The sequence below is a fragment of the Drosophila busckii genome, chromosome 2R (assembly GCF_011750605.1).
Source record: "Drosophila busckii strain San Diego stock center, stock number 13000-0081.31 chromosome 2R, ASM1175060v1, whole genome shotgun sequence".
NCBI lineage: Eukaryota > Metazoa > Arthropoda > Insecta > Diptera > Drosophilidae > Drosophila > Drosophila busckii.
Genome location: NC_046605.1, coordinates 22,124,401 through 22,196,489, shown reverse-complemented (window position 1 = coordinate 22,196,489; position 72,089 = coordinate 22,124,401). Strand labels below are relative to the sequence as shown.

General features: G+C 38.2%; 3 protein-coding genes across 4 annotated transcripts in view; 2 read left to right on the top strand and 1 right to left on the bottom strand.

Annotated features, from left to right (window-relative positions):
* LOC108602041 (facilitated trehalose transporter Tret1) overlaps nucleotides 1-1,658 on the bottom strand; it is a 2,371-nt gene extending 713 nt beyond the window's left edge. The window contains exons 1-6 of the mRNA XM_017990048.2: nucleotides 1,485-1,658; nucleotides 1,164-1,393; nucleotides 969-1,099; nucleotides 553-908; nucleotides 67-479; nucleotides 1-12 (exon numbers count right to left, since the gene is read on the bottom strand). The exon at nucleotides 1-12 is cut by the window's left edge and continues 713 nt beyond it. Coding sequence (XP_017845537.1) covers nucleotides 1-12; nucleotides 67-479; nucleotides 553-908; nucleotides 969-1,099; nucleotides 1,164-1,393; nucleotides 1,485-1,560 — 1,218 coding nt within the window. The 5' untranslated portion in view covers nucleotides 1,561-1,658. The remainder of the gene's footprint in view (nucleotides 13-66; nucleotides 480-552; nucleotides 909-968; nucleotides 1,100-1,163; nucleotides 1,394-1,484) is intronic.
* A 24,614-nt stretch (nucleotides 1,659-26,272) lies between these two features.
* Nucleotides 26,273-54,630, top strand: LOC108603737. 2 transcript variants are annotated; one of them, XM_017992793.2, is made up of 5 exons: nucleotides 26,273-26,535; nucleotides 46,514-46,561; nucleotides 50,665-50,711; nucleotides 50,768-51,034; nucleotides 51,094-54,630. In XM_017992793.2, exons 2-5 carry the CDS (start codon nucleotides 46,516-46,518, stop codon nucleotides 54,118-54,120), a joined length of 3,387 nt encoding a protein of 1,128 aa, XP_017848282.1. In that variant the 5' UTR covers nucleotides 26,273-26,535; nucleotides 46,514-46,515; the 3' UTR covers nucleotides 54,121-54,630. The 2 variants fall into 2 exon arrangements, with proteins under 2 accessions (XP_017848282.1, XP_017848281.1); XM_017992792.2 differs by having other exon boundaries at nucleotides 50,765-51,034.
* Nucleotides 54,631-71,276: 16,646 nt separating this feature from the next.
* LOC108602152 overlaps nucleotides 71,277-72,089 on the top strand; it is a 2,194-nt gene continuing 1,381 nt past the window's right edge. The window contains exons 1-2 of the mRNA XM_017990185.1: nucleotides 71,277-71,430; nucleotides 72,068-72,089. The exon at nucleotides 72,068-72,089 is cut by the window's right edge and continues 25 nt beyond it. Of these exons, the coding sequence (XP_017845674.1) occupies nucleotides 71,388-71,430; nucleotides 72,068-72,089 (65 nt within the window). The 5' untranslated portion in view covers nucleotides 71,277-71,387. The remainder of the gene's footprint in view (nucleotides 71,431-72,067) is intronic.

The following is a 72,089-nucleotide window of genomic DNA, read 5'->3' as shown; positions in this document are numbered from 1 at the left end:
AACAGATCGTATCTGATTGGAAAAATTATGAAGTAATTTAAATACATTTAAATAGATATCGCTTACCTTGGCTGGCAAAAGTTCGATAACGATAACAAATACCAAAGATATAACACCTAATGAGGCTATAAATGCAACCAAGCACATAAGGAGCAAGGGTAGCCAGTTGAGCTGGGCTAGAAGGTCGCTAGGTGCAAACTGCTTCAGGAGTCCAATGCTGAGCTCTCCAAAGCCCATGCCTACAAACGATGTGAGCAGCAGTGGACGACGACCTAAACGGTCCACTAAACTGACCGCACACACAATGCCCAACACTTGCGAGGCACCCATAACAATAGTGCACGTGTTTGCTGCAATTTGCGTTTCTAGCTCGTTGAATATGTGAGACGTGTAGTTGAACAAAGCAAAACTGCCTGACAACTGATTGCAAATTATAAGAGTGAAATTGATCACAAAAATCTTCAAAGTGGATCGGTTGACTATAAAGATAAAGTTTATCAGCTAGTTTAAATAAATATGCATACGGAGTATGTATGAGTAAGTTTAACTCACGGAAATCTCGCCAAGTGATTGTTTCCCTGATCCCACCGCTTAAGACTTGTTGCTTAAACGTCTCAAATTCTTGTTTAGCCGCGTCATGTTGAGCTAATTCGTTGTCGTTATCAGAAGGAGACAGTGACAGATTCTTGTAGAAGTAATACGACCGCTCGGCTAAAGTATCGCGTCCTTGTTTAAGCAGATATTGCGGAGTCTCCCATAAGCTAATGATTGTTAAAAAATATATGACCGGCAGTGCAATCGCTACGCAGGGCATCACGTAGTAGCTTAAAAAAGAGGTAAGCAAGTATCCTAAAATCATGCCAATGCTAACATACATAAGCGGTAGAGAGGCCAGCGCACCACGAATGCTGCGAAATCCCGTCTGATAATTATCATTAAATTTAAAATTGTTTAAGTTTGCAACTCACTTGCTATCAGCTATTTCAGATATAAATATGGGCAACACAACATAGCATCCGCCCCCAGAGATCCCAGCTAAAAATCGACCTACATATAGATATGTCACATTCTCTGCGGTGTAGATAAGAATCCAATAGATCTGATAGATATTAGCGAAAGTAATGGGTTTCGAGTAATTAGCTACTATGTTAGTGGTTAGTTACCATGTTAGGTATGGCTATTAAGTACATGCAAAGCTTGCGCCCCAAACGATCCAAGAGCGTTCCGAATATAATGTTGCCTGTTAGTGAGCCGAGTCCGATTAATGAGCCCACCCAGGAAGCCTCAACTATGCTGATGGCTTCTCCTAAAGGGCTCTCCTCGGAGCCTAATAAAGGCAAGGAGGGCGCCAGCCAACCTACACCTACGCCATGCGTCAGCGTCATTATGTTTACTGTTTGTCACAAAAAAAAAATATGAATATTAATTTAAAAACTCAAGTCCTCTTACTCAAGATCTTTAAGTAGTATACAAATCGTACGTACCCGTCATGGTGGCAATCAGCTGCCAACGGCATCTAGCACTGATTAAACTCGTTTTCCCACTCACACTATAAACCATTATGCTCTATATCCTATATGAACATATGAACATATGTATGTATTAGATATCCTGAAGATGTCAAAGCCCTATTAATTTTAATTCACTATGCACATTTTGGAAACTGTGCAATGACTGAATAATCGCAATAAGCTACATGAATATTTTGTAGAAAGATTCGCATTCTAAATAGCAAATTAAGCAGATTAGATAAATATAATACAATAGGTGAGCATGTCTTAAGCTTTTAATTAATAAAGTACTATAATATATATGTAGGTGTTTTGGTTTTATTTTTATACTATCTTCTCTCTGTGACAATAAAGACACCTAAGCAGATAGGCAGTCCTAACATAATTTATTATCCTCTGTTTCAGATACACAATTTATACAATTTTTACAACGGGGCTGGCCCCTGCTGATTTTTTATACACTTTGACATTTTTATAAAAAATGGAAAAGCGTATTATAAAGATTTGTATTTATTATGGCAGACCCTATAAAATACATATATTCTTGATCAGTAAGAGAAACTGAGTTGATATAGCCATGTCCGTCTGTTCATCCGTCTATCTTTCTATATCTATGAACAACTCTATTTCAGCAACTATAAGAGATAGAGAAACCAAATGTTGTATGTAGGTGCTAGTATACCCAAATCCAATATCTTTTTTTAATTTCCTCTCCATTCCCCCGCAAATGGAAAAAAAAAAACGCCCCTAACGTATTAATGTTGGGCGCAACAAATTTTATATGCACTTTAACTAGGGAATCACAGCAAACATAACCACGCACTCACAAACACAAACAAAAACAGCCATCACGTCACAGCTCGTTTTCGCTGTAGCGTCAGCAGCGATGCTGCAGACTGCGGCGCTTGTATGACGCGTCAGTATGCGCACCCCGCTGTTTATATTATCAGATATGTAAACGAATTGCTTAGCAATTAAAAGACCTTACATACCAAATTTGGTTACTCTAGCTCTTACAGGCTCTGCGTTTTCGTTGTTCATGTAGACAGACGGACAGACTCAGTTTGTTTTGCTTGATCAAGAATATAAAAATTTTATAGGGCCTGCCACGCCTCCTTCTTTCTGTTACATACATACCATTTTCTTTTTATTTATAAAAACGTCATAGTGTATAATAACAAAAACACTTTGCTATGTTATCGACCGATGCCGACAATTTCAGCATGATCGGATAAATATTTTAAAAATTATTCAATAAAGACAAACGTCGCTGCCGGCCTGGGTTTGCCGAGATGCACTAGTTAAAGTGTATATAAAAGTAGGTTGCGCCTATCCTTAATTCGTCCATTTGTTATACTGTATAGAGTCGGTCCGCTATCTAAGTCGTTTCTAATACTTTGTATGGACATATATAAAAAGGTAAAAATCTGTTTTATCTTTTTTTATTATTATTTTAAAATGCATGAAAATGATACAAACCATGGACGTACTGGAGGCTATAATTTAATAATCTAAAAATAATTAAATAAATGGTGACATTTTTGTAAAAATTATATATATTTTTAATATATAAATATTGTAGGTTTAAATCGTTTTTATTTTTTGTTGGGATTTGCCGTGGAGAGGGAGGTAGAAATAAAATCAAACAAAAGTGATTTAGCTCGGTAATAGGAGCACCTATATACAAAATTTGGTTGTTGTATACGACCAGACAGACGAACATATCAACTCAGTTTGTCTTGATGATCAAGAATATATGTATATACTTTTAGGGGTCTGCCACGCTTCCTTCTTCCTGTAACATACATTTGCACAACTTCATAATACCTTTTTTCCATTTTTTACAAAAATGTAAAAGTGTATAAAAAGTATATAAAAAATATTCCACTTTGTGGAAATTACTATATACGTTGAAAAAACTTTGATGGCAAAATACTTATGCCGACCAGTGTATATATATATTTAATTTTTAATTTTACTATGTATATTATATATACATATGTAAATATATACAATATATGATATACATAGTAAAATTAAATAATTATAGGCTAAAATAAGTAAGCTTATCTCTTTATATATTAATAATATACATATTATGATGCTGATATTTACTGCACAGATGTCTTAAGACATCTTGGGGTTTCATTAAATTACCTGAATTCATTCGAAATCGTGTCACAATAAATGATTTATCCAATAATCAAGATTTGACCCATAGACAACATCTCTGCGATCCCAAATCTTGTGCATGGATATCAATTATTGTTCGATTTTAATGGATTCCTGTGCAACATACTTGCAATTGTTTCATAAGTCTTTGTGAGCTTAAAGTTATTTACAACAATGCATCGTGATGCATTTACTAGACATCGTGGCTAAAGTTGCAGAGGGTCATGCCCTGCAATTTCTGTGCGGCTTGTAAACGGCTCAGTAAAGATGCTACATAATATGTAAAAAGCGAATACAGTATTTCTGTTATTATTGCAATATGGCTGCTTTGGTAGACATCTGCAAATACTAATTTAAATACGAAATATTATTTCGTTTCAATTCAATGTTCGCTACCAAATAGTCGAAAAACCGTGGTTTTCAGAAGCATCGCGAATTGTATGATTACCCGTATCATTATTGTACAATAATTTAAAATGTGAATATGTCCCCACATTGTGCTGTCAATAAAATCTTCTTCATTGGCTTTGCAATCTCTACCAATTCCCAGTTTTTCGGCCGACTTTCTTCTCTTAAATACAATTTTTTTCTAATATCATTTTACATTACAAATCCTTTTGTTTATAAAAATCATAACTGTTAAGGCATTAAAAATCTTAAGGTGTATGTATGTGGATTTACGTGTGCATGCACACATTAAAGTAAAAATAAGTTTCACGTTCTTTTTATTATGTATTTTATATCTTAATAGTGGATTTCGGTCGCTTGAGCAAGCTCCGTCAACACCCATATTTTTTTGCATTAAAAAGTTGACCCGCTGTTTATATCTTCTCCAAAATATAAATTTCTCCGTCTTATACATATAAGGTTAGAATATTGCATTAGAATATAAAAATGTCATTGTTATTTCTGGCTGATGCTAGTCTAATTTATAAGAAAATTCATCTTATTAAAGTTTTCTCATCAATTATGACGTGCTTCCTATAGTTTTGGAATAATTTCATTTTTCGATACCTTTTGAATTTTTGAATCACTTTTTGCATATTTGATAATTTGTTCCGATAACTTTCGGAAAATTCGATAAATTCACAAACTTGATTATCTTCCCAATATTTTAATATATGTATAACTTTTGAAATTTACAATAGCTTTTCGATAATTATTCATCTGCCTAAATATAGATTGTTTAAGTAAAAATTTAAAATTTTTATCGCTTGCATTTCTACCACCACCAATTTACTTGAGTTTTCTTCAAGGTTGGTTTAAGCTTTTCAAAACAAAATGCAGACTGATGTTATTTATACTGATTTTAGTAAAGCATTCAATGTACAAGTAACATGTCTTTTAATAATAAATTAATTAAAATATTGATTTCCAAAGAATTTTTTTAGGGCAGTTTTGCAAGTCAGCGGTTTCCAAGCCAGTGTTGGTGACGTCTGGAGTTCCTCAGAGTTTTTTTTTTTTTTTTTTTTTTTTTTATGGAGGAGGTTAAAATCCAATGCCTGAAGACACCGTCAAAAGTACCGTCGTACTAATGGTGTGTGGGGCTTGCTCCCACTAACCTATAACAATCCTCCTCCCCTGGCTGAATTCCACCCCGGAACCGAGTAAACATTACTACGGGGTGGAGCCGTTTTTGTGCTGTTAGCACGCCTGGTACCCGCGTCCGGGTCCCCTGTCCTTGGCGTATGGAGATGGTACGCATCGATAGTTCCACATAAGTGGAACGTCGGAAGCGATTTGGCCTGAGATCAGGCGCAATCGAGTCTTCTGTCTGGTTCTGTTATGAGCTATGAACTCAGGCGTCTGTTAAAGTCGTCAGTTCGTCTAACCAGTCTATCTCCACTGCGTCGCTGCTACCGCCGTCTCTGCTTCCGCCGTCTCTGCTACCGCCGTCACTGCCTCCGCCGTCTCTGCTACCGCCGTCACTGCCGCCGCCGTCACTGCCGCCGCCGTCACTGCTACCGCCATTCCTGGTGATGCCATCACTGCCGTGTTGCTGCTGCTGTTGTGTCCTCCGTTCCCGTTCCAGTTCTTGGAGCCTTGTCATCACGTTGTATGCGAACGCAGTCACTGCCTTCCACTTATCACTGGAAAAGCACATGTCCTGCGTGATGGTTGTAGCAGATGGAGAGTGCCCAAGTGCTGCCTCCAGTGTCCGCCGTTCTTCGCTGAAACGGTCGCAGTAGAAAGCAACGTGTTCTGCGCTTTCGATTACGTTGGGGCAGTTGGGACAGAATGGACTGTCTGCCAGATGAAAACGATGCAGGTATTCTCGAAAGCAGCCGTGACCGCTGATGAGTTGCGTCGTGTAATAGTCAATGTCGCCGTGTCCAACTTGTATCCACTCCTTTATTTGTGGTATAAGTTTGTATGTCCAGCGACCATCCATCGATTGATCCCACCGTTGTTGCCATTTTTGTATGGAGCGCGCTCTTTCGGCCTCTTTTTGTTCTCGAGTAGGCCTCGATCCTTGCTCACTGTACAGATGGGATAGCTCTTCTGCCAGCAGATCGACTGGTGGCTTTCCCGCGATGACGCAGATTGCATCGTTTGATACAGTTCTGTATGCGCAGCCAATTCGTAGTGCACTCTGTCTGTACGTCTGTGAGATCCCTCGAAGATGGGACTTTTTGGCTCCTGCCCAGATCGGTGCTGCGTACAGAGTGATGGAGTCTGCAACCATCGACAGTAATGCCCTTCGTTGCCCTTGGGGTCCTCCTACGTTGGGAAGTATTCGTGTCAAGGCGCTCGTGACCGCAGATGCCTTAGCGCTTACTCCCACCAGGTGCTGCTTAAAGCTCAATCTCGTGTCGATCATAACTCCGAGATATTTGATGGCTTCTTGGGACAGTATCTCATGACCACCAATGACGATTTTCATTTTTTCCTTTCTTCTTCGGGCACTTATCAGAACTGCTTCCGTCTTCTGTGCTGCTAGCTCTAACCCAGCGTTCCTGAGCCATCTTTGTATTCGCGATGCGGCATCTGTGCATTTCGCCTCTAGCAGGTCCAGCCTTTTGTCCACTACTACAAGCGCAATGTCGTCTGCATATCCCACGATGTTCGCCTTGTCCGGAAGCTTCAGCCTCAGTACCCCGTCGTACATAGCATTCCATAGCGTTGGTCCGAGGACAGATCCTTGTGGTACACCACCTGTTACCCGATAAGTTTTTGAGCCGGTGTCCGTGTCATATTTTAGTATGCGGTCGCCAAAGTAGCTCTGTATAATGCGCAGTAAGTAACTCGGAACTCTCAGGCTTCTAAGCGATTGCAGAATCCTAGACCAGTTAGCCGAATTGAACGCATTCTTTACGTCGAGAGTAATGACTGCACAGTAGCTCATATGTAGGTGTCCCCCACTTATGGCATTCTGTGCGATGTCTGTTACTGTCCTGATTGCATCCACCGTTGACCGTGCTCGTCGAAAACCGAACTGAGTATTTGAGAGCCCAGTTGGACATTCCAAATACTCCTGTAAGCGGTCGCAGATCACTCGCTCAAGAACTTTGCCAACTGTGTCCAACATACACAGTGGTCTGTAGGACGATGGTTGGTCGGGTTGTTTGCCCGGTTTCAGCAGTAATACCAGTCGTTGAAGTTTCCACCGAGATGGAAAAGTTCCTTCCGTTAGGCATGTGCTGTAGACATGCGCAAAGATGTGTGGCAATTCTCTTACCGCTGCTTTGAATGCCATGTTCGGGACTCCGTCTGGTCCAGGGGCTTTATTGTCGTTGATGCGGCACAGCGTGTGTAGCACCTCTTCCGTTGTAACTGGCGGCACGTCGCTTGGCTCGATCGTTGGTAAAGCTTCGGCACTTGTTTCCTCCTGTGGTGGGAAAAGTGTAAGTACCGCTTTCTCCAACAGGATTGGACACTTCGGCTGTGGTGCTGTAGGCCCTTTTACCTTTCGCATAAAAGTTTGGTATGCCATGCCCCAAGGTTCGACGTCAGCTTTGTCCCTCATTTTCCTAAAGCAGAGATTTTTGCTCCGCACGATCGCTTTTTTGAGCTCCCATTTTCGCACACGGTATACGCCATGAAGTTCTTCAAACGTCGGTCGAAGTGTTGCACGTTTTGCTCTCCGTCGCGCCTTGATGCAAGCTTTGCGTAAATCGGCTATCTCGCTTGTCCACCAGTATGCCGGTTTCCGTTTTCCGGTGTATCTTCCTCGCGTCATTGATGCATTGCAGGCTGCTTCAATTTTGTTAGCAAGCTCTTCTGCGATGTCTTCCGCGGTGGTACCTAAAAGGTGAGTACCCTGCCAGGCTTGCAGGAATGCTTCCAAATTGAAGGAGGATTTTTTCCACTTCTGTTGTACCGCTCTGCGCTCTACTTGCGGTGCCCCATTGCTTAGCTCCAATATTATGGCCTTATGGTCGCTATGTGTATGGATTGTCTCTTCAACTTTCCATGTGGCGCGGTTTGCAGTCACTCGATCTGCGAAGGCCAGATCAATTATCGATCTACCTCTAGAGCATTCGAAGGTGTAGGCTCCCGGCGTGTTAAGTAGCACAAGGTCCATTGCTGCAACTGCATCCTCTACCAAACGACCTCTGGAGTTTGTGAACTCGCTGCCCCAAGTTCTCGACCAGGCGTTGAAGTCCCCAGTAAGCAGAATTGGCCTTTTTCCCCTTAGCTCCAGCTCTACTGCTGTCATCATGCGCGCGAAGTCTTCTAATGACCACCTTGGGGGTGCGTAGCAACTAACATAGTAGAGACCTTCTACCTTAGCCCATGAGAATCCACACACAGCGGGTGTCATCGTTTGCTGGAGGGTTTTGTTTCCAGTTATCCAAACTGCCGCTTGCTTTTCAGTGTCTGAAATCCAGCAGTGTGATTCAATGTTTTTGTATTGCTCCGTCAACAAGGCTATATCGATATTGTGGTCTGCTATGGTTTGCCAAAGTAGGTCCTGGGCTGTTCTGCAGTGATTTGTATTGACTTGTAGTATTTTCATACCTTTAGCTTACGAACTGCCTCCTGGTACCTAGGGCATTTTGCGCTGCCAGCTGCATGTGCCCCTTGACATAGTGCGCAGTTTTCGTCATTCGCGCATTTCGCTGCCTGATGTCCTTCTTTTCCGCAGCGTCTGCAGAGCTTCGTGCGATCAGGCTCTTTGCATGTGTTGGCCACATGATCATATGCCCAGCATTTATAGCACCTTTTTGGTGTTTTTACCTCCGTTATTCGGCAGCGTACCCATCCAACCATTATATGTCGAAGGTCTAGGACCTTCTTCGCGGCTTCCGCCTGCAACGATATGTATACAGAGTGTGTGCCGCCATACGTATTGCGTTTACTCTTTATGGATGATGTGTCCGGTCTTTTCACTTGTGCCTGTTCCGCAATCGCATCAAGTAGCTCTTCGTCAGTGTTCAGGTCCGAGATGAGCCCTCTACATTGGACCGTAACTGTGTGGGTCCTAACGTCGACAGTTGCGATTTTATCAAGTGCCCTCTCAATGGCCGAGTGGTAAGAGCTCGCTTCGTTACCCTTACCTCTTTTCAGCTCCAGCAGCAGGCCCCCTTTTTGGGTTGGACGCATAGTCCTTACCTTTTCGCAGAGTTGCTTTAGTTCCTCGCTGCCTTTCACCGCCCGAAGAATGTCCGCGTATGTCGAATGTTGCTCCTTTTTTTCAATTATAATCGCATCAGACCGTGGTCTTGATGGATTTGCTGGCTTTCTTGGGCTTAGGCCGGATTCTTTTTCTGCACTTTTGTCCACTCTCCTTCACTCCTGGAAGCTTTTGCTTTGGGCGGGCGTGGAGAATCATCGTCTCCCTTCTTTTTCTTTGCCTGCGGGGATTTTGCCAGAGTCGAAACAGCATCCTTGGGGCTTGCTTTGGCTCTTGATCTCTTTGCCGTCTGCGGAGTGTTAACGCTTGTTGGTCTGGTTGTGCTTACAGGTTTGGGGGTTGCCATTAATTTTGTCCTTCGCTCCTCCGCTTCAAGTTGTATGAGCACTTCTGTGTGAGCACTTTTTATTGTGCTGCACAACTTCCTTATGTCGCCATGGACATTACGGCGTGGCTCGACATATTGGACAAGCGAATCAATTTGTTTTCCCAGCTTTTCCACTAATTCAGAGAGAGAACAGGCCTTTAATACCGTTTTCACTGAATTCTGCATCGGTGATGGTTGTGGAGCATTTTGCAGTACCGGTGGTTGGTGCTGAATTACGTCGCTGGCCGCGACCTTGCTATTTAGGTGGGTCGTCGGAGTAGCGTTTGTTCCAGCAGAGCAGCTGCTTGGTTGAGCCGCTGGTCTATTGGCGCGTATTTGGCTTGCTGCAATAGTAGCTGAGACGTCTTCCTTTGGGGTGTTCGTTATTGCTGCTGGTAGCGGGGGAGATCTTAAGATCACAGAGCTCCTCCTAAATACCTCTGCAGCTTCAACTGTTGGCTGATGTTCACTGCTGGGAGCGGTGTTGTTGCCGGTGCTTTCGGTGTTGTGATTGTTTAAGTTTAAGTTCGATTTAGTTTTTTCCATTCTATGAGGGCCCCAACTCACAGCCGCTATCTCCACGCGTGCACGAAGTTTCCGTAAGTCCCATGGTTGTCTTTGAATCAGGGAGGTCATGCGAGGGTTGACACTGGCCTTTATGGGGTCCAGTGTTCAGAGCCAGACTTCAAGCCGGAATAAATAGGGAGTCATCTCAACCTAACCTTCGTGGTCAATAAAGACTACGCGCTTCGAGCGCTCTGTAAGACCTGCCAGGTTTTATTGGAGCGGAGGAGGCTACGGATCCTTCTGAGAGCCATTTCAGCTAGATGTCACTCCGCGTACTCAGGTAACAGAGACCCGTAGCCCCAGCCCGATGCTTCGCTTCGTCCGATTCCAGTATATCATAATCAGGATTTTACTGGTGTCCATCCTGATGGTCCGCCGACCGGTTTGCGCGTGTTGTTACGGCCGCTCCTAACATGGAGAACAGACGCCGACCAGGAAGCCGCCCGCTGTGGGATGCCCCTGGATTTTTGTACCTCATCATGCTTATGCGTGATGGGTGGGACACATATTTTCGAAGAGGCGGTGTCTATTCGCCACTGTCACAGGGACATCATCGGATTTGCTAGCTTTTGAACCGCATCCTCCTCTCCTGCCGCTCATTGTCGGGGGTTGCTTATTCGTTTAAACTTATTTCGCAACTAACCTGCTACTACAGGCCGTCCGGCTATCCGCAACCTGCCGTCCCCCCCGGTAGCTTAGAGCCTAGCTTTCCATCCGAACCCGGATGGACCGAGAGAGTAGTCACCTTGGAACGTTGCTTTTTAATCTATCTATCAATGATCCGCCCTCAGTCATTGTGAATTCAAACCTTCTAATGTATGCTGATGATGTGAAGCTATGCCTATCGTTTAGAAACATGTCAGGTAGTTCTTTATTGTAGACAGATCTTGACCGCTTTGTCAATTGGTGAAAATACAACTTATTAAAACTTAACTGTTCTAAATGTAAAGTAATTTCCTTCCATCGACACTCGCTTCACATAGTCAACTACCACATTGATCAGTTTCCTCTCAATAGATTAGCAGATGTAAATGACTTGATAGCTTAAGCTAAAGTTTGACAAGCATGTTTCTCTAACTGTCAGTAAGGCAATTCAAGTATTCGGCTTTATCAAAAGATGGGCTAAAGAATTTGATGACCTTTACACAACTAAACTACTTTATATATCTCTTGTTCGACCGATTCTGGAATATGGATCTTGTATTTGGTCTCAACAATACTCAAACCACCAGAATAGTATTGAATCTGTCCAAAAAAATTTTATTATTTCCTTTGCGAGGCTTTAACCATCTTATACTAATCGTCTAATTTTAATTAATCTCCCATCGTTGCTTGCCGCCGTATTATGTTGGGCGTCATGTTTATGATTAAATTAGTTAAAGGGGAAATTGACTCCTCATACTTGTTGAGTCAACTTAATTTCTCAGTTACCTAGCAGGAACTCGAAATTTTGTTCCTTGATCACTTAACGTTTGTACAACTAGTTATTCACTGCATGAACCCCCTTTCGAGTACTCTGTGCTGATTACAACATAACTTTACTCTGTTATTAACACAGAGGCCTCTGATTGTATTACTAAAAGATCTATTCTTAGCATTTTTTAACTATTAAGAATTAACACTAACTAAAATATTTTATATTTTTTTATTTTATTTTTTTTAACTATTAATAATTAACACCAACCCAGACCTGATAAGGGTTTTTGGGTTATTCCCCAATCCTTGCAACGAATGTTGGGTCTGTTTAACACTCCCAATCTATAAGCTTATCAAATCTAAAAACAGAAACATATTTTTAAATAATTTTTAAACTTAATTTTAAATATGTTTTGTAATCCTTTTCTTTTATCGTCGACTGACCATAGTTGATATTAAATAAATAAATAAATTTATGAAAGTCATTTTATTGAGAAAAAAACTTAGTTTTTCCGGATTTCCCGACAGGATACTTTGTATATATTTCTCGTTACAATATTGCGCACAAATCATTTTTTTCAATCTCCAAGTGATTAGGGAGCAAATAAAAACAATAATAAAACAATTTGGGTTGGGTCACTTACTCAATAATCCATATCCATAAGGCTATATTGACTTAGTTTGTCTTACTGCTTAAGAATATATTTACTTCTGGGGTCATTTGCACAACTTCATCATACCCTTTTCCATTTTTTATTTAAATGTTTAAAAAGTCTACATACATGTATGTCCTTATGTCGTAAAATTTGTAACTATCATTAGTTATTAGGCTGGCAAAAACCCTCCAACTGAACCCTCCACGAGGGTGCCAGCTGGGCAACGGGCTTCGTAGTGCCCTGGAGCAAAGGGCAAGTTAGCAACCTGCACAATGCACCTGGACACAGCGGTGTCTCGCTGAGGTTTAATAACAGCGTACCCTGAAGGCCTTCGGGTACATTGGGGGCGCTGGAACTAGACCATGGTTGGAGGTGCCTGGCGGTAGGCCTAAAACGCTATGTGTGATTCCCTGACAAACAAACAATCAACATGGACGTACAGAAGGAAGAAACTTGAACTGGGATGTCAGTTCAAATGTCGGTGGAAGCAGTGGCTGATACCACCGGCAGGCACGGGGAGGAGCAATCCTCTCTGCGTGTCGCCAGCGGCCACACCTCTACCATGGTTGGAGCAGGCCATGGTAGTTGTACAGCTACTGTGAAACTACAACGTAGCGCTGCCGTCGATACAGACGCAGGCTGCTCAACGGGTTCAGTTTCCTCATGCAAGGACAGGCCCATAAAGACGAAAGACGGCCTTAAAGCTAAAGCTAAATACCGAGCAGCTCTCAAGATTAGGGACCGGCTCAAGAACAGTGGTATCATCTCCCCAGCAGAGAAGAGCCAACTGGCCTGGGCGAGTCCATAATTGCCGAGAGCCATAAGTATAGCGCAGCCATACCATGGCGACGACCCGCAGAAAGCGGTAACTTACAGACGGTGGACGAGTTAGCCGGTAAACGGCAACGCTCCACTGAGTCGGAGAAGACGGGTGCGCCTTTGGGCAAACGCCAGAAGCTACCGACGAAGAAGAGGAAGCCTAGGAAGCTAACCGCCAGTGACGTAGCTACACGACACCTGATCGTGGCCCTCATTGACAGGAGTGAGCCAGAGGCACATACTTCGATGGCGCTAGCTGGTATCATGGAGTGAAGATACTCAGCTGCAAGGATGACCGCACCCTGAAGTGGGTCACCGAAGCGGTATCGAAGATGGCAACCCTATGGGAAGGTGCCAAGCTGGAGGTCGTGGACAGGAATGAGATTCCATCCGTGGCGAAGGCGAAAGTACTGTCCCCGAGGGTGATGCCGACTGAGCAGACTCTCAAACTCTTGAAATGGCAGAACCCAGAGGTTCCAACCGCTGACTGGAAGGTCCTGCATGTACCCAAGCCGACGAGTGAGGGACAGCAAATGATCATCCAAATCAACAAGGATGCAGAAGATATTCTGTATCCAAGGTTTGGGAAGATGGCGTGGGGTGTTGGTAGTGTGTAAAGAAGCGCCACTCCTCCAACGTACTAGACTTAACAATAAGCTCAGGTAGGAAAGTAAAGGTCACAGAATAGGGAGTACTCCAAAGACCCTCATTCTCAGACCATAAATACATACAATTCGCAATTAAATACAATGGCAACAAGCCCAAAGCATTATACAGAAACCCTCGGATTACCGATTGGGAGAAATACAGAATAAAAATTAAAAGAAGTCTAGCAGAGTGCCCAAAAATTGCCTCAGTAAGCTGCCTGGAGAGGACGGTGGAGACTCTAGGGAGCAAAATACTGGAAGTATATAAGTCCACATGCAGACCATCTAGGCAACAGCGAAATGGAAGACCACCATGGTGGACACTACAACTAAAGAACGATCGCAAAGAAGTCTTGGAACTCTTCAATCTCGCCAAAAACGCAGACGAAGAGAGAGTATGGAACGAATACAAAACAAGAGTACGACAATTCAAAAAAGAAGTAAGGAATGCTAAAAGAAACTGCTGGAGAACCTTCTGTGCAAGCATAGAGAAGGTCTCAGAGACAGCATGGCTCAGAAAGCTCTTATCGAAGCAACCGGCAATCCAATACCAACTCAAAACAAGTGACGGCAGATGGAAGGAAAGCAGTGAGGGGGCGTTAAATTCCTTACTTGCAGCTCACTTTCCGGGCTGTACAGAAGCACTAGAGGAGAGTGAAACACTCGGCGCAATGGTGAGAGAAACGGTTCCTGGAGAACTAACTGATCCCACCAAAATCCGATATGCAATCGATTCATTCTCGAGTTATAAGTCCCCAGGTATGGATGGAATAATCCCAGCCATGCTATGCTAGACGATCAAGAAAGATGTAACGCCATGGCTAAATGCCATATTTGAAGAATGTCTGCGGTTTGGTCATGTACCTGTCAACTGGAGGACACGCGTGTACCAAAGGGAAATCAGTGGAACCGGCGCTGCACTCAGCGGTCAGTACCATTGAGAAAGCACTGTATCATAAGAATTATGCAATGGGCACGTTTATAGACATATCTGGTGCATTCAACAATGTAGCCACAGAAGCAGTAATGAGAGGCCTAGAGGCCAACTCGGAAAACCCAGCGGTGAACTCGTGGATCAAAAACCTGTTGAGCTGCAGAAGAGTTCAAGCGGAATGGGGTCCAGCAACCATGACCAAGAAGGCGCACAGGGGGACACCGCAAGGCGGTCTCCTGTACCCTACTATAGAACATGGTAGTAGACGAAATAATAAACAACTTTGACAGGAAAGCACCCAAGATAACTGCCTATGCTGATGACATTGGTATATTTATCACGAGAAATTGTCCATTGATCATCAGCTCGGTCAGGGAAGGAGCACTGAAAAAGGTGCTAAGGTGGGCTAAAAGAGCTGGCCTTGATATCAATGCAGACAAATCTGAACTGATTTTTTTCACTAAGAAGTATAAAGATCCCAGATGGATTCCGCCAAAAATAAAAGACTTACAACTAATACCGTGCAAATAGGTAAAATACCTAGGAGTAATATTGGACTCAAAACTTACATGGAAGTCCAATGTGGAGGACAGGGTGAAAAAGGCTACTGTGGCGCTCTATACATCACAAAGGATGTGTCTATCACCCCGACTTACACACTGGATCTACATATCTGTAGTGAGGCCGATTCTGCTCCATGGCATACTAGTCTGGTGGGAAGCCACCCAAAAGTCAACATACCTAAAAACAATGGAGAAAGTGCAGCCGCAAGTATTAGTCTGCGGGGCGCTGAGAACAACTCCAACGAAAGCGCTAGAAACAATTCTGGGTGTCCTCCCTCTGGATATCCAAGCCCGCCTAAAATCATCGGGTAACATAAGAATACAGCGCTTCGGGCACAGCTCAATCGGCAATGGTTCTGAAAGACTAACTGACTATATAACTCCCCGGAACAACTTCAAAAGTATCCCTACTATACTGGGACCTAATGACTGGTGCTATGGTCTCAACCAATACGCAACCAACGTTTATACAGACGGCTCCAAGATGCTTTCAGGTGTCGGAGCAGGAGTATACTTTGCGAGACCGGAATTGAGGCTCTCGCACAAACTACCTGATTACTGCGGCATATTTCAGGCAGAAATATTCGCTATAAGGAAAGCCACAGAAGCGATCCAACAGCAGCTAAGGTCAACACGAGGTATAATAAACTGTAGACAGTCAAGCTGCTATTAAATCACTCCAAGCAGCACACATCTCATCCCGAAATGTCATGTCTTGCAAGGAAGCGATAGACAAACTAAATGTATCAAAGAAAGTGTGTATCTACTGGATACCAAGCCATCAAGGCATAGAAGGCAACGAGACGGTCGATGCTCTTGCCAAAAGCGGACATTGAGGAGCAAGTCCGAACTCCGTTAAGATCTCTATATAGCGATATGGAGAGTAAAGCAACAACCGAAGCAGAACTAAGGTGGAATAGTGCAACACGACAAGAATAATGTGCTACTCAGGAAATGATAAACTAACCAGATTGCTAATACAACTTCAACGAGAAAAGAGGAGGCATCTGATGAGGATACTAACGGGACATTGTCTATCAGCATCTCACGCGAAGAAACTTGGCCTGATAGAAGAGGACAGCTGCAGAAAATGTAATGAACCAGGGATCAGGGAAACCCTAGAGCACCTGTTATGCAAGTGTCCGGCCCTTGCAAGAACGCGCATAAAATACTTAAACAATTACGAGAATCCCAACCTAAAAGCACCAGCAAGGATAAGTCCCTGCTCGCTGCTTAAGTTTGCAAAAAGCGTCAACATACTAAACGAACTGAGCAACATCTAAACGCTCCGTGACAGACTCCGGCGACACCAAGGACCAAAAATGGTCTATGTGAGGTAAGGTGGCCTACCGGCTTAACCTAACCTAACCTAGTTATTAGGGTATACTATTGTTAATTAGGTTGATGGCAAGATAGTTTTAATGTGTGTCAAACTTATAAGAGTACTTCAGCTGAAGCAGGCTACTTCTCCAGTGACAGGGGAATCCAAGGTCCCTGAGTTTTTTTTTTTTTAAACTTTGCGGTTTATGAATCTTCTTCTTAAATTGAGACTAACAATAAATATACAAATCTTATAACTAAAATGTATTAAATGTTCTCTAAACTGTTTTAGGATGCACGTTCCTAGATTCGACGCAGACGGGAGCGGCAGCACAGAAGGCTGTGCAAGGGCCCTAACAAGGGTTAGCTCTCGCGCGAGGGGATTAGGATGCGAAAAAAGTTTACTGTAGTATTTTACCTTGTGTTCAGCTATTACATCTCTGATTGGTTGAATATTTAAGTCTTTCTGTATGTTGCCCCGGTGATAGTTCTAAGGAATTTTGACTGACTCTCTGGACAATATCAATGTTGCTATTGCTAGCGTTCCCCCATAGTTGGGAGCCATAGGTCCAGATGGGTTTTAGTACGGAATTGTAAAGGTCCCTGAGTATCACCATGTCTTTGCATTATATCAATGCTGGATGTAGATTTCCTACCCGACAGGTGGATATCAACTTGAGGATATGTTTGTTGCACATCCTATTTCCGTAAATTAAGCTGAGATCTGGGAACAAGGAGCTACTTTATTTGCAACAACAACAAATCACAAATAATTAAAATTTATATTGCAACAGTACCATGAATGGTGCTTTTAGAAGTTTCGTAATTATTGTATTTTCAATTGTAATAGATTGACAAAGGTATATAAGAAATTGTTTTCAAAAGTTAACGAACTATAAATTACATTTTATGATATGAATGCATGAGTAGGGAACAATAAGTAATAGAAACCATTTGGCTTTGTTCTCATGGTTACAAGTGATATTTGAACATGCTGACAGTCGGCATAGCTAAACAAAGGGTATCTTCCAAGCACCTAAAAATAAAATGAAGAAAAGCACAGCATAGAGGTCATGTGCCTCCAGCAACATCGCAAGTCACACGTTTTGTATGCAAATCTCTTGTTGCAGATCTTTTGTTGTCTCATCGGCTCAAACACGACAGTAGCCCCAAGTCTGTCCCCTTTTATCTCCCCTTTTCTTCTACAATGGAACTGAAACTGGAAGTGGAATTAGCACTGGGCTTTGTAGACTATGTGGTTGCTACTCCCCTGCTTGAATATATAGATAGCAATTATCGTTTGCATTACGTATTCCAGTTACTTCTCGAATTTGTTATGCGCTGCGCCTATTTTTGCTGCTCTTTTGCAAGTCAGCCATCGAGAATGGGTGTTAAAATTAACAGTACCTAATTGGGGCTTCAATTTAAGAGTAGTAAAGCAGTTGTCATTTCATGGCTGTGACAGATGTTTTGGGGCTAAATATATAGTAAGTACGCTTATAACTTATTACCTGCTGCTTTTGGTGCGATTATTTAACACTTTACTTTTGATCCAATGTAGCCCTAAAATAATTCTTAAAAACAGGAACACACTCTTGACGTTGATGATGCAAACAACTTTTTAATGTTATTGCTCAATGGTGCTCACCTGTACTAAATCGAGATCGATGACGAGACATTTTCATTATAAAATGCAAGGTGCTTCATGTTGACATGCTACAACATTAGCAACTGTCGCTGTGACTTGTGGCTCGACGTCAAATTTGGACCTAGGGACGGTCACGTTACATATGCTCCTTTTTGACTTTCATTTCAGCTGGTACTGTTATAATTTTTTTTCTTGAAAATTATGCCCTGGCCTATGCAGATAATTTCATTGATTGGCGTATTGATAGTTATGTGTTTTATTGATTGATATTGAAAACGCTTAACAAATCGGCATAGCAAATTTTCCACAGAGTTAACAAACATTGGGTATCATCTATACGCAGTCACCAAAATCGTATGTCGTTCAAATTCATCGTTTCCATGGAATAAGCGGCAATTATCAGAAGCGGTTGTGGCGCGTACGTATGCTTAACGTTATCATAATGTAAATAATTCAAGATCATAGTTTAGTTAATTGTTAATTGCAAAATTGTACAAAATCAAAGTATTACATTTTTTTTCTTATATAAAAAATGAAAAAGGGTATTATGAAGTTGTCCAAATGTAAGTAACAGTGAGAAGGAGGCGTAAATAGCTGGTAAATATGAAAAGTAGTGTTCTTGCTTAAGAACAGTTGTTAAAAAATTTGTTCCAGAAAATTCTTCAAATTGGAATTGAATTGAGGACAATCATCCCAACTGTTATTTATGATGTGGTGTAGTACTGCAAGATATGAAATAAAAAAAGTGAACGCATTAAAGGTGGGTGCAAACAACTTTTATATACACTTTGACAAGAGCATCGCTGCACACTTACGCACTCACAAACACATGCACACATAACAGCAACGCGCCACATATCATTCTTGTTGTGGCGTCAGCAGCGACACTATAGACTGGCATTTTGCTCAAAAATGTGAAAGAGTACGTGTAGCTATTTAGGCCATAGTGAAGACGGCATGCCCATGTCCTTTCAGGAATAATACTTTAGAAGCTTGTACAAATTATCCAATGTGGAAACAAATACCGTGTGATATTGAGATGCCGCATACTAGATTTTACTTGGCGAATAAGATTATAATTATGTATATAAAGAAGCTAACAATTGTAATATGGATTTACTGGAGTTTCACCGTAGCATTGTCCGCGATTATCTTAGGAATTACACAACAACAAAGCGATCAGTGGTTTCTTCTATTCTTCCACTTCTCCTTTAAAACACTTTCCGAAAAGATTTAAAAGCGCTTAGGATTTTCCATAAAACATATCCCTGTCTGGGTAAAGGTAGAAACCCATATTGATGAATTTTTTGTTATTATAATATATTTTTCAGGTTCCTTATGTTACATTCACTCATATTAAATAAATTATTTTTTTTTATTAATATTTAATAAGGTATACGAGGTATTCCGTGTACCGCTTTATGACCTTGGTCTCTGTTGATTCAGCCCAGATGGGCGCGCCGGCTAGATTACCAACTAGCGTTATCAAATAAATTATTTATATCATTTTTGGTTCTAAACACCTGCAAATAAATTTATCGTTCCCTCTGTCGACTTTAACAGTTATTAAATTTCTTCGGCAACATTCCTTATAGCGAAGATCTCCGCTTGAAATATTCCGCAGGAGTCAGTTTATGTAAGTGCCTTAGTTCGGGCTGAGAACAATAAACTTTCATTCCGGCTCCCGGTCCATCTTAGAGCCGTTTGTGTAAACGTTAGTCGCCCATTGGCCCAGTTTTTTGAACCAGTCGTCTGGTTTCAATATAGGAATGTTTTAAAAAGTTTTCTCGGGAAGTATTCTGTTACATTTTGAATCTCACCACCGATTGAGCTTTGCCAAAAGGCTGTAATTTGACATTGCCTGTTTAACATTAGCGTTACCCTGCCAGACTAGTATACCACTGCTGATTTGTAGATCTAATGCATAAATCGAGAAAAAGGAAGTTGTGCAAATTTATGTACCAGAGAGAGGATACGTGGCAGACCCCATAAAGAATATACATTCTTGATGAGCAAGATAAAATGAGTCGATATAGCCGAGTCCGTCTGTCGGTCTGTCTGTCCGTCCGTCCGTCCGTCTGTATGAGTGTCTATTTCTCAACAACTACAATAGCTAGGGCAACAATTTGATATGTAGATGCACCTATACCAGAGAACGGCACGAGTGGCACTTTTTAAGCAACATCCCTCAGAGTAATTGTAAGATGTCCATCAGCTAGCCGCGCAAAAAGCGCAGGCTGGCATCAACCGCAATTTCAGTTGCATGTACGGATGTCAACATGTTAGTAACTTGTTATTTTTTAGGGTGGGTATATCCATGCCGTTCTCTGACCTATTACTGGGACAAATCGTTTTATTTTATTTTATTTCCGCCCCCGCAAATCGAAAAAAACGATTTACGTAATATTCCGGAAAAACCCAAAGTAAATAACAAAAACGCTTTGCCATGTTCTCGATCGATGCCGAATCGATCGGATTAATAACTTAGGTGTTATTCACATTTAAATTAGACAATATAGACAACATACAAACGACGATGTAGACACAGTCGGCAGATAAAGCCATAGAATGGCGTTTTTTTTACCGTCTTTAATATACATTGCTGGAACAATCCCATATAGACCAGGGAATTCATGCTCGATTTGTGTGGGTTAGTTAGTTCTTTAGAAATTTTGTCTCGACCGCAGAAAATGCGTCGTTCATATCCATTAGTTCTGTGCAGCCATAAAAGTATGCTTAGCGCCTATGTGTTTTCAGTCGGCTTTGAACTGAAGGATATTTAAATAGAAGTCTTCTGAGCCTTGCTGTTTCCAAGAAATTCTCTATATCTCTAAACAATTTGTGGACTTCTTTACGAGTCTTTTTCAATTGCGTGGTCTTCCAGGCCGAGTTCCCACGTTTTTGTCTTAATGGTCCGTAGGTTGCCCTATATATTTTCAGAATAAGGTTGCCTAGAGTCTGCTAGACTCCTCTTGAATTTTATCTTGTACTTTTCCCAATCTTTTGGCTCAGTGCCGAAAGAGTTCTTTTGGAGCACACTGTATCCTTTGACATCCTTTCCTCATGCTAATTGTAAGATCTAGGACTTGGAATAAGTTGGTTGATCCCCCAGATGCCATGGTGTCTTTTCGTTCTGTTTTTCCCGCTCTTTTCTCTAGCACAATTCGTTCAACAACACAACTTCACCCGTCTTTGCTGGTTAGTAGAAGTGTTGCCAGATACGCAACATAAACAAAGTTTCAAACTATTAATGGGGGAAATTATTAGAAGGCCTTAAACTGACCTTTTTTTCAAAAAATTTTTTGACATTGAAAAAATTAACTTAGCTCAACCAATTTTTTTTTTGTTCTTTGAAATATGTTTAAGCTTAACAAAAAAAAATTTATTTTTATTTAATATCAGGTTGTATTGAATGCCCATGCACACTTGCAGAGGGACGCGTCGCCCATGTTACCTATTTGCATATACGATACAGGTCGCAATTCTTATCGGAAACCAAAAAATTATATTGCATTACATTAGAAATTAGTAATTCTTCTATATGAACCTAAAAAATTTCATAAAGTATGAAATTTCGTTTGTATTTTGACCCACAGTAAAGATGCTATAAATTATTTTTTCTGCAATTTTTTAAGGTTCATATAGAAAATTAATTAATTTCCCACAAAATAAAATTGATTTTAAGTGGTTGTATGGATATTTTTTAATCGTGTACGCAAATTCAGTAAAAATATAAAAAGTGAAAGCGGAGAAACTGCGCTTCATAGTTTTTGTTTTCATGATAAATTTAAAGTGTTCACGTTTTGCCAATTATCTTCTGAAATATCGGGAACTCGGCAATGGAACTTTTTGTGGGCATTCTTAAATATTTGTGGAACAATTTAAAGCAAAAAAAACACGATTTTTTCAACTTTCTAATTAGGTCTCCCCCTTTGTCAATTTGCTATACACAGGCAAAAACAACTGGTCGCACTCACAAACACACAAAACAGCTTACCCGTCACAGCTCGTTTTCGCTGTATCGACAGCAGCGACGCCACCGACTGCATCGGCAGCGACGCTTATATGGCGCGTCAGCACAGGCACACCACTGTCTATATTAAAAATTAAAATGTGAATGATTCCTAAGTTATTTACCCGAAAGTTCGGAAATTATTGTTCAATTATATGACATCGGACTAAAACATGACCTTGCGTTTTTTGTGATTTATTTCATATTTTATATTTTGCTTAAAATCATTTTTATTGATTAGCGGGGGAGAGGGCACCTACATAGCAAATTTGGTTGCTCTAGATCCTATAGTTGCTAAGAAATACGCACTCACTCATAAAGACGGACATGGCTATATCGACTCACTATGTCTTGCTGATTAAAATTATATGAACTTTATGTAGTCTGCCACGCCTCCTTCTCCCTGTTACATACATTTGCACAACTTTATAATATTATTTTTCATTTCTTATAAGGGGCTGTCCATATATTACGTAATCGCCTAGGTGGGGGGAGGGGGTCAAGGAAATTATTATGTTTCATTACACGAGGAGGGAGGATGTCTTGGACAATGATTACGTAATCATTTTATACAAATATTTTTGTTAAAAGTATTTGTTTAAAAATTTAGTTTCGCGCCGATTACTCCGCCAATAAGTACCGAATGAAACTCCGTGGAATCTCCGTTTGAAAATATAGATTAAAAGAACAAATTTGCTTATTTTTTTTTCTTGTGATTACGTTGTCATTGTGAGATGGGGGATGTTGTTCATTGAATGATTACTTTTGATTACCAGGGGGGGTAGGGGGTCAAAAATCGCCGAAAACGTGATTACGTAATATATGGACAGCCCGTAAAAATGTCAAAGTGTATCAAAATCGAGAAAAATATTTTAAATATATAATAACAAAAAATTAGCCAATAAAAAAATTGATGCGTCTATATCATATAGCTGCTATATGGACAATCGGTTAAAAATCAACATTTGGTACGAAAAACATTTTTTTTTTCAAGATTCCTACAGATTATACAAACTAATTGTGGATTTTTGTGGGGTCACCACTAAAACTTCAGCTAAACAGAATAAAAAATATAGACAAAAATCATGTATTAGTTAAAATTAATAATAATAATAATAATAATTAATATATCGAATTATACCTCATTTTATTGAAAATACCTTCAACTTTAAAATCCATCACAAAAATTTTAATTTGGAAACGTAATTAATGATCTGATCACGTGTTCACAACTTCAATTCTATTTTTAGAAAGTCCCGTTAGATTTTCACAAAATCTGGTTTTCCATGAAGAAGCTTGGATTATAGAGGCGATTTGCTTACTTTTTGTACATTTTTGTTGTCATGATATTTTTGGCCTATGGGCGCAACCACTGTGCTGTGATATGGGCTGAACGTGGTAAACTGATATCTGGGCGAAAGTCACTGATTAAACTTTAGAGACTGGCTATGCGCACCTGCCCATACACAGCACTGGACGTATTGCTTGGGCTAACAACGCTGCACATCCACCTAAAGCAGTGTTCATAAAAAAACATACATAAGAATCCTAGGGAGTAGGCCAGTAGGGGAGGATGCATGCTATTAGGCACACGGATAGGTCAGTCAAAAAAAAAAGGGGGATTAAGCATGGGTGTTTGGACCCATCATCATGAGTGACTAGGGAAATTTACATGCGTTTTCCAGACGAAAATACACGTAATAAGAAGGTGTGCATCTTACAAGCTGGAAATGAGCTACACGAATAGAGACAATGCTATTTTCTCCGACTGCCAAACAGCAATCAAATATTTAGATGCTCATAGGGTAGTCTCGGTTTGTTAATGCTTAGGTACTCTCAACTAATTGAGTATAACCAAGGTTACTCTATACTAGGTCCCGGGTCACACCCGAATAACATGTATCAAAGTTGCTGACGATCTCAGCTTTCTGGTGACCAGAGATTTTTTGTGAGCTTTCTAGCTCGGATTTCTAGCTGTAACGCGTTGGCTGTTTTGTGTGTATGTGTTTGTGAGTACGTGTGCCTTGCTGCGATGGCCTAGTCAAAATGTACATAAAAGTTGGTTGCGTTTTGTTCGCACTGTGCATTCACTTGGACACCTACTGTCTAAATTATTATACACTTTGACATTTTTGCAAGAAATGGAACTGGGATAAGGAAGAATGTAACAGGGAGAAGGAGGCGTGGCAGACGCCATAAGTCATCGTCGACGTTGCTGACGCTACAGCAAAAACGAGCTGTGACGAGTTAGCTGTAATGTATATGCTTGTGATTGAGTGCGTGTATTTGATGCGATGCCCTAGTCAAAGTGTATATAAAAGTTGATTGCGCCCATTTAATGCGTCCACTTGTTTTATATTGGACTAGTCATTGGATATTCTTGGATGAGAACTGCCCCAATGAAGGTAAATTCTTACAGCCGCACAAATTAGCCCGTGACTCATTCACTACAATAAAACAATGGACTAGCATCAACTGAAATTTATGGGCAAGAAAAAACGAAAAAACCGCAAAAATACACATGAATATGTACATAACGTTCATTCTTAATACAAACATACAGCCATTATTGCAAGCAATTTTAATAAAGTGGTAATTTCAGTTCTTTATTAAAAATATTACAAAATGTTCATGGTATTTTAGAGAAAATTGCAGACTAACCATTTTTATTGAGAGGAAAGTGCAGTTTTCCTGCGGAATTTTCCAATATGCTTTAATATAGTTTTTGTGGTAATTGCAGAAATCTAGCTCTTAAGGGTTCATTATGTATATGTATGTGTTGCTCGCATTTTAAAAAATCAAACTTCATAAGCACCACACAACCAAAATAAGGCAAATCTACTGAGTAGATTTTTCACGGAAAATGGCACTTACTTAGAATGTCGTTATCTGCACGATAAAGGCAAAAGAAAAAAGAACTTACTAAAGGGGAAGATTGGTGGGAGATGTAACAGTGGTATTTGCAAAGAATTTCTACACAGCAGATATCCAAACATGCCAGTGACTAACATCTATTCGCCACTCCTGATGCCCACTGCAAGCAACAAGACAGTTAGTTCTTCATTTAGCAGACGTAAAAAATTGCCTATTTGATTGGCGAATAAAATTAAGCACGTTTAGTTAGAGAATGTTTTGAGACAGTTATAAAATTGAAGTTCGAATAAAAATATTATTCTTGACCTACAAGTTCAATATTTATTAGCGTACTTGCTCACAGCTCTTAAAAAGGAATTTAAATTTTTGTAATAAGTAAATTATAAATAAAAAAAAAAAATTTTTTTTAAATTCAATTATTAAAGTTGCAATTAAATTTTGAAACTTGTTGAATCTGTCACATGTAAATATATACATATTTCGTAGAGAAAGTGTTTTATAAGTATAACTGTGTAGCTATAAATATAAATCTGGGAGCAGTGTCCTCTTATCGCAAAAAATAGTTTTTCTGCTTCTGAGGTCACCTGAAAAAAAAAAACAGAAATAGTAGTCAGTAGAGAATCTTCAGATAAAAAAAAAAACAACTTTGCATGTAATATTTTTTTATTAATTTACGCAAAAACTTGTTTACTCATCGCTACCGAAGAGTCTGCTGTCTCCTCCATTGTAGATGTCGACGTGAAGCGTTTCTCTTCGTTAGAGCCGAATGTAAGCTGAGACTTGGAGCCGAGCTGAAGCGCTAATCTGGTAAAACTTGGATGCCGCTTTTGTGCATTGAAGCATTCAGATGTGAATAACGTACGGGTGAAGACGTTTCCTATTTGGGTTCATGCACAGTTTGCATTGACGTTGACTTTTTCATTTTAAATATTTGCAGTGCGTTCGTGAACTTAGAAAATAAAATGTGATTAGTGTTTTTGTGGCTTAATTACTCTGGAATAAATAAGCAATTGTATTAAAAATATATTTATTTTATTATTTCTTAAATAGTTACAGTGCTTTTTATAAATTTAGGGTTACATTTACAAAAATCACAATAAATTGTAAGTGATTAGAATGCTGAGTTTTCCTTTGTAGGTTTAAGGATCCGCATTTTCTTCATATGTAAAGGACATTGTATGATTATTCTGTTTAACAAAATTACTAAACTTATCTTAAATAGCTACAGTAAAAGAATACTGCGATAAAACTGAAAAAAGGCAGATAACTTATAGAATACGAAACATACGGAATTAAATTAAAAAACGGAAAACTTTAACAACAAGTAATAACCTTAAAGTTAAATGCGAACCAAGTAAATTGACAATCACAAAAGAACTTGTTCCCAACAGTTGACTGTCTTACCAAGTGAAAATATTGCTGCTGCTGTTTTAGTTGGTGCTTACAGAAAGGTAGGTGAATGTTTCAGCCAGCTTCTAACATGCATAGAGGCTTAAGAGACTAAGCTATTCAATTCAAATTCATAACCGTGATGAGTTTTTCTCAACGTCTTACCATTTACTTACGCTTCACAGGCATTCCAAATGTATAAGGGCCGTCCACAATCAAAGAACCAATTTATTAATTAATTATTATTGCATGCATTAGCATGCCGACTTGGCACTTTTAATATTTTATTTTTTAGCGCTACCATTACAATTGTCTAGTGTCAAATAAATTGAGGTCTGGTATTATTTATAATGTAACTTAGTGCTCATTATTCAGTTAGATAATAAAGTTTAAGGGAAAACGCAAAAGTTTTTGAAAAGAAAAATGCTGGCAAAATTTGTGGCATAACACACACACCCACATCCTAAGTGCTTAACGGTTTGCTTTATGTGGAAAAAGAGGGATAAAGTTAGTTGGGTGAAAGAAATTAAACAAAAACCAAAGAAACTACAACACAATGTTGAGGGAAAACAATATAATTTGTAGTTGTTATTACCAATGCATTGGTGGTATTTGTGTTGCAGTTGGCCAGATAAAAGTTCAAAATGTGAATGTTACTGTTTGCTCTGACAATAAGCAACAGACAACAAGCAACAATTCGGACTAAGTTTACTCTGCTCAACTTTGTTGATGAACGATGCCTGCAGAGAAATGGCAAATTAACTTAAAAGTCATTCCAACAACAAAACCCAAAACAACATCAACCAGCGCATCCACATTCCCATTTCCCCATAGCTCTATTACAAATACATCAACAACAAACACTACTACCTTTAATTTAGTTGTTGTGCTTGTTTTTATTTAAGTTCTGTTGCGTTATCCGGGAGAGTGGAAAAATTACACATAACCTTTTTTGTTCGGCATATTCGTGATATAATAAAAATTTTGTTCAAATTTGTATTTTAAAATTATTTTTGATTATTAAAATATATTTAATTAATTCAAATTAAAAATAATTATTTTTAAATTGTTATATAAAAATTACACCATAGCTTTTATTTTCAATCTAAGGCCTACAATTAAAGAAATATTAAATAAAAAACGAAGTTGGATAATATTTTTTGGGGTAAATTGTAGTTTTAAGTTCAAAAAGTGTGTACCAATTGTAGTTTACCTGTAAAGCAATCAAAGGTAAATAAGTGCTTCAAGGCAGTCTTGGGGCTTTACGTATCAGTCACTTTTTACATGTACACACTGAATATTCATTTATCGGCAATAGTGAACTAGGTCTCTTTACAGGATTTTGGGTAATTTCCAGCTTCTGTACATTATCTTTGACATTATTAGCACTATTATAGATTTGGCGTCCTCCAATGACGTGTTGAGTGCTTTTATCAAATCAGAAACACATAAAATTGCATGCAGTTGTGAAATAAACGCAGCTAGTAAAAGTTTGCGTGGAGTCCCAAAAGTGCCTCAAGGGCACTTATCACAATTTTACCGCAAAATTACACCAACATTTTTGCATGCGAAAGCATGAGGCATAAGAACAAAATAAAATCCCGTTATAAAGCTTTGGAGAGCTTTTAAACATTCCACTTATCAATTCAAATGTTTATTGTCTACTGACAACTACAATTCAAATGTTCTCGTGTTTTAGATAATAAAAATTATATAATAAGTGCTTTGAGGCAATCTTGGGTATTAGAGAGTTAATTTTTATCATATAAATTGAAATTACAAATTGAATTGTATATTTCCAACCGATAACACAGATCAAATATCGGTCTATATTTGTATATAATCTACACATTAATACATTTTATTTAATATATGTATAGTATGTATATATAAATGCATGCTCACATGTAATATATATAAAATAAACACATAAAACACAAAAACTGAATTTTATTAAAGTACAGTACGCAATCTAAATATACATCCATGTATACTTATGTACATGTGAACATGCATTTAATTATTGAGAAGAAACAGACATATGTATGTATGTCTTATTATCAGAAAACAGTCAAATAAAATACATACATACATACATACATACATACATACATACATACATACATACATACATACATACATACATACATACATACATACATACATACATACATACATACATACATACATACATACATACATACATACATACATACATACATACATACATACATACATACATACATACATACATACATACATACATACATACATACATACATTCATACATACAGACAGCCACACATACATACGGCCAAAGAGACAATCAACAAGTTTTTCTAATTTGGTCAAATGTCAGCTAGACTTCAAGAGTAATAAATAAATCATTTGGGACTTTTTCTTTAGTTTCTATCAAACCCCATTGAAGTGAATGACTTAGGCAGCGAACTTGAACTTTTATTTGAGCTAATTTTGTGCAATGTTGCCTGAACTTTCAACGCAAAGAGGCTATTCATTTTTTAACATGCCAAATTAACAAAGTAAACACCAACTATTGTAGTTACAACGCATATTTAAGTATGATTTTTACCTTTTTATATTCAACACTCAATATAAATGCCAACTTTTCAAATTGCTCTATAACGTCTATTTAATAATACCTACATCAATCTGCACGTGCGCTGCAAACATTGCGTAGCCACATTGTCCATTGTCTATACCACAATTTTTTAAATGCCCCAAAGCCATAAAGCTTAAATATAGCTTTATTACTAATTTAAGACAATAGAATACAAACATTCAGATAGAAAATATAGACTGAAAACAAGTTAGGCAACAAAATTCTGATTTGTTGAGAGAAAGCATTTTTTAATTAGCTGTTTTGTTCTGTTCTAACTCATATTCTTAGCATAAGCACAATGGCGTAGCATACTATATTTAAAGCATGTTTTTTTGTACAATGGTGTCCAAAAGTATTTATGTATACTTACCATTTGAATTTACTCTATTAAGATATTGGTATCAATGGAAAGGTCTTCCCCTTTGTAATGATATATAGATTGTCTTAACCTATAACGTATCCATTGAAAAATTGTATCTATTGGAAAACAGGTTTTTGATTTTTTTTTAGATTTTTAGGAAAAAATAATTGGATGCAAAAAGTTGCTCCTATCAATATTAATAGTAATTGCAAAAAATTTTAAGTTCTTTCGAACATTTTTATACACTTAGACATTTTTGTAAAAAATGGAAAAAGGTATTATGAAGTTTTGCAAATGTATGTAATAGGGAGAAGGAGGTGTGTCAGACCCCACAAAGTATAAATATTCTAGCACAAATTAGCTTTTTACGAGAACACAAGATCTTTGAATGTCCAGGTGCTAAACTACGGTTGGTCGAGCGGAGGCAATCTGGTGTGTTAGGTTGGCGGTTGGCGGCTGAGATAGAGAGCGTGCGATGTTGAGCCGGACTCATGATTTTTGGAACGTTAGGCGCGGGCGACTAGTCAATGGGAAACACAAGAGAATTTCGTGGTTTTTATGGCATTTATTCGTAGGATTAATAAAATATCAGTAGATTTAAGTTGGTGTTGTAACTTATCACACGTCCGGTCTGCACGATGCCCGGGGAAAAAGAGAGCGAGCTAGGGACGGAAAGCGCCCTGGGCTAGGGACTTCTGAGCGGCCGATCGATAAGATAAGCTTTTGGTAGCGGTCTGCAGATCCCACCGAAAGTTCAGCTTATCGGCACAACTGATCCCAGCTCATCTAATTTCGTTAATATATTCTTGATCAGCAAGACAAACTAAGTCGATATCGCCATGTCCGTCTGTCCGTCCGTCCGTCCGTCTTTCTGTATGAGTGCATGTTTTTCAGCAACTATAAGAGCTAAGAAACCAAACTTGGTATGTAGGTGCCATAAAAGCGTCGTTGTCGACGTATTCGTCGTCGTCGCTCCTCATGCTACAGCAACAACGAGCTGTGACGCGTTAGCTTTTCTGTGTGCATGTGTTTGTGAGTGCATGCGTGTGCTTGCAGTCAAAGTCAAAGTGTATATAAAAGTTAGTTTAGCCCAACTTTAATTTATCCACACTTTGACATTTTTGTAAAAAATGGATAAAGGGTATCATGAAATTGTGTATGTTATGTATGTAACAGGGAGAAGGAGGCGTGGAAGACCCCATAAAGTATCTTATATTCTGATCAGCAAGACAACTGAGTGATATAGCCATGTCTGTGCCGCCTGTATGAGTGCGTGTTTCTCAGCAATTAAGAAGCTAGGCAATCCACAATTGGTATGTAGGTGCTCCTATATCCAGGACAACACGCTTTTATTTTATTTTTTTTATTTCTTCCCCCCTCCCCCGCAATTGAAAAATTTTAAAGCAGTACAAAAATCTTAAAAAATCTGAAATTTTCGGCATCGGTCAGAAACATGGCAAAGCGTATTTGAGATTTTTTTCAGATTTTTTAATATTTTTTAATTGCTTAATATTGTGGGTGAAATCCATTTTCTTTGATTTGCGCGGGAGGGGGGAGGAAATAAGAAAAAATAAAAGCGTTTGGGTATAGGAGCACCCACATACAAAATTTGGTTGCTCTAGCTCTTATAGTTGCTGATAAACAGTCGCTCATACATACAGACGGACGGACGGACAGACATTCAGCCACGCCTCCTTCTACCTGTTACATATATTTGCACAGCTTCATTATACACTTTGACATTTTTGTAAAAAATTTAAAAGAGTATAATGACTATTTATATTTAAAGAAAAATATTTGGATACTTTCAAATTTCATTTACTGGTACAGTAAGCACAAAAAGCTAAAAATGACTAACGAAAATAAATGCAAAATTTATATCATGTAAAACTAAGAGATAATCTCCAGCTGGCGATAAGCAAGAAACATTTATTTCCCACAAAGCGTCTAATTCGCAGAGTAATCAAAAAAACACCATTATGGTAAAGAAAACTGAGTTCATATTGCGTAAATTATAGAAAAGCCAGCAAAAGCAAACAAATATTGTTAGCTATTATTTTTGGTTAATTAGGTCGCAGCACTAATGACTGCAAAACAAAAGAAATAAGCAACATAAGCAGCAGCTACTGAATATTAAACCGAACGACATAAATATGATGTTCGGTGTATTCGCTCCAGCTACATAGTTCGATAAGAAAAGCTGACCCGAATTGAAATCCAATGTAACATTTTCCGGTTGGTATATTTAATAACTATTGGCAGAACAACAGACTTGGCAGCAACAGTAGCATTTATCTATTAATTGTTAGTATCCGTATTGTTGTTAGTGGCTGATGATGTTGTTATGGTTATTATTGCTACCTTACTGCAATAGCTTTAACAGCGTGACTGGCGGCGCCTTGCCGGCAATTGCATCATATCAATTGAAGTTTTTTTCAATTGCTAATGCTGTTACCGCTTTTACTAGTGAAGCAAACATTGTACAAAGGGTGCTTGTAAGCAAAGATTATACAATACATATGTACATATATTGTGCAATGAGCGTGTGTCGCGTGAAGTTTTGACTGGCGTGGACAAGCAGAAGTAAATGCCAAATGTGTATTCGGGCAAATGCTTCGACGATCGGCGCTGTCGACGTTTGCTTTGTTTATTATGTTTCTAAACTCATATAGACACTCGCTCCCTCTACCGACGCACAAATATAAATGTGTCTAGTCCATTTTTGCACTATAGAATATTTTTGTCAGCGAAATGTTCTTAAACATTGAATGGAAAAGTAATCGTAAAGAAAGAAAGAACGAAAAAGAAAGCTTTGTGTATTTGGTCTTAAAGTAAAAATATTATTAATCAGTAAGACAAACTGAGTCGATATATTATATAAAATTGTGTATTATAAAATTGTGCAAATGTATATAACAGGGAAAAAAAGGAGTGGTAGACCCTATATTCTTGATCAGCAAGACAAACTGAGTCGATGTAGCCATGTCCGTCTGTGTCTCCGTCTTTATGTGTGCGTGTTTCTCAGCAACTATAGGAGCTAGAGCAACCAAATTTGGTATAAAGGTGCACCTCCACCCCACTCTACAGCAAATCAATAAAAATGATTTTAAGCAATTAAAAAATATTTAAAAATCTGAAAAATCATAAAAACGCTTGATCATGTTTTTAACCGATGTCAGATAATTGACCGATAATTTCAGAACGTTCGGGTAAATAACTTAGGAATTATCCAACTTCTTCCTTTTTATACAATTTGACATTTTTGTAAAAAATGGAAAAAGGGTATTATGAAATTGCTCAATGTTGTAATGAAAGAAGGAGGCGTGGCAGTGACCCTAAAGTATAATATATTTCTTGAATTAGTCGCGGCTGAGTCCGATATAGCCTGTCCGTCTGTCCGTCCGTCCGTCTGTATGAGTGCGTGTTTCTCAGCAACTATAAGAGCTAGAGCAACCAAATTCGGTATGTAGGTGCTCCTATATCCAGGACACTACGCTTTTATTTTATTTTTTTTATTTCCTCCCCTCCCCCGCAAATCGAAAAAAACCATATATAAGGCAGTACAAAAATCTTTTAAAAATCTGAAATAAATCACAAAATTGCCTTAGTCAACCTAGTCAACTAGACCGATTGTGAAAATTTCAAAACTATTGGATAAATAACTTAGGAATTATTTACATTTCATATAGACAGCGGGGTGCACGTGCTGAGGCGCCATTCAAACGTCGCTGCCGACCAGGCGGCGGCGTCCTGCTGACGTACAGCGAAAGCGAGCTGTGACGCGTTAGCTGTTTGGTGTATGTGTTTGTGAGTGCAGGCGTGTTTGCTGCGATACCCTGTCAAAGTGTATTTGATGTTGGTGGCGCCCAACTTTAACCTGTCCACTTATTTAATATAGACAATGATGTACGTTTGCTGAGGCGCCATACAAGCGTTGCTGCCGGCAGTCGGCGATGTTGCTGCTGATGCTACAGCGAAATCGAGCTGTAACGCGTTAACTGTCTTGTGTGTATGTGTTTGTGATTGAGTTCGTGTATTTGCTGTGATGACCTAGTCAAAGTGAATATAAAAGTTGGTTGCTATCACAAAGATAGTATTATTATTTTCAACTTATGGACTAAAACAAAAGTTACAGAACTATTTTACAAAATGCTAGAAAACATATATTTTTATACACTTCAAAATTTTAATTGTTACGAGATCAGTAATAGAGTTTTTATGGGGTCCCCCACGCCTCTTTCTCCCTCTTACATACATTTGCAGCCACCTTGTTAATACTCTTTCTTTACTTATTAAAAATATACAATATTATTAAAAAAGTAAAAATAAAATTAAACGCGTACCGCTTCGGCAAATTTTGGTTGATTTAACTGTTATAGTCTGTTATAGTCTCTTGTGTGTTATACAGACGGACAGACAGATAAACATATATGTAGGACTCAACCGACTTTGTCTTGTAGGTCTCCAACACCTCCTTCTAAATGTTACATATATTTGCACAATATAATAATACCCTTCTCCAGCGTCATTATCACGAGATCCGAGTACGGCCTCCGTCACAATCAGCTGTTAATCAGTAGGATAGGGGAAAGCGGAACAGATATAAAAGTTTTCGGTGTTTTAAAGTTTTCACAAAAATTCGGACCGATTTTTTAATTGGGGAGGTTGGCGTAGCTCGCGAGCAGCTGCGACTGCGTGGGCAGCGACGTTTGTATGGCGCGTCAGTAAGAGCACCCCGCTGTCTATATTGAAAATTAAAATGTGAATAATTCCTAAAATATTTATCCGATCGTTTTGAAATTAAATATTATATATTGTAGCTGTAAATTGTAAATAAATAATAATACAAAATAAATTAAAAGCGACTAGGTATAGGAGCACTTACAAACAGTATTTTCTTTGATCCAGCTCTTTTAGTTATTGCAATACAGTTGCTCAAACATTCTGACAGACAGACGAAGGGGCGGACGGACAGACAGACATGGTTACATCGACTCATTTTGTCTTGCCGATCAAGAATATATACTCTATGGGGTCTGCCACGCCCCTTCCCCCTGATACATACATTTTCACTTCTTGATACCCTTTTCCAATTTTTATAAAAATGTCAAGTGTATAAAAAAAAAAAATTTTGATGGTGGGGACTAAAATTAAACTACTTAGTTTGAGTGAAAATTTATCCCAGAACTTCTGAACAACAGACAAATCCCAAAGAAACTTATTGTTTAGATAAATAAAAAAAAATATATCGAAATGCATAAAATTAACAAACGAAAGATTTTAAACTTAAGCATGGTTAAATTGTGCACTGTTTATTGATTGTTATAAGTAACAAATAATTAAAATAATAATATGAGCCTCTTACTTCTGCTTGCGATAAAAAATGTACTCAAACATAATGCAATGCCTAAAGTGTTCATTGCATTTCAAATCTTCGTTTATTTTGAGTACGTAAAACTTGACGACGGGCCGTGTACTTTACTGGCGCAGGTGTGAGATTGGTAGACATAGGCTACGATGAATGTACTTACATACAACATGTAAATGAGACAAGCACAAAAAGCGCACTGCGGAAATACTCAAGAGTTCTTACGCAAAAGAGGAAAAACATTGCCGAAATCATTTCAGAGTCAGAGCACATCAACATAACGTGGGTCCAAAAAACAAGAAGAATAGCATGTGACTTCAAAATCTGTTAGTACGTCGAACTCTAGTTGCCATGTGGGCTACTATGACCCTTGGGTGATATGTAGCATATGCCGCTTAGGTAAGCGTCCTTTTATTTCATATACACTTTGACATTTTTGTAAAAAATGGAAAAGGGTATTATGAAGTTGTGCAAATGTACAGTAACAAGGAGAAAGAGGCGTGGCAGACCCCATATAAGTATATATATTCTTGATCAGCCACGACAAACTGAGTCGATATAGCCATGTCCGTCCGTCTGAATGTTTGAGCCAACTGTTTTTTCCAGTAACTATAAGATCTAGAGCAACCAAATTTGGTATAAAGATGCTCCTTTTCCCGCAAATCAAAAAAACGGATATTAAGCAATAAAAAAATATTTAAAAATCTGAAATAAATCACAAAATCGCTTGGTTATTGGTATTTGACCGATGCCGAAAATATCTTAGCTTCAAAGTTTGGAATTTTTTTTTTTTTGAGTTATTCACATTCGAATTTTCAATATAGACAGCGGGGTGCGCTTGCTGGCGCGTCTTACAAACGTCGCTGCCGATGCAGGCGGCGGCGTCGCTGCTGACGCTGCAGCGAAAACAAGCTAAGACGCGTTAGCTGTTTTGTGTGTATCAGAGAACGGCAATTGTGGCACTTTTAAAGCACACACAAAAAACAAGTGCGAGACCATACGCGCGCACAGACACAACAAAAAACTGTGTGTGCGGCGCACAAGCAACGCACAAAACCTCAGAGAACGGCAATTGTGGCACTTTTTAAGCACGATGGTGGCACACACAAAAAACAAGTGCGAGACCATACGCGCACAATGACAACTCGGGAAAAAATACGCACACGGACTCAACAAAAAATTGCTTGTGCGACGCATAAGCAGCGCGTAAAACACCCAGAGAGATCCGAGAAAAGGTCCGTTATGTTTTTAGCCACAACGAAGCAAGCGCAAAGGAACTGTTCGCGAGGTCGATGGCTGGCATATAAGCATATAAGCGAGAAAACATATCGCTTGCTGTCATCGCTCTGTCTGCACTGGCAGCGACGCCGACGCGACAGCAGGTAGCGAAACAGAAGCACGCAGAAATATTTTGACCTTTTTCTTGTATTTTTCTTCGGGAAAGAATTGCCTGCGCACAAAATGCTGCTGAAATCATTTTTTATACGCATAAGTAATTGCATTGTGGTCTCAACCACAATTTCGCTTGTGTTTGGCAGTACTACCATGGCTCGTGTTTTTAGGGGTGTGTGCACTCTTGCCGTTCTCTGATGTGTATGTGTTTGTGAGTGCATGTGTGTGTTTGCTGCGATGCTCTAGTCAAAGTGTATGTAAAAGTTGGTTTCGCCCAACTTTAATTTGTCCACTTGTTTTTCTTAAAAATATTTATTCAACTATTTAATTATTCTTGCCTTTATTTACATCTTAAATTATATTTATGAGCTTAATTTCAAATACAGTCAATTACAATCAGACACTCATCCAAGTAGGTAATAAAACGTGTACAATACAATGAAGATTGCACATATGTATATACATACATTTGTTCATACACACGAAAAGATGGATGTTGACTAAACATTAACCTTTTCATTAGTTTTTTTTATTTGTTTTTACGAAATTAAAAACCTTTCACAGTTTTCAGTTTATAACCTTCTTAGCCGTATTTATTATTATTATTTACTAAATTATTTTATTTTTTTTATTTTTATTTATTTATTATGTGTCACTAGAAGCAGTGACAGCGAAAGAAAAATTCCAATTATTAGTATTTTATATACAAAATAGGTAAAATTAAATTTAAAGGTAATTTATAATTATATCTTTATTTTTAAAACCTTAAATATTGGGAGTGTTAAACAGACCCAACATTTGTTGCAAGGATTGGGGAAAACCCAGAAAAACCCAATCAGATCTGGATTAAAGTTAATTGTTAATATTTAAGTAAGTTAAGATGCACCGCTTAGTAATAAACTCTGAGGTCTCTGTGTTGATAACAGAATAAAGTTTATTATAATCAGCACAGAGAACTCGAAGAGGCTCATGCAGTAAATAGTTAGTTGTGCAAAAGTTAAGAGTTAAGGGAACAAAATTTCGAGTATACCTAACAGGAACCGAGAAATTAAGTTGACCCAACAAATATGAAGAATCAATTTCCCCTTTAATTAATTTAATCATGAACATGACACCGAGCATGATTCGTCGATTAGTTAAAGATGGAAGATTAATTAAAAGTAGTCTACTAGAGTAAGATGGTAGATCAACACCTGGAACCCAGTTAAAGCCACGTAAAGCAAAGCAAATAATACAAATTTTTTTGAACAGATTCAATACTATTCTGGTGGTTCGAGTATTGTGGAGACCAAACACAGGAGCCATATTCCAGAATTAGACGAAAAAGAGATGTATAAAGTAATTTAGTTGTGTAAGGGTCATCAAATTCTTTAGCCCATCGTTTGATAAAGCCGAGAACTTGAATTGCCTTACTGACAGTTAAGGAAACATGTTTGTCAAACTTCAGCTTACTATCAAGGAGAATACCCAGGTCATTAACCTCCGATAATCTGTTGAGAGGCAATTGATCCATGTAGTAGTTGACGATGTGAGGCGAGTGTCTATGGAATGACATAACTTTACATTTAGAGCAATTAAGTTTTAATAAATTATTTTTGCACCAATTAAAAAAGCAATCAAGATCGGTCTGCAATAAAGTACTGCATGACATGTCTCTAAATGATAGACACAGCTTCACATCATCAGCATACATCAAAATATTGGAATGCAAAATGACTGAGGGAAGATCGTTAATAAATAGGTTAAAGAGCAAAGGACCAAGATGACTACCTTGAGGGACACCAGACGTTACGAATACTGGCTTCGAAACAGCCGACTTGAAAATCACCCTCTGAGTTCTGTTAGTTAAGTAATTGGAAATCCATTTCAGAAAATTGTTTGGAAGTCCAATCAAGCTTAATTTATTAACTAGAAGACGGTGATTAACAGAGTCAAATGCTTTACTAAAGTCAGTATAAATAACATCAGTCTGCATTTTGTTGTGAAAACCTTTGATTACCATTGACGAAAACTAAAGTAGATTGGTGGTAGTAGACTTATGTTTCACAAAACCATGTTGGTAAGGTGAAACAATTGAGCTGCTGAAATGCATTAATTGAGAAGTAAGAATTTTTTCAAAAAGTTTAGGCGTAGCAGACAATTTTGATATACCCCTATAGTTATTTACATAACTTCTAGGGCCATTTTTATGTAACGGAATAATAAAAGATTCCTTCCAGATTGGAGGCAAATAGGAACATTTAACGGACAAGGCAAATAATCTATGTAAAAGTAAATATAGTGAACCAGCGCAATATTTAAGTACGCAACCTGGTACACCATCTGGTCCTGGAGAGAACGTAGGTTTCATTACATTTAGTTCACGCAATATTGAGTCTTCGTTAATCACAGGCTCCGCAACAAAATTAGATTTGTTGATGTTATAAGGGTAGTGTGTGTCTGAAAAGTTGTTAGTGACTGAATAGGTTGTTTGAAAAAAGTCTGCAAATAGATCGGCTGATGCCTGATCATCATTTGCAATAGTATTTTCATAAGAAACATAGTTAGGTATTGAAGACGATTTACGTTTAGAATTTACAAAATTATAAAACTGTTTAGGATCCTGAACAAACTGAAGCCGACAGCGACATAAATAATTGTTGTAAAGTTGAGAATTTAACAAGTTAAAATTGGATTTAGCAGTAGAATAGCGCAAAAAATCAATACTATTCCCTGTACGTTTGTATCTTTTAAAATAACGCGATTTTATATTTTTTAAGCCCGCTAACTCTCTAGTAAACCATAAAGGCTTTTTAGACCTACCAGGTTGTCTACGAGGAACGGATAGTTCAAAAAAGCTATTTAAGGCGTTATAAAAAAGAGACAAAGCAATTTCTAAGTTATTGCTGGCAAAAAAGTTAGACCAGTCATGATTTATAATAAGATTATTTAATTTATTAAAGTCGGCCTTTCTAAAACAACGAGGCTTAGGCGCTGCTGTAGGCTGCACGGTTTGCTCAAGAGCCGGTAGCTCTATAAGTAATTCTAAAGTGGGGTGAAATACATCTTCGGGAAGCACAATCGGATCTATTCTGCTAACTGCGCTAGCTGAATGATCCGATACAAATATAAGATCAAGAAATCGGTTGTTACAATTAGGAACATTATTTATTTCATAAAGTGAAAGATCCAGTAAATTATTTATGAACTCGTTGGAGCTAGTAGGAACTACCAAGTTATCCATAGTGGACCAAGATATTTCTGGTAAATTAAAGTCTCCTAATACACATAAATAATCCTTTTCAGATAGCTTAGAGGATATTAATTGTATATTAGATAGGTGTTCATTATAAATTGTAACATCCGATTGAGGTGGAATATAGGAGCAGGTTATATAGAAGGAAATTTGACAAACAGTCACTTTAACTGCAACAAATTCAATATGAGATAAAGAACAAATTAATTCCGATAAAAGGTCGGATTCAACGGCAATCAATACGCCACCACCACCCCGTGACAGACGGTCACATCTATAAGTGGTATATTTATTTGTGAAAATTGTTGAACTAGAAATTTCAGGCTTTAACCAGGTTTCAGTGAAGGCAAGAACATTATGATCAAAAGAAGTACTATCTATATATAGTTTAGCTAATTTTGACTTAATGCCTCTAACATTTTGATACGCTAAAACAAATGAAGAAGTTAGTTTTTTGCATCATTAGTAGGTTTAGTAGGTTTCACTGTAGAAAAATTTAATTTTGGCAGCGACACAGTTGGTCTGCTTTTAGTTTTAAATGTAAATTCTTTAACAAGCAAGTCTTGTGGCCAGAAAGAACTACAACAAATGGTGTCGAATAATTCTGGTGGCACATTCAATTTAAATGAAGATATCTCTCTAGAATATTTAAATTTAAATTTTTCTACAGTGATTATAGAGTTAGGAATCTTTGATTGAATGTAAGCAATTACATCTTCAACCAAAGTATCCGGGTGAAGCCTAGAAATAAAATCTTGTTTCCGTATAACAGCTAATAATGGTTAAGGAGCTGGTCGGGGAGTATGGAAACTATCAATGGGCGATCTAACACTCTTTTTAACAATTTTAGATGACGGACCAGCCTCATCATCATTTATAACAATACTAGGGCAAACTGCAGTAACAGGTGTTACTGGACAGTTTACCAATGTTACATCATTAGTTTTTTTAGGTGTTACTGCTGGTGCCAACTGGGATTCGTCTAAAACTTTAAGAGCTTTAAACTGAGTCTCCATACTTATAAACTCATCATTGAGTTTATTAAAACTCTTTCGCAGAGCATAAAACTTAAGCTTAGTATGTCGCATAAACCTAGACATGTCGGCCTCAGCTTCACGACAAGATTCACATGACCATTTTAAGCCGGTCTTGTTCATAATGGAATCTTTAACTTTAATCGTGAAGCCTGCACACTTCACATGTATAAATTTATCGCACAGCCAGCATCCGATGCACTCAGCAGTTGCATCGCTTTGGCATTTGCAATTTTTAATGCAGCAAGCGAACATTTTAACCAAATGTATATGCTCTACAAAAGGGTATGTAAGTAATAAAAATATTAACAGCTAATGCAACGACTAAGAGCGCACAACTAAGAGAGTACGTTAAATGAGAGCGTTAGTTAGTTTTGTGTGAGCGCAATTACGAAAAATGCAACAACAAAACACACACTATTGCAAGCACCGTTCTAAAAATAGAAAGCACAAGAAACAGAGAGTAAGCTGGAGGGAGCGTATACAAGAGATGCTCAAACCAACAAAAACAACACAGCAATAAAACCGCGAAAACAATTGTTAGTTTATTTATGCCACTGAAACAACTAAGCAATAGAATACTTTTACCAATCTTAATATGCACTCTTTCACCGTGAATATCACTACTAATAAGCTAGTTTAAATACACTAAAACGCACAGATCAATCAATTAAATGAGAGTAACAAAAAATACGTCCGTTCACAGCGAAAGCTAAGTACATTTTATCAAATGTACATAGACCGAAGCCCCGACTTGGGCTGTGCAAAAAGACTATTGACTATTTTTTGTATTTGTCTCGAAGTAGACAAAGTTGACGGCGGAATAGTCTTTTCGATACGACGAACTTGATATATCTAATATAAAAAATGCCCTTAGCAACAGGCTAAGGCCAAGTATAAAGAAAGTGGTGAGATAAAGATCAAACGAAAAAGTTAAAGTGCAGCTGTGCAGAAGGCAAGTGCTAGGTAAAAGTTAGTGAGCACGCACCAAGAGAGCGCAAGCTTTTATTAGTGCAGTAACAAATGCACATAGAAGAGAGCGCGTTAGTGCAAGCGCAAGGAGGAGAGTGTAAAAATAAATTGCGAGCTTAATATAGATCAGCTGTTTGTAGCTGATCAGTTAAATTTATTTGGTGACCAAACAATGGACATGGCCCAATGGTCTTGCTGATCAAAGAATATTCAATAAAACAGCTCGACGTTCGGGTCAAAAAATAGGTATAAAGTTCCCAGGTGCATTTGGCCCTAAAAAAAAGTCATAGCCACCCCGAGGAGGTGAAGCTTACTTTCTAATTTATGTATTAAACATATTTACATAATTTAATAATGAAATAAATGCCTTCGCGACAAAGCAACATGTTCTACAAAAAAAAGCGCCAAAGTTAAATTTTTCTTAAAATATTAAATTTATTCAATAAATTGAGTCAATGTATTTAGCTATGTCCGCCTATCTGTCCACCCGTTTGTCTAGATGTATGAGCAACAGAATCTCAGCAACTATAATCTTAGTCTTATGGCTTTAGCTTGTGCACCCCTTGCTACTGTCCCTCATTCCCACGCAACCTCTCATAATTATATTCTCCTTGATTTTAGATTTTTAAATTTACGGTTTTTTACACTTTTTTCCTGTGATATTTATGAATTTTACATGATTTTATTAAACTTACAAATTGAACATATGTATGTATAATCCTTATTTGTAAGCAATAAAAAGTGGACGCATTAAAGTTGGGTGCAACCAACTTTTATATATTGGTTGTTTGTTTTCTTACTGATTTTTAACGATTATTTTAACATAGTTACCATTGTCCGATTTAACTGCAATATATTCCGTTTTCTTCGTTAATTTACTACCAATTTGATGGTAATATTTATATGCCTCTCCTGAATAAGACCTTAATCCTATGGGCAAAAAACTCAGCGAGTTGATTTTCAAAAGCCTCTTTTGAATTCAATTTCTAGCCATCAAAAAAAGAGAACTCAATTTCGATCGATCATAATTCTTAAACTCGACAACCGACAATGTCAACAAACTATACGCAATTTAAAAGGTGTTGTCTGACCTATAAAACGGTATATAGCATTGCAAACGGTATATAGCAATCGGAGCGTGAAATTTGTGTGCAAAAACCGGTATGTCATTACCAAACAACCTAATATACTTTGACTAGAGAATCGCAGCAAACACACTCATGCCTGACGACTGTGTCGGCAGCGACGCCTCTTTGGCGCGTCAGCAAGTACACCCCACTGTTGAAATTGAAATTGAAAATTTAAATGTGAATAAGTTATTTATCCGATCCGACATCGGTCGACACTTGGCTTATCTAGCTCTTTTAGTTGCTTAGAAACAGTTGCTCAAACCCCAGACAGGCGGACAAACAGACGGACATCGCTATATTGACTCCTTCACCCTGTTACATACGTGCGTGTGTATGCACAACTTCATAATAACCTTTTCAATTTTTACAAAAATTTCGGTGTATAAAAAGTAAAACTAAAAAAAAAACAAAAACAACTTCTGAAACCTTGTATGTTTCTTTGACTTACGACAATATTGTTTCCTTATAAAGGGATCAATAAACTAACCGTGGATAATTATACATATGTATACTTACGCTATAAACTAGAACTTGATAAATATTTAAAATATGTATGTATGTATCAGAGAACGGCCAGAGAACAGGGGTGGCACTTTTTTGACACATCGTGGCATACAAATCATGGGTGTGGCGTTAAATACCAGAGGAACGGATGAGTGTACGCAACCCCTAAAATCCGCCATGTTACTTACATTGGTGTTACACACAGCAGCCGAATTTTGCGGCTCTTGTGCCCACAATTTTTCATAAGCCTTTACAAGCCTTTGCGTGTGTAAACAAGGCTCGAAAATGAATGTGAAGAAACACAAAAAAAAGGTCATGCAATTTTTACTTGCCTAATGTGCGCGTCTCTTTCGCTACCTGCTGTTGCGTTCTCTGTATGTAAATGCATGATTCAATTATTATATTTATCAATAGAAATGCGTCCCAACATGACGCTACGCACCTGTTCGTTGTTGTTATTCATTTGCCGGAAAAATACGCTTGTCTTTACATTAATTTCACATCGTCATTTGTCTCTTGCCTCCGCCCATTTCATAATGGACAAGTGCAATGCTCACACAGCAATACCTGTTTCCTGGCTCATTTTCACGTGACAAACCATACAACATGCAACTTATCTTGCTTTGTTGCTTATTGCTCGCTGCAGAATGCAAAGTACTGGGTTGAATAGGTACGAGATACATGAGATATAGTAAATACATCAAAACATTAGACAGCATCCAGACGACAAGATACACAAACCCCAAAACATCTGAAATACTATATTGCACATGTCTACTTTTGGTGGAATGCTACAGTTGCAAACAGTCTCAAGCAATATTATACGTCCACAATAGCTAGGGAAAGTAATGTTTCCTTTATGTCAGCTCACAGCAACCTGTAAAGGTTAAGCGGCAAAGGTTAAAAAAAACCATTTGGCTGCATTGTATAAATTACAAGACTCGCTGTATTGGGCAATACTTTTGAAGCGCATCCGCATCGCGTCCTTTACATGTGCATGAAAATACATATGTCTTAGCCAATAGTGAAACAATAATTGTGGCTTGGGACCCTCGCCAAGGCACGACGAACTTTAGTACCACAAGGCTATTCATCGGTATCTTTACACAATGCTTTTAACATACTTACATGGTATTAATAAAATTGTCACAGACATCTGTAGCACTGCTCCCGATGCTGATTTCTATTGATACAAATAAACAACGAAACCATTAAATAATGGTAATAGTTAATAATGAATAAAAAATCTTACTTTTTTTGAAACCGAAACGATATTTCTATACCAATTAAATTTTATATTATATAATATAAATATCAAATCCGATAAGGATATATATGTATATGTATATGGTATATGTATATGGGTACCCTACTCCGATCGGTTCGCAAGGTTCGTTATTTTGCGTTAAAAAGTCGATTCGTATGTATCTACTAGAGATGGGCACGGGCCGGGCCGAGCCTGGGGCCTGGGGCCCCACGGGCCTCTAACAAAAAATGCGGGCCGCGGGCCAAAATATGAGAAACGGGCTTTTTGCGTGCGGGCCCGGGCCCGCAAAGCACGGCAAGTCTGAAGGCAGAAAAAAAACAAACATTTTTTTTATTGGAAAAATACTTTTTTTTTCATTCCACACTGATGATAGTATTTTTTTTTAGTTTTTAAGCTTAAGCTGTTCTAAGCATTCCTGCTAGCTCAGCAACAAGCGAGCGTCTTTTTTCCAAATCAGGCAGAATTTTGAACGAAAGACGAACTAGATTAAGCTGCCAGAATCTTGATATGTTAATTATTTTGCACAAAAACATGTGACAACATGTACAAGTATGTATAAGAAATGTAACATTAATAACATTGTTTTGTATTATAGATTTTCTTCTATATAAAGAATGTAGATAAACAAAAAAAAGTTTTTGTATCGAAAATTTTGCATATCTTTTGGGGTACGGGCCGGGACGAGCCGAACCGGGCCGGGCTTTTTTGGAAAAATGCCGTGCCGGGCCGTGTCGGGCCTCAAAAAATGTGCTGCGGGCTCAGTGCGTGCCGGGCCCGAAAATTGAGGCCCATGCCCATCTCTAGTATCTACATACATACGTCCAAGCCCTATGCTCAGTGTGCTCACTTGTTTTTGTAATTGCTCTTGAGTATAGGAAAATTAAATGCGTGTATACATATACATATATATATGTACGTACGTGCTCCGTCCATAAGACAAAGCAAATTACACAAACAATTTTTCGTATTTTTTTCTCTCGACTGTGCGAGCAGAGCGACAACACTTTCATGTGTTTGCTGTTGTGTCGAAAAATGTTTTGTGATCTTTATTGTTGCTTTGACGAAATGCGTGCACTTAAAAAATAAAATCAGCTTGCACTGGATACAAACTTTGAACAAGTAGGTGATGCTTAATTTCTTTTTTATGTATTGTGTTAGTGTTTTCTTATTAGTGTATTGGTAATTTACTCTTCCCAATGCAGCGTTTGGACGCCCCTGTTTTAAAGTGTATAAAAAACTCAAAGCTTTGATGGTTATTATACATATGTTGCAAAGCTGTATATCCCCTAGTGCCAAACTAAAACGCCGTGGCATTCAAAATTTTTAAAAATTAATTCTAATGTTTAGCGTGTACTTATATAAGGGAATTTCATAAAGAGATCTCTTATTATAAAAAATCCCAAATTTCTTGCCTGGTGTATTACATGAACAATGAGCTCAGAAATAAATAGTTGTGAATATTGCTATAAAAGTGTCTCTGTCTAATTTAAAGTTGGTCACATTTGAGCTTAAAGTTGTTGAATAAAATTTTTAATATTATGCAAGTTACTAACAAAAACACCAGCTGCATAAATGAGCTGACGGAAGTGACCAAGCAACCCAAAGCAAATGCTTGTAGAGCTTTACTGACTGGCTGATTTAGCAGTACAACTGTTGCTTATCTAACTATTTTCACATTGGGAAGTACACTTGTACTTGGTACTATGTCCATACATATGTGCGCCTAGTATTCCGATGTTCATACATATGTACATATTTACACTTTGCATCTGATTTGATCTTTATTAGTGAATACAGCTGCACTGCATCAAGACTTCCTATGTGGCTCAATATTTCGTAATGCGGCATTTGTATTTACATATGTATGTATGTATCTACATGTCTGTATTTTATAGGCTTTTCTTGTGCATTCAATATACTATTTATGTATGTAGATACGTACTATGTATGTATATACACATGCATTCATACAGATGTATGTATGTATGTACACGCAATGGCAGCTTAATATTGTTGCTGCTTTTGTTGATGATTTTCACACAATTACATAATATTATATACATAATAATACACATTGACGATCACAATTAAGTAATTAGCTTCCCACGAGCTTAACCCAACCTTTTTCATAATTTGTTTACCTTGTTTTTCTTTCAGGAATGACAAAGTACAAAATGCTGCAACATGTAAATTTGCTTTATTTTGGTAAGTTGCTAAAACACGTGAGGGATTATACATAATTAAATATGCATCTTGACAAAAAAAAAATAAAAATAATTTTTATATTTATACTTCTGTTTTGCTACCTGCTGTCGCGTCGGCGCCGCTGCCAGTGCAGACATGGAGAGACAGCAAGCGAGATTATTTTCTCGCTTATGCTTATGCCTGCCGATCGCATTTTGTGTTTGCGCACATTTTCCATTGCCCTTGGTCTAAGCATTAAGCATACAACATGTTGTATGCTTAGTGGTCTTAGGCTGTTTGCAGACATTTCGCATGTGCCCATATCTTGTGGATATCCGTATGTAGCAATCCCATGGCTTATGAGTGCTACCATGGTGCTACCCATGCCGTTCTTTGATTTACATTAACGAAATATTAAACGGAAAAATCAAAAATAAAAAAAAAACAGTGTCATTGACCAATGCTTTAAATTTTAAAACGATCGCTTACGCTACAGTTGTGACGCGTTGGCTGTTGTTTGTATGTACAAATTGTACATTAAATTTGGATGCGCCCAACTTTATTGCGTCCACTTGTTTCTTCTTGATTTCATCGCAGAATTTAGGCTGATATTAATAGCAAATTTTGAGAAAACTATATAAACCTATTTGTTCGACAAGAAAAAAATATTTGCAATTAAAAATGTAGCATGTCTTAAATTTATTGGTAAATTAAAAATAAATTTCATATCATAGTGATAGTGTGTTCACATTTGATAGTTCTGTTATGCAATAGACACAGTAAATTAATTAAAAATGTTGCTTCAGCCGCGTTAAAGCTATGAATATTGGTTAAAAATCTATAGGTGTTTATTAAGCTCTCGGATAAGCTCTCAGCTATCAGCTTCGCTTTCAGCTCTGTGTGCGAGGCCCTTACTGAGCGATTCACAGTTAGCTTGATTACTCAGCAGCCTTTGGCTATTAAACAAGTGTGAATCATCTCATGTATGGTTATATTTATTTAAACTCTTGGTTTAATTAATGCCTTTCCTGGCCTTAGGTCAATAAATAATAAATCTCTCTATGGCCTACCTAACACACACACACACACACACACACACACACACACACACACACAAATTTCGCTTTTTGTACAATTATTGTCCAATTTTCCATAATTGAGTGTTACCTGTACAGATTAACATTTCAAATTGCCGATTTTATTTCTATAGCCATTCGAGCTTCACATATCCGTAAATAAGCAGAAATGTTTTTGAGAGAACGACAAGGGTGAATTGATAGTGTGTAACAAAAATCAAATGCAATACACACACATTGTTACGAAGCGAGAAAATGAAATTTTGGTTCTTATTCTTATTTAAGGAACTTAATAATTTTTTTTTTTTGATATTTTTATTTTGAGAAATAAGTTTACTATTTTTATTATTTTGTAATTTTTTTTAATTATTATAATTTAATTCATGTTGTACAACTACAAAAAATATGAAATCATTATTACAATATTCAATCTTTCCTTAACTTTTTTTTAATTTTTTAAAGTTTTCAACGATCTTTTTTTAAACCTCGAGGTATCTACAATCAAGGTTTTTGTATACGCACCAATAACAAATTTATACTCTTGTACGTATGCTTATCTATTTGGGCGATGCAAAAGACCAGTTTATTTTCAACGTTTTGAGCGGCGCGAAAGAATTTTGTGTGATCACACGAGAGCGACGAAAAAAGAGTCGCTTGACCCATTTACAAGAAACATTCACCACAGAGTTAGCATATGCATAAACATATACATATGTATATGTACGATCGTAAATACTTACAGACTATGTCTCGATATATTCGCAGTCCTTACACAAACCAGTTTTTAACCGATATGTGGGTTTGAAAATCAGCGAGAATTGTTTTATTTTTTCAATAAGTAAACGCGTAGCAAAAGCCTAAGTCCGACTCCAAGCGTCGGCTGTCGGGAAAAAATTATATTTTCCCATTTTATGTACCAGACAGAGGGCTTCGCTCTCTACCAGAAAACGGCAATTGTGGCACTTTTTAAGCATAATGGTGGCACACACAAAAAACAAGTGCGAGACCATACGCGCACAATGACAACTCGGGAAAATATACGCACACGTACACAACAAAAAACAAAACACCCAGAGAGATCCGAGACTAGGTCCGTTGTGTTTTTAGCCACAACGAAGCAAGCGCAAAGGAAATGTGCGCGAGGTCGATCGGCTGGCATAAAAACATAAGCGAGAAACAATATCAACGCCGACGCGACAGCAGGTAGCGAAACAGAAGCACGCAGAAATATTTTGACCTTTTTCTTGTGTTTGCTTCGGGAAAGAATTGGCTGCGCACAAAATGCTGCTATAATCATTTTTTATACGCACAAGTAATTGCATTGTGGTCTGATCCACAATTTCGCTTGTGTGTGGCATTACTACCATGGTGTACGCGTTGTGTTTTTAAGGGTGTGTGCACTCTTGCCGTTCTCTGCTCTCTACTTAATGCAGTTTGCGAGCTACATCATCCACCAGCTTGCTTGCAATAAGAAGTGGACTATTTAAGTCTTTTTGAAATATAAATTTTTTCCGCCTTAGATCAGATTAGGTTATTGCATTAAGTTATTAAAATGTCACCTTGTTATCTCTTGTTTAGCATACACTCTACTTCAATTAAGTAGAAATGCGTAGATATTTATGACAGGTTTCACTTTTGGGGTGCTTCCCCATAGTCTCAGTCATTTTACAGGTATCGATAAGTTTTCGATTTTCAGATATATTGTAGATTATTGATCACTTATGTAATTTTCGTCCAATTAAACAATTCCGATATTTTTCCATTTTCGAATAGTTTTCCCAAAATTCCCAGTAGAAATTTAAAATTGGCTCCTGTGAAGCACCTTAGATAGTTTTGATCGAATTAATGAAATTTTTAGATCACTAGCTCTTATGGGTTCAGCTATACCGCGATGATCCATTATCATTCGTCAGTCAGGGCAATCTCTTATATTTATAGCCGATTTATTTGCAGACACCATAATACCCCTAAACGTAATTTCCAAAGACTGTGATAGCCAAAGACTCATTATTGCGTGAACTAAATTTAATGAAATCTATATTCTCTCCAGAACTAGATGCAGTACCAATTCACGTACGTGGACACTTGGACACTAATTTAACTTGTCCGTTATGTCGATCATTATCATTTATCCGGAAGGAATCATTTATTATTCCATTACATGTATGCTACACCTAAATCTTTGAAAAAAAATGACTTCCCAACTAATAGGATTTCAGTAGTTCAATTGTCTCACTTGACCAACATGGAATTGTGAAACATAAGCTTAGATCTGCGAACAGATATTAGATCTAATTACCTAACTACTTTAATCAAAAGGTAGTTTTGAAGTCAGTTGCTTCCAAGCCATTATTTGTTTTTTAACCTGTTTATCAATGACCCCCCTTCAGTTATCGTGCATTCAAATTGTATTGTATGCTTATGAGGTGAAGCTTTGTTTACATATATGTCATGTTGTACTTTACTGTAGACAGATCTTAACATTCGTCTCACGTCAACTTCAACATTGATCAGTTACCTCTCAAAAATAGATGTAAATGACATAGGTATTCCATTGATAGGAAGCTAAAGTTTGATAAGCATATTTTTCTAACTGACAGTAAGGTATTTAAAGATTTCAGATTTATCAAGAAAAAAGAATTTGATGACTCTCACACAACCAAATTACTTCATTCATCCCTATTTAGACCGTTTCTCATATTGAATCTGCTAAAAAACATTTTTTTCATATTTGCTTTGTGAGGCTTTAACTGGGTCTCAGGTGTTAATCTAATATTTTACACTAATTAATCTCCCGTCGTTAAATAACAATAACGAAACATTTAGTTTAGTATTTTTATTTCTGTCTCTTTGCATTGTTATTGTTGCAAGCCATTTTAATTGAGTAGAAACTCCTGTTTTCCCTGTGTCAATTTCCAAATTGTTTCCTGTGAACTTTGGGAATTTTTATAGAGCTCTCTTTATGTACATAGAGAATGATGATATTTAGTTAGTAAAAATTTTGCAACTTAATAATAATCAATATTAAATTATTTATTTATTTCACAGCGCTGATCATGATGTCATTCTTTAACAGAGCGATAGCAGAATCGACGGTAATTAATTTCGTTTCTTTTTTGAGATTATTAATTGACTGATTAATTAATAGCAGTATATTACGCCGGCTAGAATTCTAGCCAAACAAACTGGTGCCACACATTTTGAGGAGGAGCGTTACGAGACGCAAACCAACTGCAATGATCAAAAACATCATTTGAGAAAACGTGCGTCCGACGAGGATGTCGATTATGAGGTTTACCAGGGTGTGGTGGGCCGACCAGGCATTGATTTTCCTATTTATCCGCGCATACCAAAAACTACGTTCAGCTGCCGATCTTATGGTAATGGGTATTTTGCCGACATGGAAACGGACTGTCAGGTGAGTTAGGCAGCGCAGCACCAATAATTAATCAAGATAAACAGACAAATTTCTTAAAGGTATTTCACATTTGCGAAGAAGGACGCAAGATCTCGTTCCTGTGCCCCAACGGTACAATTTTCCAACAGAGCGAGCTCACCTGCGACTGGTGGTTCAAAGTCAACTGCCTTGGTTCATCAGGTTACTATGCAGAGAGTGCAGAGATTCTGAGCAAACAGCGAGTACATAAAGTACGACCGTCAGTGCCCGTGCAGGGCTTTAACATTGTCGGGGGAGGCCTCAACATCAAGCCAAAAGTCACGCCTCTTGTAGGTAAGGCGCGTTCCAACCCACACTCCGCAAGCAAGTCAGATAGGCGTATCGACTCCACAGAAGACATACATGTGTCTCTCGACTTTGATGATGTATCCGGCGAGAAGCAGCACAAGGTTATACCAAACATCGAAAGCAACGCCCATGAGCATTATCATGAAACACAGATTACCGCCGAGAGCTCCTCTTTTGTCAGCAGTCCCGGCAAGAAACGTACTGGATCCACCAACACCTTTCATGTCGACAGCAACAACTCCTTGCTAAAGCCAGCACACTCTCGCAGCAGCATATTACAGGAGCGCACCTCTCAATTCAGGGAGCGACCAAGACATGCCCATAGAGGCCAACAGCGCTACAAGGATACGGACAGTCAGGAGCTGCAAACAGCGGCGGAAATAAGGAGCAAGGAAAACGTGAGCTTCACTTTGGACCCACATTCTTCTTCCCGTGTGGTTCAGCAGACAACACCTTCCTATGTGCCCAACAGCTACTCAACAGCGCGTCGCCATGAGCCGAGCAAGACGACACCCTTCTACACACCTACTGTGCCTAGCATATCTAAACTCAAGAGCACCGATAGCAAACTTAAGGGTGCACATATTAACTCAACCACGCCAAATCCTAATCGGTTTAATGGTGTTCTGACGACCCTCCTCCTGGATTCCTCCAAGTCTCCCAAAAGCTCCAGTCTAGAGGTTGACAATATCTATCGACCTGTAGTGATTGGCATGCGCCATTATGATATGGCCAATTCAGAAGAGCAGCTAAAGCAACTGCCTGCTAAGAAGTTAAACGTTATTCGCGACTATTTGGATACCACAGTAGTTCCCACGGTCACTAGCAACGGACCCACTTACCTGCCCAAGAGCTCCAACTCACCTAGAGCAACTGCGGCTAATGAAGATGCACTGCTCTTTGCACCCAATCCCGCCAGCGTGGAGTCTATCTACCGTAACGTACAGGAAATGCTTAAGACGGTCAGTCTTCTCAAAGATAAATTTAAGGAGGGCACGTCGAACACAGCTCGTGCTGGTCTGGACATACCGCCATCCTCGGGTCCAGATGCGCTCGTTTCTTTAGCAAAATACTTTGCTCAGGAGCAAAATGATTCAGCCAATTCACTAAACAGTCCGCTAAATAATCGTATTGTCCAGCCAAAAATACCGGTAATGAATTTCCTACCCGCGACATCGCCCTCCGACTCTACTGTAACCTTAACCACCTCTGAAGCGCCACCAAACATAAGTGAGCAAGCCGACGACATTAAACAGAGCCTGCTTAGTGCCAAAACTGTCCAAAAGTACAGCAATCTTTTTGGCCTCAAGACAACAAATGGTCGCCAGGGTCAGTCTGGTTCTGATGGCAAATCCTACATAAGCTTAGATGTGCTGTCCAATGCAACGCAGTCAAAGGCATCCCAGAATACAGATTACCAGCAGTTCCCACAGGTGGGTAGCACAGGTTCTAGTATAAGCGAACTGGCGGAGCAACCTGATTCGCGCAAGATCGCGCAAATCTTCTCGAATGCCCTCTCAAGCTACCTGGATAGCCCAGGAAACTTTAGAGCCGAGTTAGCAGCTCGTGCTCGCCCTACAGAACCAACCAACGTCAAAGTTGAATCCACAACGTACTCAATGCTCTTCAGCGATGGTACTGCAAAGTACTATTTGCCAACTAAGACCACTCATTTGACTTCGGCAAGCACACCCCAAAACATTGCGGTTGAGATAAACCACAAGTTTGACTCGACACTGGCACCCGAAAGCTCGACAACCACAGATATACAAGAGTTAACTACAAAGCGATCTCAGAGCTTACTGGAGTTGTCGGCAGAGCTTTCGCCGAACAGTTCCGACTCTGGCGAAGGTAATGAGTTTCTGTTGCAACAGCAAACGCAATCGTTTGTCAAGTCGCGGAACGATTTGCTTCAGGTCGCACATCCCCAGAAGCTGATCACAACCATTAAGCCAAAACCAACAGAGTATCCCTGGACGCTAAAATCCCAAACGGACTTTCTCGACCCTCTGACCATCAATGATGCCCTGATGAAGGAGCAGCGCACAACCACAATGACGTCTCCGTTCAATTATTTGCCCAGATCCCTGGGCACGCCAACTGTCGCGCCCATGACCACAGGCGTTCGGTACGAGTGGGAGGATATATTCAAAACCTACGACATACCACATGATGCTCTACCCTCGAGTAGCGGCTTGCAGCGAATTGCCAACAAGCTCTTTGGCGGCCTAAACGAGCAGGAGGCGTTGCATCTGCGCAATGTCATGGCCAAAGCGGAGCAGGATCGTCAGGTGCTCAGCCTACTGCTGCTGCTTATCCAAACCTGCGATGACCACAACGGCAAGGCTCTCGAGCGTTCGCGCAAGCATCTTCTCAATGCTTTAATCGATATTGACAGTAAGTCCGAACGTAAGAATATCGACTTATTTAAGCAAAAGAGTTCGGCAGCGGCAGCCACAACGTCGCGCATGCCACTGAAGACATTACGGGGGTCAAATGGAGAATTTTATACTAGCACAGCGACACCACGATACACGACAAGCACGGAACTGCCTCTAAGCACCAGCACAACAAATTCAGGTAGCTTCGAAGAGACAACCAAATTCGAGATACATGTTGAGGATGTGGAGGATGTGAACCTGGCGGGCATGACGGCCGCGATGCCTTTAATAAGACAAGAACTCAACTCGGATCGACGTGCTCTAGAGCTACTCAAGTCATTATACTCGCTGGCATCGAAATTCAGCAGCAGGCGATAGGGTTGCTAGGAGTAACGGTTCCCGATTCCTAATAAGCGACAACGCTCGCAGTACTGTTTCCGGAGATTCCGGAGGCGTGCAAACGATTTGCTTAACTTTTAGTCAACTGTCTCCCATTCTCCCACTTTTCCTAAGATAATAAAAAAATGCGATTCTCTTAGTTTTTGACCGATTTTTATGCAGTTGGTTTGTAAATATGTAAAAGTTTGTAACTAAAAATACTCGAGGTATTATGGATCCTACTATTCATCGAACTACGAGTTCGTACAATTCACAGTTTAATCAATCGAATTGTATTAGATTAATTCCATAGCTAATTATACAGTAATACAGCTACAAATACTCAGAAACATTGATTTGTGAAACCTGTTTTTGTATATATCCATGTCTTGCTCTCTTTTTTGTAAATATTTATTTAACGTTAATAAAGTAAATAAAAAGAACGAATTAAAGTTGGGTGCAGTCAACTTATTGATACAGTTTTACAAGGGCATCACAGCTAGCACAAATAACAACTAACGCGTCATATCACTTGTTCGCTGCGATCCCCGAATGGTACATTCCAAGTTTGGTGTCTCTAGCTCTCGCTGGCCTGCCAAACTTTTTCCGCCGATTTCAACGACTTCGACCAAAACTAAGTTAAAGCGGCGGCAAAAACTATTCGACAATCGCAAGTTATTGTTCGAATGGTGTGTCAGCGTGGATAATAACTAAATTTTTTTGTTTGTTGCTTTGTCAAGCATTTTTATTGATAAACTCCTATTTAATTTTTTTGTTTTTAGTTTACATATAATTTATTTTTCATAAATAAGAACCTCATGATCAGTTTGATGTATTTTTAAAACCGTTCTCACAACATAAGAAGCGTACCAAAAAGCATACACGAGAAAGCCGCTTACTCGATGCAATGGCAATGGTGTAAGCGGTTAGCCGCAGTCTGATGTCTCCAGGAGGTCGGCTTGATTGTCGACATAAACGGCCAAATATTTTTTTATACACTTTGACATTTTTGTAAAAAATGGAAAAGGGTTATTATGAAGTGGCTCAATATGATTACAGGGAGAAGAAGGCGTAGGCAGAGTCCCCATACAGTATATACTATTCTTGATCAGCTTCGACGAGCTGAGTCCGTATAGCCATAGTCCGTCTTGTCGCTGAATGTATTGAGCAACTGTTTCTCAGCAACTATAAGAGCTAGAACAACCAAATTTGCGGTATAACTATGGTGCTCCTATATCCAAATCCGAACCACATTTTTATTTTCATTTTGTTTTAATGCATAGAAACATTTGGCATTTCGAAAAAAACAATATCATAAGGCGTAGAAAATCTTTAAAATCTGAAATAAATCACAAAATGCCTAATCATGGTTTCGACCGATTCAATACGATCGGATAAATAACTTAGGAATTATTCACATTCAATATAGCCAGCGGGGTGCACGTGCTGACGCGCCATACAAACGTCGCTTCCGACGCAGCGGCGGCGCGCTGCTGACGCTACAGCAAAAACGAGCTGTGACGCGTTAGCTGTTTTGTGTGTATGTGTTTGTGAGTGCATGCGTGTGTTTGCTGCGATACCCTAGTCAAAGTGTATTTAAATGTTGGTGGCGCCCAACTTTAACCTGTTCCACTTGTTATTTTTTCGAAGCGCAGTCCGACTACAAAGGCGAATCAAATACATCGGTATATTTTATTTCAAATTATTACTAATTAAACAAATAATAAATATTGGTAATAAATAATTTAATACTCAATTCAATATTCAAAATGTAAGAACTCTACTGTACCCGAGCGTTTTGCAGTCCAAGTTATCGTCGACATTTTATACAAGCACGTGTGTCTACTCTTTTTTTTTGCAAAAGGCGTGCTCTTGCCTTTCAATAGTTCTGATCTGCTACCTTTGCCAATCTCTGTAGATACTCAAAACAAGCGTCGACAGACAAATCAAAAGATTACTTTCGAGAATAAATGCTTAGCGCAGTCATTAACAAGGTCAGCTACCCCACCCCTAAAAGACTGATAAGTGAAACTGAAAAGCGCGTACACGAAATCCATTCTGTGCAACATTAAAACATGCAAAGGGGTTACATTTAAACTTCAATAATTATAATAGAAATTCAAATCTAACATTTCAAAAATATATCAACAGATATGAAATACAAGACACAAAAAATGTAGCCATCATTTGATGCTGTACCAAAGTCTATACAACGGATTGTATAGTCTGTACCCAAGGTACTTGACTCAAATTTCAGACAGTGAAAACTACTCTGATTTAATTGATGCCAATTGGCACGTAGCTAGGGGGCCCAAGGGGCCCCTTGGTAGCACCCTATAAAAGCGAGCGCGAGATCTTACGCGCACACAGAAGACAAGGGACAGCAAGTATCGAAACAGGAGCACACATAAGGCACGCAAAAAATTGTATGATCTTTTTTGTGTGCATTGCTCATATAGTTTTCGGGAAGCTGATGCCTCACGAGCAATAATTATCGTGTGGTCATCAGCATCACACAAGAAATATTGCTCGGATGCCTTAGCCACACACAAGCAATTGTCATGTGGTATTAGCCGCAATTTCGCCAGTAGTACACATTGTATTTAAGGGTATGTACAAATCAATTATATTTTTGTTTGTTTTTAAACTGAATACTACCAATTAATAGAAATACGTACTTAGCTTTTGCGTTGAATGGACGTGTTTTTTGTTATCTCTGATATAATTAATTTATCTGTGTGTTTTAGTTTGTTTAAACTTTCATACTAATAGTGATATTCACGGTGACGGAGTGCACATTAAGATTTGTAAAAGTATTTTATCATAGAGGTGTTTCATTTGCATAAATAAACTAACAATTGTTTTCGCGGTTTATTGCTGTGTTATTATTATTGGTTTGAGCGTCTCTGGTATAAGCTCTCAATCGCTTACTCTCTCTGTTTTTGTTCTTTTCTATTTTAAGAACGGTGCTTGTAATAGTGTGTGTTTGTTGTTGGATTTTTTTGTAATTGCGCTCACACATTAAAATAACTAACGCTCTCATCTAACGACATGTCAAGGCTTATGCGACAGACTAAACTAAATTTCTAAGCTCTGCGAAAGATCTCTAATAAACTCAATGATGAGTTTTAAGCATGAAGACGCAGCTATAGCTCTTAATGCTTTAGACGAATCTCAGTTGGTGACTGCTGTAACACCTAAACAAAACTAACGATCTAGCATTGCCCTAACATAAATGATGATGAATGCTTCGCCATCTAAAATTTTTTAGAAAGATTGTTAGGTCGCCTTTTGATAGTTTCCATACTCCCCGACCAGCTCCTAAACCCTTATTAGCTCTTCCTATAAGGAAACAAGTTTATATCTCTAGGCTTCACCTGGATACTTTGGTTGAAGATGTAACTGCTTACATTCAAGCAAAGATTCATAACCCCTTAATACCAGTAGAAAAATTTAAATTTAAATATTCCAGACAACTAGTCTTCATTAAATTAAACGTGCACCAGATTTTTCGACTCTATTTGTTTGTACTTCCCCCCTTTTTTCTTGAGCCACCAAGAAACTTGGCTTACTAAAAACTACGTTATAAGAGGATTAAAGCATGACCAATGTATCGCTCGCAATTAATGTCTCCTACAGTTAAACTACTAAGCCTACTAATGATGCCAAGAAACTATATTACTCGTTGTTGTTTGCATATCACAAATGTTAGGGTATTAAGTCCTAAAAATTAGCTAGCATATATATAAGGACGAAAGTATTTCTTTGATTATATGTTCTTAGCCTTTACTGAAACCTGGTTAAATGCCTGAAATTTCTAGTTCATCAATTTTCACAAATAAATATACCACTTATATGTAGATGTGACCGTCTGTCAAGTGGTGATGGCGTATTAATTGCCGCTATATAACATGCTCTTATATTCCACCTTTACCGAATGTTTCAATTTATAATTATAATTTATTTATAATTTATCCAATATACAATTAATACTCTCTATGCTCCCTGATAGGGATTATACATGTGTACTGGGAGATTTTAATTTAACAGATGTATCATTGTCCACAGTGGATAATTAATTGTTCCTACAAGCTCTCATGAGTTTGTAAATAGCATACTTGATCTTTCACTTAATGAAATAAATAACTTAATGAAATAAATAACGTTTTCTTGATTAAATATTTGTATCAGATCCTTCAGCTAGCACTGTTAGCAGAATTGATCCGATTGTGCTCCCCGAAGATGCCCATTACCCAACTTATAGAACTGCCGGCTCTAGAGCAAACTGTACACAGTACAGTAGCATTTAGGTCCCAGTGTTTCAGAAAAACCGACTTAATTAAATTAAATAACCTTATTTCAAATCATGACTGGTCTCACTTTTTTGCCAGTATTAACTTAGAAATTTATTTTCTATGAGCGCTTTAACTAACTTTTTTGATCAAATGCGTTCCTCACGAGGCAGCCCTAGGGAGGTCTAAAAAACGCCTCTATGGTTTTACCCAGAGATTTTAGCTGGTTTAAAAAATTAGTAAAAATCTCGATAACTTAAAAATATAAGCGTAAGGGAGAGCAGTGTTGATGTTTTCACGCTATTACTATCTGCCCTAGTCTAATTTTAACTATTAAAACTTACAGACGATTATTTATGTCGATTGTCGGCTTCAGTTTGGCTTATGATCTAACGTTTCTATAATTTGTAAATTCCAACGTAAATCTTCTTTAATACCTGATTCAGTTTCATATGAAAATTCGACATCAAATAATGATCAGGCATCAACCGATCTATTCGCAGACTTTTTTCAAACAACTTATTCTGTTAATAGCGACTCATCAAATACACCTTATCCTTATAATGTACAAAAATTAATTTTATTTGTTGAATCCTGTGTTCACTCCAGGACCAGATGGCATGCCAGGTTGCGTACTTAGATATTGGTTCAATATATTAAATTTTACATAGACTTTTTGCATTTTCCGTTATGTTGCTCATTGCCTTCTGTCTGGAAGGAATCGTTCATTATTCCGTTACATAAGAACGGCCCTAAAAGAAACGTAAACAACTATTGAGGTATTTCAAAATTCTCTGCTACACCTAAACTCTTTTAAAAAAATTATTACATCTCAACTTTATGCATTTCTGTAGTTCAATTATATCACCTTATCAGCACGGTTTTGTTAAACACAAAGTCTACCAACCACCAACTTTACTTGAGTTTTCTTCAAGGGTGGTTAAAGATGTTTCAAAACAAAATGCAGACTGATGTTATTTACACTGATTTTAGTAAAGCATTCGATTCCGTTAATCATCGTCTTTTAATGAATAAATTAAATATTATTGGATTTCCAAAGAAATTTTTTGAAGTGGGTATCTAATTACCTAACTAACGGAATTCAAAAGGTAGTTTTTAAGTCAGCGGTTTCCAAGCCAGTATCTGTGAAGTCTGAAGTTCCTCAGGGTAGTCACCTTGGACTTGCTTTTTAATCTATTTATCAATGATCTGCCCTCAGTCATTGTGAATTCAAACGTTTTAATGTATGCTGATGATGTGAAGCTATGCCTATCGTTTAGAGACATGTCAGGTAGTACTTTATTGCAGACAGATCTTGACCGCTTTGTCAATTGGTGTAAATATAAGTTATTAAAACCTAACTGTTCTAAATGTAAAGTAATGTTCTTCCATAGACACTCGCCTCACATAGTCAACTACCACATTGATCAGTTACCTCTCCATAGATTAGCAGAAGTAAATGACTTAGGTGTTCTCCTTGATAGTAAGCTAAAGTTTCTCTAAGCATGTTTCTAAACTGTCAGAAGAGCGAATTCAAGTTCTCGGCTTTATCAAAAGATGGGCTAAAGATTAGGGAATATGGCTCTTGTGTTTGGTCTCAACAATACTCGAACCACCAGAATAGTACTGAATCCGTCCAAAAAAATTTTTTCTTTGCGAGGCTTTAACTGGCTTCCAAGTGTTGATCTACCATCTTCTACTAATAGACTACTCTTAACTATTCTCCCATGGTTAACTAACCGACGGATTATGTTACCCGTTGTTTATGATTAAATTAGTTAAAGGGGAAATTGACTCCTCATACTTGTTGAGTCAACTTAATTTCTCAGTTCCTGGTAGGTACACTCGAATTTTGCTTAAGTTTGTACAACTAAATTATTCCCACAAGCATGAACCCCATTCGAGTACTGCTATCAGTTACATTAACAGGAGTTTATTCTGTTTATCACACAGAGGCGCTCTGATGTATTAACAAAGATTATTTTAACTTTTTTAACTATTAATAATTAATACTTACTAAAAGATTTATTTGAACTTTTTTAACTATTAATAATTAACACTAACCCAGACCTGATAGGGTTTTTGGGTTTTCCGCAATCCTTGCAACGAATTTTGGGTCTGTTTAACACTCCCAATCTATAAGCTTGTCAAATTTAAAAACAATAACATAGTTTTAAATACTTTTCAATTTATTTTAAAAAATTTTTTTTTTAAATTTAAATAAAAAATCAATTAAGCATATTAATTCATACATGTGTGTTTTTATTTAGGTATTTTTTATTAATTGCACTGGTCGGCACAAAATTGCGTTGTGCCTTTGGGCTTAGTTTTGTTAAGTACTGCAGAGAACGGCAGGGGTGCCACTTTTTAGACGCCATGGTGGCATTCACAAGTCATTGGTATTTGTAAATATGCGCTCACACAACACAGAGGTATAAGCATTTACTCATATACATAAGACATGGCTGGGTACTTGTAAAGTGCCGAAAATCAAAGGCAAAAGAAAATGTGCGCGCATATAAGCATAAGCGTGAAAAAATCTCTTTCTGCACTGGCAGCTGCGCCGACGCGACAGCAGATTGCGGAACAGAAGCGCACATAAGGCGAGCAAAAAATTGTATGACCTTTTTTGCGCTTCCTCACATACATTTTCTGGACTTTGTGTTTACCCACGCAAAAGGCTTGTAGGCTACCCATGAAAAATAATCGAGCGGCAACAGCCGCAATATCGGCTGCTTGTGTGGGTAATACCATGTAAGTTTTTTTTTTAATTAAAAATTTGCTGTTTTTTATTGAATCTTCTCTTAAATTGAGACTAACAATAAGTATACCAATCTTTATAACTAAACATTATCTAACAGTTTCTTAACGATTTACGTCAACGTAAATTATCATTATTCTATGAGCTGGTTGGTAGGTCGTTACGACGCAGACTGGAGGGCTGCACAGCCTTGTTAGCGCCTCTGCGGGGGATTAAGATGCGAAGAAAGCTTGCTGTAGTATTTTAGCTTGTGTTCAGCTATTACATTTCTGACTGGTTGAATATTTAGGTCTTTCTGTATGTTTCGTTTCGAACGTACACGGTGCCCGGTGATAGTCTACTAAGGATTTATTTGGATGGACTCTCTGGAACAATATCATATGTTGTTATTGGCTAGCGTTCCCTCATAGTTGGGAGCCCATAGGTCCAGATGGGTTTAAGTACGACGGAATTGTAAATCAGGACCTTATATTCAAGGCTGAGGACCGAGCGTTGTAAGCCAGTGGAGGCTATGGCTTTTAGTTTTAGTATCGTTCTCTTGGGCTTCGAGCGCCTACGCCATGTGAGTTCTTCTGTCGCAGGTGTAGCTCCAAGATACGTCAACCCTTAATTCATCGTTCTCACGCTTGCCGGAGGCGGCATTAGTTTGTATGAGGAGGCTGGCGGCGAATACCAGGCATTATTTTTCGTCCTGTTTAGGTAAGCGTGACTTAGTTCTCGCTTTTTTGTTCGTTTACTTCTATTTCGCGCGTCAGCTAAGAGCCATTTGTCATCCGCACCATGCCAGCGCAACTGCCTCTTTCGACGCATATGAAGGCCAGTTGCGCTGCTGCTGCATAGGGCACCTCGACGGCTGGAGAAATAGCTGTATTCGTCAGCAAAGGTGGATGTTTTTAGTCGTCTACTTGTGGAATATCTCCTTGTTGTAAAGACATATTAGTGTTGTCCAAGTCCGCTGCTTATGCGACTCCAGTCGCTCGACTCTAGCATGAGCGTCCAGACATAGCAGAAATGCATCTCACTGCAATTTCCTTCATATAGATACGACTCTAATAATTTGGTGTATTATTAGGAAGCGTTGTTCCTGATCTTATGCGGTTTAGTCCCACCTAGCCAGCTCTGTCGAATGCTTGGAATTCATTTAAAATATTGAGTGCAGTATTCTCGATTTTCGTATGCGCTTCTTATTTCAGATGTTCATGCGATTAACCTGCTCGATAGTGCCGTGTGTTTTCACGAAACCAAATTGATGTGATGGAATTTTGTTATGGATTCTTAGATATGGATTTTTCCGAGTCAGGAAGCATTTTTCAAAGAGTTTTGAAAGGCATGATAGTAGGCTTATGGGTCTGTATGACGATGGATTTGTGTGATCCTTGCCTGGCTTTGGTATCATTATTATTATTGACTTTTTCCATCTCTCTGGGAAGCTTGGTGATGGCATTGAAGAGTTGCGCGGGGGTGCAAACTGCACAATATGGGAGCTCAATAATCATTTTTGGCGTTATTTGGTCGAAGCTTGTTGATTTTTTCGGGTTCAACTGATTTTTTATATGTGTGCGATTTCCTTTGGGCGAAATTCCATTGGGCTCTTGTTGACGCTGAGAGTCACTTGTTAAATGTGGTATTGTGAATGAAATTTGGTGGCCAGGATTTGGCTGAAAGCACATTTTCAAGTGTCCTGCAAATCGTTTTAGCTCTTGTCTTCATCACTGCGGGCCCAGCCGCATTAGGCCGTATCATGTGCTTGTGTTTAGCTGGGTTTTTTCGGGTTGGCAATCTTTTGTCCGTGTCTCATGGTATGGTCTAGAGGGCTCTTAGTTGGTTCTTTATTTATGGCATTACAGTATCCTGTGTTGGGTCTAGCATTGTTGGATCAAGACTTTCCAGTGAGGGTCTTCGTGTTAGAGTAGGATGATTAGAGTCTGCATGAGCTGAACAGGTGCGAAGTCTGATAGCATGCACCAATGGTGCTTCATATTAGCTCGTCTTTTAAGCACTGTGGATATAGCACATTTGCGGCGGCGTACTTTTACATCACTTTAATGCGTGCATACGTTAGACCATTGTGAAGACTAGAACATGTCTCGTCTTAAGGCGTCCGCTTCTCCTGAGACGGTCTGTCTATTGCTGATTGTTCTTCTTTAGTGTAAGTGCATCTTGTTGCGTTTTGAGGTAGTGTTGTCAATGTCGGGCTGCGGTGATCAATAATTTGTGATTCTTTTATTTTTGTATTAAGGCTCGCTCCGATATCATGCTTTAATCTTTGCACGTATAGGATTATATTAGCTAATCCTTTTGGTTTGTGAATGTCAATCTAAGCGGTTGATCAACAGTTTACTGATGACTGTATAAAATTTAATTATTGGTCGGGTGAGTGTTCATTTTACCAAAGATGCTGCTCTTGATATTCATTTTGTGTTGTTGTCATTTGGTTATATTTTTGGTAATTTTTGTATTATATATCATGTAGTATGTGTGTTCTTTTATGGGTCTTTCGTGTTGTTGGAAACGTTTGGTTCCTTGGGTTGGTTGCTGGCTTTATATATTGTGCTTTATTATGTATGGTTCTGTTTCTTTCGTCTTTGGAGTTGCACCAAGGCGAGATCCCCCAGTTGTTGTGCTTATGGCACTTAGTTCTCCTGCTGCGAGTGAAATTGTTTTCTTAGTGAGTCGACAGTAATCGAGGGTGATGTGTGTTTGTTGGCGTTGTTCATTTCCTCCTCTTCAGTTTATGTTGTGAATTACGAGGTGTTGTGTCATTTATTATCTTGCGTGCTTAATAGTAAGTTTGTCCACTATATTCATTTTTATTCTTTATGTTGTGTCTGTAAATTAATTTTTTTTCTTCTCGAGTCTCCTTTGGTAATGGTGTATGCTTTATTTCGGTTTCTGTATCCAGGATTCCCGTCTCCTACTCGTGTTCCTTTTCTATTTGGTATTTTGGTTGTTGCTTATCTGAGTGGATTGTCCTATATATGTATATATATTTGATTCTGGTCTTAGATTTGTTTTCCGTCGTAGTCATAATCGTCATTGTTGTTTTTTTCGTTGCAGTGAATTGAGAATATATCATGTTTATGATCACGTCCATTAGCATTCTCTCGGTAATATTCGAAGATTATCTTTCATTTGTTATTTATTTGGACTGGATGTGATATCTTAACAATTGTAACTCAATTTTTTATTTAGAGAGTGAAGAGAGAGGAGGCATTCTATCTTATTCTTTCAAAGTTTCTAATAGTTGCTCGTCATGGTCTAATTGATATTTTCGGGGTGTGTATTGTGGCAATTTTTACCCCATGTTGTCATAGTCGCCCTGCTGTGTATATTATTTATATTTTTTGTTTGTTCTTATTAGCGTCTCTCTGCGGGTTGTGTCACTTTTTCTTTAGTGTTTCTATATTTCGCCGCGTGGGGCTTATTTTGTTTTCATTTTTTTTTAAGTTGGTGTTTTCTTATGACACTATGAAGTGTATTAAACGCCCGAGTCTAAAAAAATAATATGAACTACCTGGAATCAAAGTGTTCCAATAAATGAATTGTTAACAAAATTTGGTATATAAATTTACTTTATTAAAAGCGCAGGCAAAAATTTTTTTACATAAAAATCGCGCGATTTTTATGTAAAAAAATTTTTGCCTGCGCTTTTATATACAAAATTTTGTTAACAATTCATTTATTGGAACACTTTGATTTGGCTGTCTACTATTTGCCTGCAATATGGGCAGAGCAATAAAGACTTCGCCGCTTTAACTTGCATCTTTTTGTAGCACTCAAAACATTAAACAATTGTTGCTGGCTTGTAAGAAGCAGCAACTTAGAATTTTTTCTAAATCCAGGTACAATTTTATATTCATAAACGCATTCCATTTCACGTGCACTTAGTCACTGGGCGTTATGACATGCACCCATAATTTCGTATGTCTAGTGCAAGCTGTTTTCATTTTTTTAAGTGCACGCATTTCGTCAAAGCAACAACAAAAAATTTTCGGCACAACAACAAACACATGAAAGTGTTGTTGCCACGCACGCGTAGTCGAGACAAGGCAACAACAAACACATAAAAGTGTTGTCGCTTTGCTCGCACAGGCGAGACAAAAAGGCCCCGAAAAAAAAAGAAAACAAAACAAAATTCGAAAAATTGTTTGTGTAATTTGCATTAGCCTTTGGAAGGACATGAACTCCATTATGCTTTGCTGTAGGCTAGAGAACAGTGTCTCAAGGTTATTTTGTTGGTGCTCCATAGACTGGTAATGGTTTGCCATTTTTATATCAGAGGGAGGTGCTTTTGGGTGCAAAGTGGGCTCCAATCCTGATTTTAAAGCGCCTGCAAATATCACATTTTTCCTTGTTGAGGATCCGGGGTCAAGCGACGATCTGTTTGCCGACGAGAAGAAGACGAATGGGTGTGATTTAGAGGGTGTAAGCCGTATATTTGCGGAGCGCGGGGTGGTTACTCGCTGGTGGATTCGACTTTTTAACTCCTTATATATAGGCCAACCTCTGTAGGTAGCTGTGTGATTATCCCCGCAGTTGCTGCACCCTTTGGTACTAAAATCGTCTTTGCTTTCTAGGCAGTGTGCAGAGTCGTGAAGCTGTCCACAAATTACGCACACCAGACGGAGTGTGCAGCCATATTCTTAACAATTCATACATTGTACAGGGGTGTTGCGTTTATGTGGTTCCTCTACAGTGATTCTACGATGCAGTAGAAACTGAAGTGTTTTTAAGAGTATTGTAGTCTGGCTCTACCTTGAAGAGCGGTTGGGCCTTCTTATCCTTGTTTAAGATGTTGAAGACTGTTTTAGCGTTACAGGCTTTATCATGTAAAGCCTGAGTTATTTCTGCAGGTGTTACATCTGATTCTATGCCCTTTAAGACCACTTGTAAGCCCTTACTGCTTTTTAATTGATACGTGTAAAAATTCATTTTAGTGTCGTTTAGATGCTTGGATAATATTCTAAAGCTGCCTTCTGACGTTTGAACTTTTGTTTCACGAATATTACCCCGTACAAGGGAAATTATGTGGAAGTTGTCTTGTCCAATGAGCTCTATAATTTTGCTCACAAAGGCATTGGAACTTTTCCTCCGTATATTTATCGGAGGTAGCTTTGGCTTCTTTTTAACGCCTTCTTCCGGCAGCAGATCATCTGAGTTGTCTGCTAGAATTTAAAATCTATTTGGTTGGTTGTTTAAATGTTGAAGTCTTGAGCGTCTTTATATTGCCTGCGGTCATCGCTTGCATTAGGGGTTTCTTTTCCGTTTATTTTGATTGTTATGCTGATTTTTCTTCTTATGCATTGTCTGATATCTGAGCGGGCATCGGCTTGCGTTGTTAGTTAGATGGAGTTGGTTTGTTGTGTTGCTTGTTTTGATTGTGATATATATATGTTGGTGCCTTTCTTTGCTGCGTATTACTATCTAGTTAGGGAGTTCTTGAGTGTTTGCTACACGATGGGCTTGAGCGGGCGGCCGATATCTCGTGCGGTCGTTGTGTCATTGCTGTTGCTGGTAGTATCAGAGAGACGTTGTTTGCTAGTAGGTTAGTATGCATGTTTCTTCTCGGCCATGCATGCCTGCCTTTTGCTTGTTTCGTATTGTTTGCCTCTTCATGCACTCTGGTGCTTCTCTTGAGAATGGATAGTTGATAGTATAAACGACTCGATTAACTTTGTTAAGTGCGTGTGGTTAGTTTAGGTTCTGGTGGTTTAATTTGAACTTGTATCAGCAGTATTTTTTGACTTGGCTTCGCTTTACTAATATGTAGTTTATGTTACGCGTTTGGTTTCGCTGAGCTTTATAGTGCCGGTGTTTCGGTTCTTTTGCTCCGCTTGTCTTTTGCTTAGATTATTGTTAGTTTTATTCATTACCTTTTTAGTTTTTTTAATAGTTTAGTTATTTACACATTATTATATTTAATATATATATATTATATTATATATTATATTTTATTTAGTGCTGTTTTTCACGCTCTTAGCGTCTTTTCGTCTGTTTAACACAGTTTATATTTACTACTCTTACACTGCACTCTAATGCTGGTGGATTTTATATTTTTCCGGAGTTCTATAAAAACACGTCTGCATGCGACGACGGTAAGTAACTTGGTAATTTTTGGGGTGGGTGCACTCATGCTATTCTCTGAAGTACAATCAACTAACGATCTGAAAATGAAGCGCAAAGCAAACAGTATAAAGTTTTTTTATGCTAATTTTACAGTTGTTACTTTTTGCGTTCTCCTTCTTCTGATAAGAATGCAAACGAACAACGCATTTTTTCGTAGCATAAGTATCTTGTATGTATTGTATGCTTAGTGCTATTAGTGAGCGGACAGTCAGATGGCGTTTAAAAGCAGGAAGTTTAAATGTATGTATGTATATAGAGCCAAGGACGTGCCGTTCATCTTAAAATTGTAGCGCGCTGTTACACATAAAAAAAAATTTTAAAAAAAAATAATATAATAATATTTTTAATAAAACCAACATACAAAAAAAATAGTAGTAGAAGTTAGGTTGTAAACACTCCTATTTTATCCCCGCATAGGGGGCATTGAGCGTAATGTAAATCGGCGCTCTTATTAGAACGTTACTCAAAAAAGAAAGCTAAAGTGCAGTGACCCGCGCAAAATCGTACGATGCCGCCGTTTATCGCCGGCGCCGAGCAGGCACTACCTACGACTGTTGTGGACAAATTAAAGTTGGGCACCACCAACTTTTAAATACACTTTGACTAGGGCATCGCAGCAAACACAGCCATACACTCACAAACACATACACACAAAACAGCTAACGAGTCAAAGCTCGTTTTCGCTGTAGCGTCAGCAGCGACGCCGCCGCTGCGTCGACAGCGTCGTTTGTATGGCACGTCCGCACGTTTACACCACTGTCTATATTGAAAATTGAAATGTAAATAATTTCTTAGTTATTTATCCGACCGTTCTGAAATTACAATCGGTCGAAAACATGACTAGGAAATTTTGTGATTTATTTCATATATTCATATATTTTGTGATTTATTTCATATATTTAAAGATTTTTGTACTGCATTATACATCGCTTTTTTCGATTTGCGGGGGAGGGGGGAGGAAATAAAATAAAATAAAAGCGTAGTGTCCTGGATATAGGAGAAAAGAAATTTAAGAACCAACTCCAGGCTGAGAAATGGTTCCCGCCACACATCGTTACACTTACGACATACAAGCCATATCCGCAACTCTCACAGTAGCAGCAACCGCCGCAATGATACCAAGAAATAAAACTACATCCAACACTAGAAACAACTCCAGCATCAACTCTCGCAGAGCTCCAAGTGCACCATTCTAATATACAACTTTATCCCACACACATACCCCAACCTTCACCCCGTAGCAGCGCAGCAGGCAATCAAAAATTAATAATTGGTTTAATTATAACCCGCCCCTTAACTCATTAAGTTAGCTCGCTTCGCTAAAAGAAATTTAAAGTATGTAACCCTATAAGCTATAGAAAAATCAAAATCTAAAAGGCGAACGGCAAATATGCGAGAAAAAGAAAATAAAAAATAAAAATAAAATTATAATAAATATAATATCCTAGTTCTAATTAATTTTAGTTCATAATAATTTAAGAAAAAAAAAATAAATATATATTTTTTTATTATGTTAAGCTAACTTACAAATTATCTCTTTTGGCATGCCTGTATAGCCATGTATAGATATAGAAATATTATAAATTTTTCCACAGGTTAGATAACGTCCATCCTCGCATCGGTAAACTCAACGACGGCAAGGATCTAAGGCCTTAAGCCTATACATTTGCATGAATCAATATCTATATATGCGTGTGTGCAAAGCTGTTTATTTATAATAATTGAAAATACACACATGACTCTCTTTTTAATTCATAAATTTTTGTCCGTAATTAGTGTAAATTTTTACTAAATTTTATAAATACCAATGCAAAATTTACACTTATTAAAATATTTTTAGAATAATTTTTTTTGCTAAACATTTATTTATTAAATTTAATTCTGAAATCTAAAGCCATGAATTAATAGTTTAATCATTATTGGAGTCATTGTTGGATAGTCTATTGTCAGGGTAGTTTATTGTCAGGGTAGTTGCATAGTTGCACATGTCCGTTAGTGTTGAGTATGTCCGATTAATTTAATTTTCTGAGTGGCATTAAATTTGTTCCCACCCCATATTGCCGACAACTAATGAGCTGGAGCCAGCGCGTGCGCCTTTGACTAACGCAATCCAGATCAGCTCGCCAGACTAGTAGGTTGTAGTATACTACATGGTCGAATAAGCTAAAAAAGCCAAAAGATTTATGGAAAAGCATTTTATGGACTGATGAGAGCTCGTTTGAGTTTAACTTATCTAAACACAAAATATTTGTAAGATTTCCCAGCATCCCAAGGATAAAAAAACGCCCTGTTTGTAAAGTAAGTAAGCCATGGTGGCGGCACAGTAATGTTTTGGGAATGTGTGGCATATAGCTGAGTGACTTGGTTCCTATCACCGGCTCGATGAACTAAGCTAAGTATTTGACTTAACAATTATGCATTTCTTTCTGGCAATAGGCTGATCGGATAATCATGTATCCTGCAAAAGGACAATGCTCCGTGCCACAAAGCGCAAATGATTACCAATTTTTTTAAGAGAGGTACTTCTTTGGAGTGGTATACGCAAAGCCCAGGCCTGAGCTTTATTGAGAACGTCTGGTCTCTCTTTTAAGCCGAAAGATAACAGTTTCGTTAAATAAAACAAGAGAGGAGACCATTGCTAAGATCACTTCACTCTGGAAAGAGATATCTCCAGCAATTCTTTATAATTTGGTTGATTCAGTTCCGAGACGCCTACAAAAAAGTTGGAAGCTCTGGCTCCTCCTTAAGGAGGATATACATTCTACTAAATTATACTCAGATTCCTTAAACTTTATCCCAAACTACAACGTTTTCTTACTTATACATATATACTTGTCAAAATACTTGTGTCAACATATGAAATTACTAATTTGCTAATATATTCTTAAGTTTCTCTACAAAAATATTTTCTTGCTTACTTTTAAATGTCAAATAGCATTATTAAACAAATACAAAAAAGGAAATTGGAATTAATAAAACCGTTTCAAAGTAAACCTCAAAAATGTATGCATTTTTTTTCGTCAAAATAAATGTGTCAACCAGTTTACTTATTATTGTATTCTGGCATATTTAATCGGTCTACTCTGGCAACAATGCAAGCGAAGCGCTGGCCCACAGGAGAAAAGGCAAGGATGCTTAGTGAGCGCCGCAAAAATTTTATAGTTTTTGCATGCCCACAAGTTGGTTTTATTCTTGTAAAGGATACGTCGGACGTAGGCAAAAAAAACTGCATAGCAAACACCCGTAAATTTTTTAGCCGTAACTTGCAGCACCCCTAAGCAACATGCAGTAAAACGGCCTAGATGACAGAATGAATTCCACCAGGCCTTTTACTGTGTTGATACACGTATGCCGTTCTCTAATATATGTATATTGATGCATGGCTACAACTACAACAACTATGTACATCAATTGCAAGTTCCCCATTGAATTAATCTGCACAGAAAATGTACAATCGAATGTTAAGTCTAAAGTTTAGTTACACCATTTTGAATTAACGTGGAAAAGGTCAAAAGCATTAATTTAAAAACTTGTCATTTATGCAACGTAAATAAAAGTTAAAATGTACTATTGCGAATGTTTTTTAAGTATTGGTAATGGTCAAGGCTGAAAAAATCTGATTTGAATTTGAATTTAAATGCACTTGAAATTCAATATGCATAATTAAATTACGTGTGCATATACATATGTATATATACATTCATATACGTATGTATATTTACAGATATGTATTCTGATAAGTGCCCCAATGTCTAATGCAACAATGGACAATCCAGTATCATAAATCTGCTCAAGCGCAAGCACAAACGAATTGCCAAATAGATCAATTGACGTACTGTCAAGCTGGCCCAGCTACCTCATAAACTTACCAAGGGGGCATAAGAATACACACACATGTATATACATACATATGTATGTACGACTTAAGCATAAATAAAGTGTGTTCTTCATATATAAATGGTTAGTGCTGACCCAAGGCACCTTGCAGTTTTTGTGGACGCGCAGAGGAGCTCACAACTAATCATCGAGGATTCCAGCGTCAAGAAGATTGTTGCTCGCAAAGCCAAAATCCAGAAATCAACTCTAATATGCATCGAAAACAGCAAGAACGCTTTGCTACAATCTTGGCCAGTGAGTTAACCAACCCATAACTCAAATCTTAGGGTCACCAACGAAGAACTGGTGGTTCAGCGCTCAGCGCGTAACTCAATTCTGTTACTACGTACCGACCGACTGATTGACGAATCCATTGACCGTCTCATCATTCTTAGCACTTCCATTGCTAAGTAGTAATAGCAAAAGCAACTGGTGGGAGCGTCTGTCTGTCCAAGTGTTTGCTGCCTTACAATTTTACGAGGCATGATTTTTGTTTTTGACCACAGTGTATGTAAAAGCAACAGTTTATGTTGCACTGTGCTTTGTTGTTGACGCAAAGTGCTTATAGTTGCAGCTCTTCCCGCGCTTCAACACACGCTTGCAATACCCGCAAATAATTATCGTTTTGGCTCTACTGTGCAACAGACGCTTGGAGTACGGAATTGATTGATAAAGATCGCAATGTAGAAACGTCCGCGTTTGCTATCAAGGCCAAAAATCGCGAGCCGTACTTGGCCCTAAAACAAACGTGGGCAGCTGTCATTGCTGACACGTCGAAGCTATCGCTGCTCAGTTGATTCCAAATTGTTGCATTGCTTACATCGCTTACGGATTCACAGTAGATGCTCATCTTTTACAAAGCCTTTAATGTTTTTCCATTCACTCATTGCAGTTTTTCTGCTACTCTGGGACAC

Coding starts and splice junctions, on each gene's coding strand:
- LOC108603737 (XM_017992792.2), top strand. CDS start 46,516: ATGACAAAGTACAAAATGCTGCAACATGTAAATTTGCTTTATTTTG. Junction 50,712..50,764: donor GAGCGATAGCAGAATCGACG/GTAATTAATTTC, acceptor ATTAATTAATAG/CAGTATATTACGCCGGCTAG. Junction 51,035..51,093: donor ACATGGAAACGGACTGTCAG/GTGAGTTAGGCA, acceptor AATTTCTTAAAG/GTATTTCACATTTGCGAAGA.